Here is a 67,974-nt window from a genome sequence, read left to right as displayed (position 1 = left end):
TTTGGAACGGCTTCACTGATTTATTCAGCTCATCTCTGTTCAGAAGTATTTGGCAAAGACTTTCTTTTTTTTTTAGACAAATACTTCAGTATTTATCAAAACCCCACACTTACTTAATGTGCATTATATATTATAAAAATGTATGTATATTACACAACCAAGTTATAAATAGTTCTGCTCATTACATGCCTGCTTTTAGAATTTATCCTAGACTTTTCTCCCTCCTCACCCTGGACTTTGAATTCTCTCCCTTTTCACTAAATAAATCCAAGTGGCACCTCAAAATGAAAAGTAGTATTTTCTTCTCACCCAGGATGAGGTCAGATGTCTTCTGCTCTGAAACACAGCTAGGAAGAGTAAGTCTGCCACATTTTAACACTTACTGTGTGACAAAGGTGATAGATTTGCCAGATCTCCCAGCTCGAGCTGTCCTCCCAACACGATGAATGTAATCCTGAAAACAATTTTCTTGATAAGCAATAAGTTATGTGCACTAAACACAGAAGTTATGGGAAATCAGCCCATATAATTTTTCTTTAGGAAAGAACAAAAAGGGGAAAAAATACAGCCAAGATTGAATACTCAGGACCGTATGCAGCATTAAGATTTGAGAAGATACTGGCTTGTGGAGGCACATCTTTGGTTTTAATGTTTGAATTCTTCTCTTTCTAAAGGAGAAGACCACCTCCAATTATTGAAGACTGCAGAACAAAGGTGGTGATATATGACTTTGCTAATGAACTACCACTTCCTTGGATAGCTAACATTTGAAGTGAGGCAATGCCTGCATTTTCAGTTTTGGAATCTAGTGGTCTACATAGCCTGTCTTCCAGACAAACTCTCTGGCAAGTAGATTTAAGTTTGGCAAGCACAGTGAAAGGGAGGATGAATGAGAACAATTTGGAAGCATCTATTGAGTGTCTTCTGTTTATATGGTTCTAGGCTGTTTTCCAGGTTTTATACTGCATTATGGAAATTAAAATACTCCCTTCTCCATGCAGGATCTGTGGAGAAAGGAAGCATCATGAGAAAGCATGTCCTCTATGACATGGTTAGACAAGAGGTAGTGGCATAAAAACTTTAACGATGTCATTCAAGCTGCTGCCCCCAACATTTTTTTTTTTTTTAAACTTTTGCCCTTTTATAATGTCAAAAGCAGTGTTTTCAAAAGTACCACCATGCTTTCTTCTGTTTGCAATGTGTAGTATCTTTGATTGTTATCATAGAATGGTTTAGGTTGGAAAGGACCTTGAAGACCATCTAGTTGCAACCCCCCTGGTGGTTGCAGGGCCACCTCCCACTAAACCAGGTTGCTCAAAGCCCCATCCATCTGGATCTTGAACACTTCTGGGGATGGGGCATCCACAACTTCTGTGGGCAATCTGTTCCAGTGCCTCACAGTAAAGAATTTCTTCCTGATATCTAATCTAAGTCTACTCACTTCCAGTTTGAAGCCATTACCCCTCAACAGTAGCTATTCCTGAAGTGCATGTTAATGGTATACTTTCTGAAACTAGGCTGGGAAACAAAGTCACACCCCTAAAATAATACCATACTTTCTATAAGGTAGAGAGTTAGTAACTCACTTTTTTCAGTTTGCTGTACTTTTGTGATATGAAGGTGAAACATATTAAAGACATCCTTCTTGATCAAATCCTCATTAAAGATAATGGAAGAATTTTTACTTTTTTTTTTTTTTCCCCAAACACAGTATAAATGTGAAGTCAGACCTGGATCACAGGAACAGAGATGACTACCTGAAACTAGCAACATGTTAAAACTGTTTTCAACGTCTAGAAGCCCTTTGATGTAATATGGCAAAACACACACTCTGAGCAGAAATACAAAGACACAGAATGTCCCTCACTTCCCCTCTTCAGTTACGGGATCAGTCCTACAATTCAGATGAGGCCACCCAACCAAACTGGTATACCAACTCAATTGCAGAGGCTGAACCACTATTTTAATCTACATAAGTGTGAACTAGACTTCGAGTCAGCCGAACAGAGAAAAGGTGTCTCTGTTCCTTTGTCTAGCTTCACTACGCCTCCCGGTAACCAGAAGCTCTCAGCTGGCACACAGACTAGCTTACCTTAGAGTGCGTAGGAATATCAAAGTTTATCACCACATCTACATGTGGGATGTCCAGACCTCTGCTTGCAACATCAGTAGCCAGCAGAATAGAACGTGCCTTTGCCTTGAACTTGTTTAGAGAGCCCAGGCGTTTATTCTGGAAGAGAGGAGAACAAAAAGGGAATGAGAGAATAATGTTCATCCTGGTTAATGTGCTCTAGTTGAAATATTGGTACAGAAGAACTGGGGGAGAAACTACTCAAAAAATCTCACTTCTCCAATTTCTTTTTGAACTATTACAGAATCAGTGGCAGCATTCACATTAGTTAAATTTCTAGAGATCAGTCCAGTCCACAAGCTGTGAAATACTCTTCCTGCAAGGTAGTTGTGACTCAGTATGGCACAGCCAATTTCCCAAGCAACAGGTCTCCTGTCTACTCCATTTTGTGGGGTATGCCCATACCTGACTCATTTGCCCATGGAGAGGAATGGCAGTGAACCCTAGGTTGCGGAGCAGTAGAGCAGTCCTCTGAGTATTGTTACACGTACTACAAAATATCATGAAAGAGTTTCCAGCTAGTTCATTCAAGATATAAACCAGGTAGCTGTCCTGTAAAGAAACAGAGAAGGAAAAAAAAAAAAAGATAATTGCATGTGACACATTAATGAGTAAGTATAAGCCAGAAAAGATGACAAAATATTGGGCAGATGTGGCAACAGCCAAGACAAGACACAATCAGATGAGGGAAGAAACAGAAGTAGCATTACCTTGAATTTGGAGGGGATGAAAATGTAGTATTGCTGCAGTTTTTCAACTGTCTGATATTTGGAAGAAACAGCACATTTAACAGGATTCTTCAGAGCAGCACGCTGGAGTTTTTGAACCTGGGAAGATCTATGTAAGTTAGTACTAGAAGGACAGAGATCTTGTCAGAAACCTGTATCATACAGTCTAGTCAACAGTATAGCCTGATGGAAGGAGAACTAAAGTACTCTGCTCTCACCTTCTTTGTCATGGTAGCTGAAAACAGGAATGTCTTCCTGTCTCGAGGAATCACTTTTAAGATCTTATCCACCTGTAAAAATAGAAAGGAAATGGAAACACTGAATAAAACAGCAGTCAAGACATAAGCCTCCTCCAAATATAACGATCATCCAAACGAAGAGTAATACATGTGTGCAACTTAAGACGCCCAGTAGGAACAAACTTCCCCTCTTCTAAAGGGAAGGTGTAGGGTGACAGCTTGTTGACAATTAGGCAGTGTGTATTCCAGAAGTCCAATAGCAGTGCAAATATCAGGCAATATTCTCACAGGAATGTACATGTGATCATGTTCTACAGTAACTGCATCAACGTCAGGTGCTCCAGAGAAACTAGTAGATCTCAGTGACAAAATGCCTTCTACTGCCTTGCTCTGCATAACTCTGCTAAATTCTACTGCCATCATAGATTTTTGTGCAATTATTAGATCTTAGTTAGAATTTGCTATTAATTTCCCAGTGTTTACTGTGTGACTGTATGAAGCGATTTTAAGGAACTCATCTGGTGTTCCAAGCTCTTCTTCTACCAGATTCCTACCTCTGTCTCAAAATCCATGTTAAGGATCCGGTCAGCCTCGTCCATCACTAGGAACTTCAGAGCTCGTAAGTTGAAGCCCTTTGTGTTCTCCAGATGGTCAACTAAACGTCCAGGGGTAGCTACCAACAAAATCATGAGAACAAATTTAGAATGAAAGCAAAGGAAAAGATCCAAAGAGCCAAGTGAGTCATCCATTACAGAAATGGGATTCTTTGCCCAAGACAAGTAAAGGCTGATTGCTTTGTGGGAAGGACTCTTTCACAGGATATCTTCAGAGTGTTTTGAAGTAAGACTAATGGAGTCAGACTTTCTGAAGAATGCCCTCCTTCCCCCTCTACCCTTAAAATAAAATTTAAAAAAAGTAAAGCAAAACAGACTGTAGACAAGCTGTACTGAGAAAGATGAGACAAGCATTTTTAATACTTGAGGAGAATGAAAAAACAAGCCAAAGACAGTCTAGCAGGAATGCTTTGGAACGAGTTTGTAGCAGCAATGCTACTAGTGTATACTTTAGAAACATTAACAAGCCAGTACTCAAAACCTCAGGACAAAAAACAAATGAAGGATGTTGTCTCACTTTTCCTTCAAATGCACAAAACCTTTTGGCACTCTTTCTTTGGACAACTGCAGTTTGATAATATTCATACCCCGAGCCCCCAACACATTCACTTACCAATTATAACATGTGGTTTCTTGGCTAAGGCCAGGGATTGAGACATCGTGTCAATTCCACCCACAATAACCGCTGCAGGACAAATAGAATATAATGAATCTCTCACTGTAGCACTAGCCAGCCCCTGGCACCATAGTGTTTCCTCCTACTCCCTGCCATCCACAACAACTCTGTACAAATGAAAGGCTACTTATCTTTATGAAAATTCACTTTACTTTAGCACACCTGACCTTCACAGGCCTCGTAAGCGAAACAATTAAGTCCTTACTGGGCCCAGGTATTTTATTTTCACAGCTGAAGAGCTACAAGCAGAATCTATTCTTTTCAGCTTAACTCAGCCGCAAAAATCTAGGAATTCTAAAAATGTCCACAAAGCTTTTATGTTTATAGAGAATATCTAAAGAACCAATACAGACAGTCTGATGGAAAGATTAAACTACATCACACTATATATCACACTAGTGGAGCTCTATTCAATTTCACTGGACACAAAGTCACTATTGAGAAGATTCTCTTCTACTTCCATCTTTAACTGTTTGGACATAAAATGCAGAAGAGCTGCAGAGTACTCCATGAGGAAAGACCACAGTCTTTCTTTCTGTCTTGGCTTGAGGATACCTGATACCAGATCTCTGTCTTCCACTATCACAAGATTTCCTCATCTTTTGTTCAACCCTCCATACAAATACTCTCTACTTCTTCCTTTGCAATCTAGAGCTGACAAACTTCAGTCTTCAGGAAAACCACTCCAGTATCACAAAGCTACTTACTACAGTGGACACCAATGGAGGACCCAAGAGCTTCAAACTGCTCTGAGATTTGGAAAGCCAGCTCCCTTGTTGGTGTGAGGACAAGAGCAAATAATCGCTGAGGTGTTTCCAGCAGTGCTTGAAGAATTGGCAAAGCAAAGGCTCCTGTTTTTCCAGAGCCAGTTTCTGCCAGTCCAATGATATCTCTGCCTACAAGAAGCAGCAAGGAGGGCAAAAACAGTTACAAATCTAGACCAGTGAAAGAAGCCTTTAAAGCACTGTGCAATAAAGCTCAAGAATTCCCTAAGGACAGGAAAAAAAGGAGACACACAAAGGAAGGAGAACAAAGGATCAAAACAAAGAATTTCATAACATCTCTGCAGCATGTTTAGAGTGTGACTTCATTTGTACAATAATTACAGTCTTGATTATTTCCATTCTCTAGTTAAATTTCTGCCAATATACAGGTTTTCATACTAACTTCAGGTTAAAAAAAAAAGCTTTACTTTATTATTTCTCAAATCTGTCTGTCAATTTACAGTCTATTGTTTCTATCTGGTTAAGTATTGTAGACCAACTGTTGTCTGTTTACTGGCTTACAAGGAAATAGACTCCAGTGGTTGAGACTTAGGTCATACCAACTACAAGACAACAGCACCACCAAACTCACATTTCACAAGCCACAAGCAATTTTGTACCATTGATTAAGAAAGTAATCTAAATTGGTCTGCAGCATTAAGGATTAGGACTGCAAGTCCTTTGCCCAAAAACAGTGCAGGCAACAGGGTAGAATTCATCAGTAGAATCCATTCTGACCTCCTAATCTCCTACAGCTGAGAAGAACATGCTGCCAACAGGCCTTAAACTGCAGACAACTTCTCAGGAATGCAATCTTACTTCCCCCCCACTCCAAGAGACTCTTATATGTGGAGTGAGAGAGTCTGACAATAGTCAAGTACTAGGACAGAGTAGACAAGTAGGCACTGAAAGTTTATTCCCATTCTGTCACTACATTGTTCTGCTTCTGTTTCAAGGTGTTTTGTTTTGGTTTTTTTTTTTTTAAACAAACAAACAAATATTCTAGAGGCAGAAATATTCGCTGAATCCAGTAATTTATCCAGGATGTTTACAGAAAGTCACTGTGGTTTGGTTATGAGCCACTCCAAAAATCTAATTTCCAAGAATTACCTGCTCACAACAAAGTAGATTACACAAACTTTGTTATCAGTCAAGGCATCTCCAGTTTCAGACACACACTGTAGGTCTCTACCAGAAGAGGCACAGTCCTAAATCTACCAGAAGTTTCCTGTGTATCCTTGAGTATTTCAGAAAGAAGCAGCTCAAATGATTGACAACAATTCTATTTAACGTGGAGTGCCTATTTAACTGTGCAACAGTAGTGAACACTCAAAAACCCACATGTGTACCCATTTGAAAGTCTGCAATTGCAGGCAATGTTATAGAAGAAATTAGTATTCCAAGGTCCACCTGTGCAGGACACAAGAATGAACACGGAGACTATTTCTAGACTGAGATCTTCAGTGATGAAGTGAGAACCCTCTTATCCATGCCACTTCTCACTCAGTTACATTCATTCATTCACACAGAGTTCCTGGGGCATCCCAAGATTTGGGATCAGAGAAGCACACTGCTCACCTTGGAGAGCCACTGGAATAGCCTCAACTTGGATCTTTGTTGGCACCTTCCATCCTAACTGGTCACAAGCTTCACACAGAACATCTGTAACTCCCTGAATATTAGTGAAAAGAGAAAAGGGAAAAAGACATCACCAAGGAGACCTGAATTAAAACACAGAGTTAATTCCATGCTGCAACAGAGTCAAGCTTGTCTTTAGCAGAGACAAACCCCACCAAACCTTCAATGCAACTACATAAAAGGGCAGACTAGTCACAGTGACCCCCACTTCTATCAGTAACTTCATAGATTTATTCAAAACTGTTGGAGGTGACCGCCACCTGTAAGAAGCGAGTCATTTTTTCCCTAGTTTACACAAGGAACTTACCCCCGGGGGGGGGGAAGAGAGCTCTCTGCGTGTGGAATCCCATGCGCACGGAAAAAGGAAAACGCCAGGGCAAGTTAACACAACTGAAAATACAGGCAGCCGGCCGAGGAGCACAGACCGGAGCAGCAACGCCAACATCACCGGAGCAGAAGCCCGAACTCCCCAGACCTCCAGCCCGAGCACGCCACCACGCCCGCCGACCGACGCGCCGGCGGCACACGTGCCTGCCCCCCCTCTCCCCCCGAGCACCGGCGGCTCCGTCGGGCCTGAGGCCGCCTACAGCCCGCGGAAGACGGAGACGCAGCCCGGGGCCCAGCCACGACGGGACGGCGTGGGGCACGGCCCTTGCGAGGAGCTGCCCCCCCCCCGCCGCCTGATATGAGAGACGGGAACGGGAGGGTGCTCCTCGGGGCGGGGGAAGGAGCAGCGGGGGATGAAGTGGCTCCAGCCCGGCCTCACCAGGTCCTTGAAGCTCCGTGGCTCTTCCGGCTCCGGCTCCGGCTCCGGCTCCGCCACTGCCTCGGGCTCCGCCGCTTGCCCTTCCTCGCCTCCTGCCGCCATTTTGGACCGTCCCCTTCTGAGACAGGGCAGAGCACTCTGGGAGTTGTAGTTCCCCCCAGTTTGGAGGGGTTATGGGATTTGTAGTTCGGAGGAGCGAGCCAATCGGAGCGGGCGGGGCGGGGCTCGATGGACCACGCGCGGCGTTGTGGTCGTTGGCCGCTTGGCCGTTACCCGTCACCCGTCACCCGTTGGCCGTTACCCGTCACCCGTCAAAGGAGCGTGGCGGTGGTGGTGCTGCCGCGAGGTAGGGGCGGTCAGAAGGTGTCTTCCGCGTGTGAAGCTCCTCAGGGTGCAGCCCCCCGGGAAGCGGGTGACATGCTCGGCGTGGCAAGTGCTGCCGTTTTCTCCTCTGCGGGTGTAAAGGAGCCGACGTCAGCCGAGCTGCCGCGTCTGTGGAAACATCCCGACAACCTGGGCAAGGTTGTCAAGGAGCGCACTTGAGGGGGCCTTTCTTCTAAATGTCTTCAGGGCTTGTTGCCTTTAAACTTAATTGGGCTTACGCTTCTGCAAGAAAGGGTTGATTTATGCAGAAAGTGTGATGCTTTGCTCAATTAGAAACCGTGGGTGGATTTTCCCTGAGAGAGGCCTCCAAAGAAGTGGGAGTTACGGATCTATAGCCACCTGTATTGGGATAAAAGCACACTGAATTGGCTGTGTTAAAACCTGCCTGCTTGGCATTAACCACAAATGGATGAGCCTCCGGCCTGCAGCTCTACGTTTGCATTGCTTAGGCAGTTATGTAAGTTCTACAGTTGTGAAAGAACAAGTCAAAATGAGCTAGCCAGGCACAAAAATACAAGAGTATATTTAAACTTACATATGTAATACACAGAAAGAGCAAATTAACTTCAGAAGTGCTGGTATGAAGCGTTTTGAATTACCACTGAAGGGAAAAGAAGAAAAGTCAAGAACTGTCATTGTTCTACCTTGTTTTCCTGTTTATGGTAATTGCCAATGTGCAGCTTTGAAGTGCCAGAAATGCATAAAATAAACTGAACTGTTGGAACTCACAGCATGAAATGAGAGAATAGGGGATGGGAATAGAGGCAAATACTCCCTCAGCTCTCTTGATTGCTGCTGTTGTGACTCAGGCAGGGAGCATGCAAGTGCACAGTGAGAGGTGAAAATGGTGATGGATTTAGTGTCTTTTGAGGGAAAGCAGCATCAAAATATCATGTCATGATGGTATTTCTGAGCTCATTGATTTCCATCTGATCTGGGTATGGCCTCTCTGACCTGTAGTCCCGATGCTGATTGCAGCAGGGCAACCTTGCAGCTAGGTGAACATCCTTTGTTTTAGGGAAAAGGATGCTAATGTACCCAAGAGCTCAGGCTTCGAAAGTACAGCAGAGCTGACTGCAAAATGGAACTCGTGACTGCATTTTTGAACAGACCTTCCTCTCTTGCTCGTTGGGAAGCCCAACTGGGTGTGCTCGCAGTGGAAATGCTGACGTACCTGAGCATCTGTCACTGGATTCCAAGCGTGCCGTTTCCTCTGCTCCCCGAACAATGAGGAAAGTGAGAGGAAATCCGAACAAACTCTCTGCATGACAGAGAAAGGAGAGGAAACCTGAAACAATTCACTGGGCAGCAGTGGAAATGAAACTGCTGCATACCACTGTGCTCAGGAGCAATGATTTTGAAATAAATTAAACAAACAAGCAAACAAAAAAACCCAACAAGAAACACCCAATGTAGACACCAGTTATGGCCACATGTTTCAAAAATTACAGCAGTCTGAGCCATGAGCTTGCTATATATCATTAGTACTAAAGGTTAAGCCTGGCCAGCGCTTAGGCATGAACCCTCATAAGGGTCACTGGGACGCCTCAGGAAATGAAGCCAGGGATGTGATGGGAAGTCACTGCTTGACTTCAACTTCTTTGTTGAACTCATTGCCCATAAAATACGATAGGTGCTGTTTTGGTGGGGAGCAAGGTGGAGCAATTCTATTCTGGTAAAATTCCAGTTTGGGTAATTCCCTTTTGTTAGTAGATGCATTTGAATAAAAGTTCCCTTGTGTCCTAAACTGCTGTTGGAAGCACTCGTGTGTGATAAAATAAGTGCCACTTCTAAATGATGATTCCCTTTTTGTTTTTCAGCACAGGACACTGCAGATTATACTGAATTTAGAAATTTTCACTCCAGGGCTTTTAGACTTGACTTTTGACCAAATATGTTTCTAGCCCTACTGCATGTTGCAAGCTCAATCTTCCTTAGGGGGGACAGGGTGGGAGCAGCCACAGCAGGTGAATTTTAGTGCAGGTATAATGCCAACTGTTTCATAAGGGTTGCATAATAACACAAGATGAGCAGTGTGTATAGTAGGTCACAGTTAATCGTAAATGGTCTTGTCTTCCCACTGGGATGCCCAGAGGTAGGCTACTGGGGTATCCTGACTCTCTGACTGTACTTGGGCTCCTTTGTCATAGATACCTTTTATTATGCTTTCAAAACATACCATGGGACTTTGTGTTAAAATGATGTTTGCATTCCTGCTTCACCATTGAATCGTTCCTCCATGCAGCAGTTTCAATAAAAGGGGAGTAAAAATGGCATCAGGAGGCCAGGCTTCATAACTGCCAGCCCAGGCTAAACACCAAATCACACACGTAGTCTTCTCAACCCACTGCCTAGCTACCAAAGGAAGGGTTCCACCATCACATCTGCTACTTTTAAGGGTAAATAACATAACTACTAGCAAAAAAGCTGCTTATCAAAGACACTTCCCCCAAATGTTTCTTGTGACTCTAAGGGAGTCACGATATTGCAACTAAGCCAATATTAATACTGGAGTATGTGTACCCCTGTCCCAGCCCAGGCCACTTGCTTCTGATGCTTTCTTGTTACCAGCTCTGGTGCTCATCTGACCCGGCAGTGAGTAGGAAGAAGTAAGAAATTAATCTTGGCCCCAAAATTGTAGATTTCTGCCAGCACAGCTCCCAAAGCTGGCTCCCCAGGGTATCACATGAGATCCAGTGCTGACTGCATGGGAGGAGACAGGACGTCATGCCCGGAGCTGGGTGAGGAGGATCTGACTCCTGCCCTGTCTACTAGCTGCTAGATCAAGTGTAGTTGAGGTGTGAGGGCACAGACTTAGATTCACAGGACCAGCCAGCTTAGAAGGTGTCCAAGAGCACTGGATGGGTTTTGGAGCAAAGAAAGCCACACAGCTCCTCTGTCTTGTGTAGGATTACAGACCTTCCAGCCTGCAGGCCTCACACCCTGCCTGAGCCTCCCTTTGTGTTCCTAGCAAACAAACCTGGAGAGGGAAGTGGCTGAGACCTGGCCAGGGGAGTGTTGTACCTTGCGCTCAATCACACTCACATAGCAGCACTGTGCAACAACCCAAATCCTGACCTCGAGTGAAGGATTAATCTAGGGAAAAACAGAAGTTGGATATTTTTGACCTGTGTGGCTGAGAATGGAAGCAAAAGTTTGTGATTTGTCCCAGCTGCTGAAACAGTGGCTGTGATTGCAGTGCAGGACTGTGCTGAGCAGAGCAAATCAGCCCTTGTGAAGCTCTAAGCTATCAAATTCAGATTCTTTTACCAGTGAGCTTAGTCCATTCAGAGCTGTTGTTTTTCCTATGTGTTCCCTGTGTGTGTGGACATGTGGACAAAAGAGCATTACTAGAAAACTGAGGTGGAGGTAGGAGAGCTCTATGTTTTATAATTTTCTCTGTGATGATAAAACCAGCCATCTCGGATGTGTAGTTAGGTCCTAACTGATCTGGTAGAGTTAGCTGGTGATATGCTGGATATACTAAGGAAAATTTATCATCATGTCTGCGTTTGCGTAGTGTGCAGTTCACATGCCAAAAACACACTTACCTGCTCACACATATGCACCTCAGTGTTTGCATGTCAGAGATCAGCATCCACAGTGTACATGGTCTAATTTGCACACTGGGGTATGCACTCACACAGACTTAAACACACTTATACACAAATGCCAGCTGTGTGGCACGGAGCTGATGAACTCACTTTTCATTTACCCCTTTTGAATGCATCCAGCTGCTCCTATGGATTCCCTGGCTCCAGTGTCTGGAGCGTGAAATTGAGCAGAGTGAGCCAGGGGGCAGGAGTGTGATCACATGCAGGTGTGCAGAGAGACGCTGACACAAAAGTGCTTCATATTAATTTAATTGAACTAGCAGTGTACTTCATTTCTGGCAAACAGGCATTGGCATTACAGGCATCTGAGTCACACTCTGAGGGACCAAAGCTTTTTTTCTTTTTATGTGTAAAAACAAATGTTGATGTCATGAGCGGAAGAGACAAAAAGGACAAGGATTAAAGCTTTGTGAAATGTAGTGTTGTCCTTCCTAAGATTTTGCTCAGCATTACAGAATTACCAAGTGAGTTTTCTGATCATTTTGATTCGTGCGTCTGCAGGGAAGTTTACCTTATCCACTGGGGCCTACTTGTGGAGGTGGAATTATCCCTGCATTAACTCATCTAGTTGTCTCAAGCTAGTTTCCAGGGTCTCTTCATTGTACCTCTTCAAGGGACTGACATCATCCCCATCATCACAGTACTTGAGCACTTGGCAATATTTGTCCCAGAAACATCATTGTGAGGTAGGGAAGTGCTACTATCCCCATTTTTAGACAGAGAACTGAGGCACTGAGGGGTCAAAATCACAAAGGACATATTTATCAGAGCAGTCACTTGAAACAGGGTCCTAGTCCTTTGTAAGTGCTCTGCCACTGAATCATCCTACTCCTCTGCACCCCTCTGGAGTATTAGTACCAGTATATATATCTCTAATGTTAAGCTTACCCGAGCAAGCATTGCTAGGAGTATGGGTAGCTCTCCATAAGTGCTGCCTCCACCCTCATGGACAAACCACTATGGGTCTCACGGGCTGCTTGACTGCATGGAGAGTGGCACCTCCACCTCTCAGATGTGCTCCCATCACAGCTGGGTTCCAGCTCAGACCAGTAACGCCAACCTACGCTTCCCTTCCTGCTGCAAGAGATATAACTGCTTTCTTCCACTAGTGCCCTGAGGCAGGCTCTGGTCCCGGGGTCACTGACCTGTCCTTCTCCCTCTTTTGGTTCCTAAGATCTGTCACTGGTTGACTGCGTTTTACCAGTTTTATAACTACCAGCATTCAGGCCATGCTTTCCTTTTCCTACAGGGACTTGCCCTCCCTCATAGCCGAAGAACGGGTAACTTGCTCTCACATGCCACAGACTTGCTTTGCCTCCAAGAACAGCTGATTTCCTTTGGAGCAGAGGCCTCCTTTTTAAAAGAGAAAAAATGTACATCTTTAAATACGATATCAAAACCTTAAAATAATCCTATGTAAATAAATAGAACACAAACATCACAGTTCTCAGCCTGGAGAGGTTTCTTCAAAAGGGATAACAATTTCTGGCCCTGCTATTTCACCCTGGGATGATGAGACATCTGTACAGTCTTACATATCTGGAGCTGCTTCCTTCAACAGCCTTTCCAGAGGTACCTCAGTAATGGAACTTTACTGGAAATTGGCAGCTGCTGTTTTTTTGAGGGTACCCCAGTCCTTTTACCAGTCATAGATTCATAAGCCCTGATAGGATTCATAAGACCAGGACTGCAGGGATTCCATCAGCCTCCTGACCCACTTCTTTTTGCTGCCTTGGGGAAGCAGAGCCAGGGAGATGGCTGGGGAAATATGGGTCTGAGGAACAGGCACCTACCCCTGTCTTCAGGCTCTGGGATCTACTGCTGTGTACACAATAGTCCACGTGTCCATCATAACCTCCAACATGAATCAGGTGGCTACTGTCAGTAGGCGGTGTATGTGTCTGGAAGCTTTAGCTTCCTATCAGGAAGGAGTTTGTGTTCAGATATAGATATGGCACATAAGAGATGTGCGCACCTGTGTGGATTACCACCACCAATATTATGATAGTAACAGGTAGCAGTGCTAATGGTGACAATTAATAATGTGATGTCTCAGAGACCAGTTTTAAGTATGGGTCAAACACTGTTTCAGCTGGATGGTCTCGGGATCTCAGCAGTGGTTTTAGCACCCAAGTTGAGTCTCCTTGTGCATGGGGAAACCTCTGTCCTGGACTCAAGAAGTTCACATACTTCATCCATTGCCCTGGTGCAGGTCTCAAGGTTGGCAGCCATCTTCTGGATTTTGGCCTTCAGCACAGCCTGGCTCACTTTTGTGACCTCCTTTGTGTATTCTGGCACGAGAAAGCTGTGGGAGCCACAGAAGACCATGAAGCAGATGGAGTTGTACAGCGAGATGGAGGCCCTCTTCTCTGACTGGCGCAGTGTGGGGTCCCCCGGGCCCTGCCCCCGCCGAAGGAACTCCAGGCAGCCGAGGATTTCCCTCATCTGTTTCCGACAAGTCATTGCAATTTCCTGCACCTTCCTCACCTCCCGGGAATTGCAGAGCACTAAGGAGAGATCGGAGGTGATGCTGATGGCCCCCCCGGCAGTGGCCAGGCCCAGACCCACAGCTGATGCCAAGAGAGAGGCTCCCAGTGTTGCCGGGCTCAAGGACAGCCCCACGATGGCTGTGACTGCTCCTGCGGCGGTCAGGGTGCTTCCGCTGACATTGGCAATCAGGGACCTTTTGCGGAGCTTGTTGAGTTTATGAGCCGCCTTGTGAAGGTGAGCAATTTGGCCACGCAACCTCCGTCTCTGATCCAGCAGCACTACGTGGAAGTGGTGTGTGGGGTCTAGTGTTTGGGGAAAAGCAGCACCGTTTCTCTCCATGGCCTCTGTCCAGAAACAGAAAAGGCTGGGTTGGGATTTATGTTAAAAAAAAACATGAGACATGCTCAGCCTGGACCACCACTTCAGACATGGCATCCAGCCAATTTTTTTTTTGCTTCACCCAGCTACATGAAAGGTTTGCTCTCTGCACACACGTACACACTCACGTACACACACACGCACGTACACAGAGGAACATTTTCAGACAGAGGAACTTTTAGAAGTTTTTCTTATTCCCTGAGAAGACTGAAATATCTTAAGGGCTGGGATCAGAGGTGCTGTTGTTATTACCTCTGTGAAGACACAAAACGTCTCTTCCAACCCTGGGGACAGAAATTCCCTTGAGATTTACTCACTGCCCAGAGTAGTAATGCTGTCAGAACTAATATGTTTTCCTCACAATGGGATTCAGAGGATCTGCAATATTCAAGGGCATCTTTCACAAGAAAAGCCAGGCTCCGAGGAGGTGAAAGCCACCCATCCCAGGTTGCTATTTAGGGGCCACTTCCCATTAAAGGAGGACAGAGGGAAGCTGCTGAGGGGAGTCAAGGTCTGGCTTTTCCATCTAGGAGGTGAGAAGCTCGTTGACGCCTCAGACGGGTATTGTGAACATCCTTCCTTTCTTTAAGCCTAAGCAACTCAAGGTCCCGCAGCATATTTTTCCTATTGTAACCTGGCGTCAGAGTCTGGACAAAGATGGGAACTGTTGTTCTGTGGTGCTCAGTCCAACCTGTGTTGGTGGACCCCCAGTGACAGTGGCAGGGAGGCCTATGGGCCAGTTTAAAAGGTTCATCAAGGGTACCTTAGAAAAGTGAGCCCAGTTTCTGTGCACACTCCCTTGGGGATGGGGGAACAGGGAAAATACAGGGACCTGTGAATAGAAATGACTTAAAAACTGATGGGTATGGCAACCTCCCCTGGCAAGATAGCAGGAGAGTGTCTTTCCTTCTAGAGGGTGAATCTTCAGGGTTTCAGTGCTAGGCGATCTGTTTGCTTTCTCTGTTCTTTGTCACAAGGGTAGAAAGAAATGTTCCAATAAGCATTTGCAGGTTGCTATAGGGCTGCAAAGTGCTTTACAGAGGAAGCCAGCATCTTTAACCCTGCCTACATACAGGGCAACCAAACCAAGGGAGGCAACAGGAGTGATGTGCCATCACTAGTTATCTGGTGGAAGCAGAGGTTTTGTGCTCCAGAACACCACACTGTGCCCAAGGCTGTGGTGCCTCTGCACCTAGCAAGGTCTAGCCATAAAGCTGAGAAGCTTTTTGCAGTACATAATGTCCTCATAGCCAAAATAACCCTTTGTAGCAGAGAGATCCTGTCCTAGGGCCAACTAAGAAAAACTATTCATTGCTGCAGCTACCTTTTCCCTCCTAAGTCTTCTGTACCATTTGAACTGGAGGTGCATGATCCCTCACATGAGCAGACTGTATAGTTAAAGCCTTGGGGCTTTCATTCTGCAGAATCCCTGTGTTTCAGAAGGAGGAAACCTCCTACCATAGAGAGTCTTTCTATCTGAAGTACGTAAGTAAATAATTCTCACTGCATTTTTTTTTTTCCCTTCTACTTGTCCTAATCCATCTCATGCAGAATCCTTTAGGACCTCCCTGTATACCCTTCAAAACAACAGCTTCAGTCTCTCTTGGTATCATCATTTGACCCAGTTAGTATGTTGTGCTTTTCTTAACTGGAGGCAGTGTCCTCTTCTTTTTTACAATATAGTCAGAGATGAAGGTGAAAGCACAAGGACTAACACTAAGCTAAATGTATACCAGCATTGAAATGAACAATGAGCATGTCATCAATAACTTAACAACAGATCAATATGATGATTATTAAATATATCAACTCCTGTAGCCTCTTAACAATTTGTTCTGCAGATTTTCATGCAGAGAACAGTCTCAGGTAATAACAACGGCCATCTCACTGCAGTTAGTAGAACAGTCATTCAATATATAGCGTAAGCCATGCAGTGATGCATGTCTTTTGAATACACTGATTTATGCCAGCATAAAGGAAAGCAAAACCAACTCCTGCTCTTAGAGAAAAATCTACACAGCAATAAAGGTATACATTAGTCCAAAACCTGCAAAAGCTTTCCTAATACAGTACATGGAGAGACTTCAAAAAATACTGGTTCGAACTTACCTTTAGTTTCCAGCTGACCTCCCCAAAGACAAATTTTGATCTGTTTCTGGAGGAGACCAATTTATAGCTCCTGTGGACCAATTGCTGCGATGGGAATGCTTTGCCTCATACTGGGAGTTTGCTATTTCCTGCTCTCCCTTGTGCAGAAGGATGTGACACACTGGAAAGTGACCTGCGGGACAGCGAGCACACATCATGTTCAGGAAACGATCCCTGCGAATGAACATTGTGTGTTCGCTTTTCCTGAAGTGTTGGGGGAAAAAAAAATAATTAAAAATCTCATCCTATTCCTGGCGCTGGGCTAGTGCAGTCATTCCCCCCAGGGAACAGTTGCCTTTCCTTTCCCTGAAATAGCAACTGACTTTACTCTGTGCTGGAGCCGCCAATTGCTTGATGACTGAAGTTTCCCCCCACCACACGTCTACAGCCAGTGGAGCATCAGCCAGCCAGCTACTTCATTCAAGGCCAGTGTACTTTTAAAATCCCAGCTCCTTGGGACAATCGTGTGTGTGACCAGCTGGAGCACAGCAATGCTGTGTGAGAGCTGGAGTGGTGCTCCACTCCATAAAAGGGAAGCAGCTCCACAGCAAGATGATTGCTCTGAATTCCCATCCTTTCTCCTTCTGGGTAGACAAAACCATGCAGCAGCCTGTAAAAGGAGTGATCTCCCTGTGTTTTTGCTCTCTTTCTTAACCATGGGCACCGTGATGGCTGAGAAACAACCATGTTGCCTGCCCAGCAATCAATGATCAAGGGTTATTGGGATCCTCTCTTTTACTGCCTTCTGTTGCCTGACAGTTGTACCCACATACAGATGTGGCCAGAGGGAGGGAGTGATTAAGGTGTTGGGGAGGAACAGCTTAAGTGACACTCCTGGTGCTGCCTTTCACACTGAGCCAGGGCCAGCTTTAACCAAAGACAGGTTCTTTGGATAGGTTAAGGAAAAAGGGATTTTTTTGTGGCACTGAGTGGTGCAGTCCACCTTAGATCAAGTGGCATGTGTCCTTCTTGACTCAGGGCCTGTGATGCCAGAAGCATCTGTTTTGAGCAGTTGTGCTTGAAGATGGGGCATCGGGTGGTGGATTCTTACTCTTCAGGTCTTTTTGTTGACAGGGAACCTCTGACTGTGCCCTAGTGTCCCCCTGGCCTGGCTAATCTGAAAGCTACTTAGCTGTCACTGAGTGGCGAGGCTTTACTGTTGAATGTGTGAGATGCGTAGCCGCACAATTGCTGAAGCTGATCTTAGGAAGGGACAAAGACTGAGAGGCAGCAGGCAGGGAGAGGAGAAGGCTGGGATTATTCATTTCAGTGGCAGCTTGGTTTTAGATCATCTTAAAATGACTGTGAAACAGTATGTCAAGTGTTTTGTCAGGGGTGGACCCGCATGAGATAGGACATGAACAAATAAATAAATAGCATTGAAGAGCTACTTCAATCTGACACAGACCTGAAAAGAGAAAACATTGTTTTGAAGATGCTTAAATAAGCGATCCTAGTCTGTTACACTTTGTACATACTGCACGTTAACAGGAAGGTGAGTTTTGACACTGAAGGAAACTGTGCTTTAGCCCTTCCCTTTGTTTTAGCAAACATATACTTGAATTTGAGCCCATCTGCCTTGGTGAAAGTTTGCAGTTGATAGACACAAGAGTTCTTTCCCACATTCCCAAATAGAATAGGCACTTTTTTTATGTAACTGCATCTGTGGTAGGACTTGTGCCAGCAGAGATGTCCTTGTTAGGACAGTGAGTTTTGGTAAAAATGAAATAATGAAGAAAAAAAAAAAAAGGTCTAGAATGAGCCTGAGAAGATGACACATTTTTGGTTGCTCTTCTTCCTTTCCCAGTGCTCTTCTTTCAATATACTCAGCTGCAAAATGTTGTCAGAAACCCCTGCGATGCTCAGTGCGTGGGCGAGGACATGACTAGAGTGCAGAAGAAACAATTCACTTTTTTTTTATAGTATTCCCTCACAGAGTTTCCTGCACACTGAAAGACCTGCACTTCACACAAGGTGAGATGTTGGTCTCAGCCTGGGATGGTTTCTCACAGGAATCATCCTTGGGCTCCTTCACCATCTTAAGAGAATGTTTCTCCCTAATCCATCCCAATAATGAGGTGCATGCCCAGAAAGTAAGGAATTCCCCCGAGGAGCTACAGATGTCAGCTTGATTTTAAAAAAGAAATGTGTATTAGAGTAAGAAATATTATTTCCCAGAGAGCTGCTCTACAGCAGTATGCTGTGATCTGGTTTTGCCCCTGCTGACACTCTTACAAGCATCCCTTTGGTTAGAGTGCCAGTCTGCTCTCCCACCGATAATTAGAGAGACCCTCTCCAGGAAAGGTTAGCAGGCAGGAGTTGGAGCAGGATGGGAGAGGAATGTCTTCTCTGAGCACCTCCCAGCGACTGAAAGACTTTCACTTCTGTTAACACACCTGCCCAGATGTGAGCACATATGCCAAGTCACCAAGTAGGTCCCAGAGGCCTGCTTGGAGGTAATATTAGCTACCAGGGAACTCGAGATGTGTAGGGTAGGTCTGACCTTTACTGGGCAGTCCTGCAAGCTAGCGGAGGCCTCACCATCCTGCCTGCTGTACGTTTTCGTCCAACCTCTCTGCTTCTGCAGTCTCTTCATTCTTGGCCTGTGAAGCTCTTGGGCTTGAGGGTGGAAGGGGGACAGCAGGTGTTTCACAACTACCCTGGCCAAAAATGGTCCCTCTGCTCCACCCTTTCCCATCTAGCCGCATCCTTTTGAAATGGGCAGAAGCCAGACCCATGTAAAATCTGCCCCCGAAGGCATTTTGTGGGAGCAGGTGACCAGCAAGGGGAAGGAAGGATGTTTTATTGCCTCAGCTCTCTTCCTTCCAGTGGATTTTGGCAGAAAGGACTGGTCTTTCTGCTCTTGTTCTCTCCAGCAGAAGGGATATATAGCAGAAGTGTTTATTCTGGGGCTGTTTGGAGCTACTGCAATGTAACATTAGAATGTAAATGTCTAATGTTTGAAGCTGGAGTTTCAAAGATACACTTACTTTATTAACATTGTTTTGATCAAATAATTGAGTAAATTTGAGTAAGTTTACATTCAAATACAATCTTTTTAACAGGGGATTTCTGTCATGCTTGGTACTTTCAAACTTAACTGCTGGATCCTGGGGCTAAAAGTTGGTTGTTTCTTTTTCTTTTCTTTTTCCTGTGGTCAGTTGAATCAAGAACAAATTTTAACTCTTCACAGCAAGACATTTGTTCAGATTCAGTGGGGACTCAAATAGGCCAAAACTAAAACAAATAAAGCAAATTACATCAAAAAGGGCCACATCAGCTTTTAGTAACCTTACTAGTAGATCCAAATTAATTTTTTGAAAGCATTCCAGAATGAGACAGTCTGCTCTGGGCTCTGGTCACGAGTGTGTGTGGGACTTGAACTGGGTTTGGAGAAAGCTACAAAGAGCAGGGCAGGGTGGGGGAACAGGGCAGCCTGTGGGATGAAAACACCTCTTGTAAGTTCCAGTTAAGTAGGATATTAGCCAAGTGCATTGACTGTGCCTGTTCCTGCTTTGTGAGCAAGCATTCATGTTACAAAAATACCATCCTTAATTGCCTTGTCAAAACACTGCCAGCAGTGTCTGCGGAGATCAAGTATGTATTTGGACATGGAGAGTGGATTTCTGCAATGGACGTAAACAGACCAGCTTATATCGCCATTTACCACCTTTAATTATAGGTTTCAGTGCAGGCTGTATGGCGTAAGGCTCTCTCTCTGACACACAAAAGAACAAGTCCCCACTTAGCCCATATTTCTCCATCTTTGCCTGTGGCACAGCTGGTACGACTAAGTGCCACCATATGCAAGTTCTGCTGAGACCACTGCTGCTGGAGGACTTTTCTCTGTTCAGTCTCTCAGCAGTGGCATCAGCAGCACTGCAGCGAGCAAGTCCGGCTGCTGTACCCTCAAGCACTGTAGCGAATAGAGAATTATTACCGTATTTCCAGAACTGCAAAGAAACCTAATAGCTTGGTGAAAAGTAGCAATTAAGTAGCTTGGTTTCTTGTGGCTCTTTTCCTGTAGACTTCTTGATAGCTGAGGTAACTTTGCAACATTTCTCTCTAAGGAAATAAGAGCCTGGATTCTTCTCATCTACAAAACTACTTACTTTAATGAAACTTGCAAGAAGTTGGTGCCTTTGAAACCTTGACCGCTTTGTCAAATTATGGCTGTAATTGCCCAGGAAGGTCAAAAGCTACTGATTGATGAAACTGCCAACAGCCCCATTCCGTAACCCTCATTTCTGTAGGGAGCCAGGCTAGAACAACTCCCTGTGTCCTACAACTCAAACACAAGGCACAGAAGTCCATGGCTTTTTATTGCCTTTTGCCACTGTTAATTTTGCAGTGTTTAGCCTATCTTTGGAGTGTCTGTGTCAGGCAGCACAGGACAGAGCTTTTACCTGCCCCCCTCATTTGCCTCCTCCCGGTAGCAGATTGCTGTCTGGGTTAATGATACCTAACAGAGACACTCTCACTGTCTCTTGCTCCTCAATTCTTGCTCTCAATTGCTCTGATATGGCCATTGGTGAGGTAATGAGTCACAGCTTTGAGGGTACCTAAAAAAACTCTAAATTCAGAGGCTTGAGGGCGCCAAGCAACAATTCACCAATTGGTCACAGTGGAGGGGAAGGCTAGGGAAACATACTTTTTTTCAGGAAAATTGGATTTGGTATCATCTTGTATTTGCACAATGAAAAGGTCCTGATCCTGTCTCTGTATTTGTCACTGACCAAGGCCAGAAAGCTGTAGTAACTGGGTTCACTCCACATCCCTGTGCACTTCCCTACCAGCTACCCGGGCAGTGGCTGGGCAATGTGATTTCAGTCGTGCTAAAAAAGCATCTGCTCCGATATTGAACCAAGAATGTAAAAAAAAAAAAAAAACAAACCAAAAAATGAGACGATATGGGTTCTCAGTGCATTGACATTGTCTGACTACAATTTTTTAAAGAAAACTTTTTTTACTATTTTTATGAACTCTAGTATTTGTTTTTAAATATATGAACAAAAAAGAGTATGTTTTTAGAATTCGTGCTTTCATTTGATCTTAATTCTTCTCTTCCATCTTCAGATTAACTAACTGTTCTATTGTACATAATTTGCAGCTAGTCGAGATATTTAATATCCATAAAAATACATGAGAATTTCACTGAAAAGTAACTGAGAGAAGAGAACTTTAATCAAATTTAGGTATTGGAGACAAAGTGATTTGGATAGATTGAGGCTGCATTGCAGGTCTGCATACTAGTTTTACCAATGATGCTGATTTTGTGTTGGGAATGTTCAGCTTAAAACCCTCAAATTTTATAAAGGGGGATTTGACTTGACCTTGAATGTTCTCAGTCATGTGTCACTGTTGCATTCCTTCATCATCAAATAAGAGAATTTATCAACAATCCTGGCGCTACACTTGAAGAAGATGAATCAAAAGTTGAGAGGTTTGGACTGTGATGGAAGACCAAATCCTGGACTACTCTAAATTTTTCATGTCTCCTCTCAGTTTTTTTAAACACTTGCAATACCTTTTTTTTTGATGAAAACAAAATAATGGCATTCATTACATTGATTAACCTTCCCATCTGGCACTGCAGAAACATGGCAGACACACAACGGCCTAAAGACTTCCAAGTTAAAAACTGTTACCTTGGTCTTCAGACAGGGGTGCATCTCACCTAATTTCAGCCCTCTTCAGAGGTTCACACGCAGCCAGTTTATTCACTTTCCGAAGCTCCCTCTAGAGCCAGGAGAAGGAACCACCATTCCCAAAGGCTGGTTCAGTCCATCTCTTTCAGGCACCTGCTCTAAAATACGTGACTTATTATAGACAGCAATTCTTTATCTCTCTCCTGCCCCGTTCAACGTCCCCCAGGTTTGTTAGGTTTATGCTCCAATTTCAAATGTTCTGTCCCACAGAGACTGCTCTGGGCCAGAGATGGTCCCTGTAAACCAGCACTTGGTGTCCTGCAGTGCTAGTAGGAGATGCTATTGCGGAAGAGTGCGAGTGGCAGTGGTACATCCCTGTCTGTCCCCTTCAATAACAGGCCTCGCTTGCCTACGGATTTATCTGGTACCTTTTGACCCTGCTGACACGAGCTGCCTCCTGAGATAGTAAAATCCAGAAGTTCCCAGTTACTCATGGTATGAAGAAGTATTTTCTTTTGCCTGCTTTCAGCTAATGTACTCGTTTCATAGGGTGACCTTTATGCTAGCTGTGTGGGATCAGGGAAGAAAGGGCTTGGTGATCCGCCACTGCACAGTGCGTGGCATGTGGTTCCCATCATGCTCGTGAGTGACAAATTGTCAGTCACACTCTCAGGATTAGCAGAGGACGTGTACAAGCCGGACATGTACAGAAGAACACAGGGCTTTGCAGAGCTGCACTTGGGAATGCAAAGAAAGCATGTGATGGATAACGTCACTGCATCGCAGTCCTAATGGTTTCTTCTAGGTCCAAGGACACTAAGATCCAGTTTTAAATGGCTGAACCTGAACTGAAAAAAAAAAAAAACAAACAACCACCAATCCAAACCATTATTACTTTTATCAAGCCACGACTTTTATTTTCAGGTCAGGTCTTCCATTCTAAAAATATGGTAGCTGCAAGGTGATTCATCTTAGTAACCCTCCAGGGCTGGGAAAAATAATCAGAAACATTTTGTCCTATTTCCAGTGTGCTTAGAGGGAGGGAGAAAGGGAAATGCTTCCTCACTAAAGGCCAGATAGATCTTTTTGTATCTTTGTTAGCATTAACATTAAGACATAATCTAGTGTGAGGGCCTCAGAAATTACTTATTACACATTACCCAGGCCTGATCAGGGAGAATAACTGTCAGTAATATAAACCTCTTTGAAGGGGGATTTATGCAAAGGGGGTGGTAGTCTCATGAAGGAGCTGAGGGCATCTTTCATGCACAGCACCAAATCTGTTAATGGGATATCTGTCAAGAGCGAGTCACCACTCCCATGAGGCCTGGGATCCTGTGCTTCCAGAAGAGGGGAAGCTGTCCAGCTGCAGAGTGATGGGTGCTTGGCTTTTCTCCCAGGCTCCTAGTTCAGATGTGTGCTGTGTCTGTGTGCTCTGCTGCCCAGTGTCCCTGAAACAATCTCACGAGACTATAGGGATGGTCAGCAAATGCTCTTGACCCGGGTGGATTCAGCCCGCTTCCTGCACCCTCCTGTATAAATGGGAGGGAGGAAAGGAAACCTGGGAGAGAACGCGCTTCCCTGCATCTGTAGATACACCCTGCACCTGCATGGTTAGCAGAAGACATAAGGGCAAGGCATGTCTGAATGACCCTGTGGTTTGCAAACACATGCAGTTTTAAAAAATACTTTCTAAAAATGGCATCATTCTGGGAGGTACGAAGTCTTGGAGTGGCAATAAACCTCTCTGGTAGTGTTTGATCAAATGTAGCACTTGAAAAGATCAGGTAGTGCCTCTTTTTTACCAGTCCAGTAATACAAAAAACCCCAGCCCACCCCACAACCAACCAAAGTAAGCAAACAAGCAAAAGTGAAAAAAATATATTTCCTTAGCTATTCTTTGACTTTGTCTAATGCACCTGAGGCACAAACAGTAAAGAGAGGCCTGGCTTTTGGGTCTGAGCTGGGCCTAGGACAAGACTTTTAGAAGACAGTAAACCTTTTTGTATCACCCTAGGTTGCTGGGGTGAGTTGAGGAGATTCTCCTCTGAAATACCAAAAAAAATATTTTCAAGGAATATTGTGTAAAAAAACATCTTAACAACAGCATTTCCTTTGAGCTCCATGACATTTGGACCTCTGGGGAAATGGAAACCCTAAGATGCACCAGGGAAGAATTAGATTACCAAGGATTACTCTTCTGACTCATGCTTATGTCAGGATTACGGTCCATACTATGCAGAAGAGATGCTTGTGTGGAAGGCAATCTCCTCTTTATTTCCTCACAGGCTACATGTGGCTACGTGCTTAGTTTAGCTGTTAAGATAGCTTTTCCCATGTTATTTTGTAGTCTGTCTCCTCACCATATGAGCTTTCACATTCAGTATCCCTATCCCATTCCTCATTAGAGGACACATCCATGTGGCTTGAGAGAAGTGCTCCAGAGAACAACCCTGGAGTAAGCTGCCAGATTGAAGTACACCGTTCCCACGTGCATATAGGGTCTTGTGGCTCGTGCTTGTTCCACACCATATATACACAACCTTCTTCTACAATGCATATTCTTTGCATGTCCCCAACAGACCCAAGTCCCCGCTTTGTGTACACATGCTAGGTCCACCATCCAGCTTTCCAGTCTAACTCCATGTTTTCAGACACAGATGGGGAAGAACTGGAGCTGGAGGGGCAGAGGAGTTTCCCACTACTCTGGGGAAGGGCATGAAGATGACAAACTTCACAGGGTGCATTGGTGGCTCCTTGGATAAGCCAGAGAGGGGTGCATTGTCATGGTCTGCTTCAGTACCTGTGTCATAGGAAAAGGAAGGAGAAAAGCTCTGGATGCAATGTATAACCTCCCAGGGAAGAAGATGAAAATCATGATGTCTATGCTTACCTCCTGCTGAAAAGCTGCTTGGGACCAGGGAGGGATGTGGATGGCGGTTTCACCACCTGGCTGAGAATAAGGTTTCAGCAGGAGCTGGGAATTCTTCTGTACTACAAAGCACTTGCGCAAGGGGGATGGACCTCATCTGGATCAAAAGAGAAATAGGCTTTTGGCTATGAGCATGCAGGAGGTTGTCAGTGAGCTTTTTAACTGAGGAGTGGAGAAAGTCAACTAGTGGTGACATTTTTCAGGATGGTGTTCCCAAGGACAAGACATAGCAAATTATGTAGCCTCTAGGGAAGGATACATCAGGGGATAGCATAAAATAAGAGGGTTAGTATTCAAAGAGAAGGCCAAGAAACTACATCAGTGCTGTGATTGTCTCAACATCAGGGTTTGAAGCCTGGGGAACAAGACAGGAGCACTGGCAAATTTTGCTGACATGGTAGGCACTTTGGAAATCTTGAACTTGTTAAAAAGAAGCTCAAAGAAACAGCTGGGAGGATTAAATCCTCACAGGTGGGTGGAGATAGCTGAAGGGACCATGCTGGGGACACAGTGGTAGGCCTACCACCCACCCAGCGAGGCCTGAGAAAGGGAAAGATGCTGGTGCTGATAACGGGAGGGAGGGTTGAGAGTAAGAAAGCATCATTCAAAAAGCTGCAGGTGCGTCTGAGTAAAAAACACAGAAACAAACATAAACTCTAGGAGATTAAGCATAAAAATAATCACTGAACTGTCCAAAAAGGGATTAGAAGATCAGCTAGTTAAAAAATCAAAACTAGTACTAAATCATCCATCTGTCACAGCAGCAGCAAAAATCCTGCCTGGGAGCCTGTCAGACCATAGGATTCTTGGTCTATAAGCCTAGTAGCTGTGCCAGACACACTGGTGGAGCTATAACGAGGGTCAGAACAGCCTCCTGAATAAATACAGCCTTTTCAATAATGTCAGCATAGTTTCAGCATGCAAAGGGAGGTCCTGCCTTACAAACATCTTGGAGTTTTTTTGACAAGGTCAACTAGTATGTGGAGAAGGGTGACCTGGGCGATATGATCTGCCTGTATTTCCAAAGGCTTTTGACAAACCCTCTCTGAAAAGACCTTAAAGAAAAGTCAACAACAGCAGGATAAAATGGAAAATCTAGCATGGATAGTCATTTGATAGAAGGTTGAAGAAAACATAGGACTAAGCAGAGAAAGGTCGCCAGGGAGTTCTGCAGGGATCTGCCCTAGGATCTGGGCTCTTTAACAAGTTCCTGAATGATGTGGAAAAAGGGGTGAACAGTGAGATGATGGGTTTTGCTGACAATATGACTGGCCAAAGCACTGGTGCAGTTGTTTGTTTAGAGAAGCTTTTGTTTCAGTGAATATCAACACAAATGCAACGTGAGGTTGATGTCCACTAAGTATCATCTCAATCCATCTTACAGGTCGGGGACGGGGCAGGGGGATAATTAAAAAAAGATGATTTGGAACCTTGACCCATAAAACATAACTCTAACTGGAGCCTTTTGATTGTTATTAGTGATCGTAGGCCTCATTCAAGCTGAGAAGCTTTGCAATAGGTTAACATGAGAGGCAGCAGAGCTGCAGTGTGGAGAGCAGTCACTGGTCTGCCATTGCTGCTACTGCTGCTGAGAGCAAAGGCACTTTTGCCTGGAGCATCCCCACCTCCAGACACCCCAGACCTCCCTAGACTGGTGCTGCGCACTGTGGTGGTGCCATCAGATGGCGGTGATCTTAGGGAAGGTTTCCTTCTGTACTTCCCAAACATTGCTCATAGAAGCACCACTGCTGTCATCCGTGATGTTTGGCGGGAGGTACTTGGCTGTTGGGATGGCCTTTTTGTCCATCTTGAACCAAAATGCTGAATTTAATGAACCTGCTTTGGAGACTGGTTATGGACTCTGACTTTAGGGACAAATTGCGTTCTTGATACCTGGATCAGATTTTGATCCAAATCCACAAGACTAAAATTATGCATGCTAATATCTCTTGGAGTATCCTAGGGCTCCCCTCTAGGCTGGGTATTATTTTATATTTGCAGCACATCAGAGATTGAGTGACTGTACAGATCAGATGCCAACATTTTGTACTGAACTGGTAGAGCTCTAGAAAAATGTTTTCATACTTGAAGCAGCTCTGCAGGCTTGGAGATCTGGAACTGGGCAGAGAGGGTGGATATGGCCTCTTATTGAGAGCCCTTGCTTGAACACAGTGCAGTCAGGGAGCTGGATCAGGTCTCAGACAGCAAATGTGTCGCTCCATTTTATGCTTCTTTAGAGAGGTGTCGGAAGATGAGCATCCTTCTTCCTTCAGCTTTAGTACAGACCAAGCATTGCACCGGACACACTTTTTCATCTTTAGCTATTCTATAGGGAGGTCTTCATGTGGTGGGTGGCCACAAAGGAGCCTAGCAAAAAGCCGTCACTTTCCCTAAAATCTCCTCCTCAATAGGAGTCTTTTCCTTCTTAGCACAGTAGTAGGCATTGGTAATGAGGCTGCCTACTTTTCACCACCTTTTATATTCAGGAAGCATATGGTGGCTGACGCATTTCCTGATGTACCCTCAAAAATCACATCAGTTTGGGTCCAGGACCTCTGATTACCAACAGGAGGCAACGGACAACTCACGCTTTCTTGCTTTTCTGCAGCAATTTCAATGAAGCCTGTTATTACCTGATATGCCGGGAAGGAGAGGTGGGGAGGAAGCTGGTGGTTTGCTTGTTTCCTCGTGGGCAGAACCAAATGGTGAATGTAGGTGGCCTCAGTTTCAGATGAATGTTTGCTCCCTGAGATTACCCTGTGACCTAGCACAGCTTTTGTAATACTTATCAGGCCATGATTTTAAATTCCCTTGTTCCGGGCCTCTTCAAGACTGGAGAGTGAGACTTTCCCATTTTTAAGTGTATATCATACTTCTGGTTCTAGACAGCTTGATGCGAGGTATACTAATTCAGCCTTCAAGGCCACAGCATTCTTTTCTTTGTGTTTCTTGGAAAAGAAAAGGCACCAGTAGGCCAACAGGAATCTTTCCCTTGTAAGGCCTCCGGGACAAAATTCCATTTTTTTCTGAATATGGAAGTGATGGGACAGCTGTCATAGGAATTCTCATCCGAATACATGCCAACAATAAGGAAAGAATATTGCTTCATGAAGGTAATTTTTAAAAACCTCTTAGAAGATATTAATCTGTTCAAAACTACCAGAGGAGTCTAGTGGAAAAGCAACATGAGACATGGATGTATTCAGGATCCCAAAACTAAGCGCTTTACATAACACACCTCACATATGCTCAAAAAGAAGGTGGCAAAACAACCCACCAGAAGTGTCTCTCCTCCTCCAGCTCTTCTCCGAAGACGTCTGCTTGCCCAGCTCCACGCAGCTCCACTGTTTTTCCAGGTGCACTGGTGCCAGCAGCTATTTTTGCGCTTAGCTCAGGGCAGCGCTTCAGCTGCTGGACCTCTGTGTCACACCGATCCTTTCCTTTGCAGACTCTGCATCCCAGCGGCCTCCAGCAAAAGTGCAGGGAACGTCATCTTCAATCCCTGCCCTCCAGCAACCGAGGGAGAAGGGCCAATCTCTTCTCCTTCAAGGACGTTTGTCCACCTATGCTGAGCCACTGTGGGCTTGTTTTTGTGAGGTGGCAGCTCATCTCCTTGGCTTCCTTGGGTGTTGGATTAGATGGCCTTTTAAGGGTCCCTTCCAACCCAAACCATTCCATGATTCTCTGCAGAACATGGAGGGGTTCCGGGTTGTGTTTGGGCACTGTGGATCACTGATTGCGGAAGAAGGGAAGTGAGAAGAGTCAAAGCTATCAGTCAGTAAAGAAGGAACAAAACTAGTAATGCAGGATCTTCTCATGGAGACTGCAGAGGTGCCTGAATGCAGTGAGTGCTCTTCTGCAAGCAGATCTTTTCTCAAACTGTGGGTCACAGCACTCAAGAGGTGTAACAGGTCCAAAAGGTGGCTCTTACGTGTCTAGATTAATCAGAGAACAGCTAATATGCATAGCTGCTGATAGCAAGTAAAGGCAGTTATCCTCTCCTTGGCCAGGGTGGATATCCATGGGGAGCAGGTGAGCCCCAAGGGCTGTACTCCAGTTAGAAGTTTGACATCAGCTGCCTTAGAAGAAATGAAACTGGCTGATGCACCCCTGTGACATGAGTGTCATGGTTCAGGGTGGGACAGGAAAGGATGGATGTACCCACGCACAGTTAGTAGGGAGACTTGTACCTTGTCACCCAGACCAAAACTGTAGGTCAGCATTTTCTCCAGGTAGCAGCTAAAAGGTGGAACAAATGGCTTTCTACTGCCGCCTTTTGGGTTTTGCCACTGTGCTGGAGGGAATGGAAATGCTGTTATCTAGAAGGACAGTTTAACAACTGAAGCTGGCTGCTGCTACTCCAAAACCTCTTGAGATATTTCCCTGTGAGGGTCAATGAAATGAAGATGGAAGAGTTCAGATCCAACTGACCACTGTGGGTCCTATACAAGGTCAGCCAAGCCGTTTCCACACTTTGATGTGTTTGACAACAAAAGAGTTCGGAATCACTAAACTGAGGTGTGGGAACTGTTGTTCTCAGCCATCTTGAACCTAAAGCTGGTGACTACATCCAATGTCAATGATAAGTGCAAGTGGCAGTAGAGTTTTGTTATAACTGAAATCTACTTCTCTGTCTACTAGGACTGTAATCAATCATCTGTGTGCTATTTGGCCAAAGTTGCTTTTTATTGTCTGGATCTATAGGGTTGCGGAAGCAGTAGCTTTGAAAGCCTTTTATAGTCCCTGCTACACCAAGGAGGGGTCCTGTCAGGGCACCACCAGCCCTGCCTGTCCCTGCCCAGCATCTCCTGGGGTTCCACCCATCCTGCCCAGGTCCCAGGACCCCTTTTCAGCCCCCCAGGGCGATCAGTCCCTGCCCCAGTGATGCCACAGCAGGGCTGGTCTCCGGGTCCCCACAAGGCTGCCCTGACACAGCCCCACTGCACCAGGGGGGTACCCAATACCCGGGGCTGGGGCTGTGTCTGACCCCAGAGCCCCTCACCGGGCCTGATCCTGACCCCACCTGCAGACTGACATCCTGGCCTGGCCTGTGTGCGTACGGGAGGGACCTGAGGTTTGTGACAAATTAGAAGTTGAAATGAGCAGACAAATTCATTGCATTTTGAACAGACTTTCCCCCTGTGAAATTAGATGAATCATCTCCAAACTGTTTTTCTCCCGACAGGAAATGGTGAGAATCAGCTGGGCCTCAGCAAGAGGAGGGTGGAAAACCTGAACCAGACAAAAATTGGAGGGTCCAAGTAACTGCATCTTTAAGCAATGTGGGTAAGTGACTCTCAGTTCTCCCATCTCCAAAATGGGGATGAGCTTTACATGTTTGGGAAAGGTTTGGCAACGTGAAATGGATAAATGCAGTGCAGTTAGATACTGATGTGGAAAAGTCATAAGGAACAGGAGGAAAAGGAGCAAACAGTTCAGGAATGATTATCCTCAGTATGTGTACAAACAGCTGAACACTGAACCTCTGTAAGGTGCTCTTCCTAGGACTTGTTATGTCACCTAGTGCCACTGTGCTTTGTCACCTAGTGCCAGGTTAAGTATCACAAAAGGGACATGCAAAATAGGAAAATTACCCTATTCTTGCAAAAATTGCTTGCATATGTTACCGGTTATAATGATCTATAATTTTCATGCTGGCTAGGATGCGCTCTGAAGAGGTTTCCAGATCTAGCCCTGCAGTCTGAGCTGGCTCACATTGACAACAGTGGCAAAAGACCCTTTCTGTAGGATTTGCTGGCAGATCTTTGTTACTCTACCAGATATCTCTGTCCACGCCAACGGAGCATCTAGAGACCCACAGCATGGAATACCACTGAGGTCCTGTTGTTCTTGATGGTCACCTCTTCCAAGGCGAGGCAGCAAAGTTTGCTGTAATTGTGAGAGCAAATGCGTAAGAGGGAGGGAGAATCTCTCTCAGCAAGTGTTCTCCCTATCTGCTCCTTTTTTGTGTCTGTGTCACAGGGAATTGTGTACTACTTCCGTGTATCCTAATTAAGCTTGATCATGGCTAGCCTAATGACCTCTGGTGTGTAACTTCAGGGTTTTTGTGCTGCTAATCACACAAGGAATAGCAGTATTTGGGTGAGGAGGGCAAACCATGGTCCTTGTGTATTCACCACTGTATGAGGTGCCTTGATTTTTCTTTGCTACTTCTGCATCCTCCCCCTAATACACATGGCTTGGCTGCTTGGTTATGAGATGGTCATGAGAATATATCATCTTCTTAACAATAAAGGCAGGAAATAATGGAGTAAACACATAAGCAATAAATCAAATAAGTAAAAGCACTTAACATAATTTAAAAAAATAGCTTCAAGTTGCACAATGGCCATTTAACATTTGATGGAGATCGATAGCCTCAAAAGTGGAGTAAGACAAGGTCTACAACTATGTGCTGCAGTGTTGTTCTGGCACAAACTGAGACGCTTTTCCTCTGGAGATGGTTGGTGTTGCAGTTATCACTGCTATATGGGATTTAGACATACATCTGTATTCCATCTAACTATGTGCGTGCAAGGAAAACGGTCCTGAGAATATCAGATTACAGATTGGAGGAAAATGTGCTATCGTGCTGCATTGCTACTCCTGCAAAATAAGAGTTGTAGAGAATGGGGGAAATTGTTTTATTGTGAGGTAGAAAGGCTTCTGTCCCAACCCCAGTATTGGCATTGACAACGCAAGAAGAGCTGGTGAGTTGGTGGTAAGATTCAGCTTAGAGGCACTGTAACAAGTTCCGTTTTTAAAGGACACCAGGGCTCTTACCAGACCTAGATGGGACCCAACCCATACAGTCACCCACCTGATTTCAGGAAACTTTAGGAGCTGTTCATAATTTCACTATTCAATGCTTTATGCCCCCTGTTACTATATGAAGTAAATGTTTTACAGTCGAGTTCTCTTGCCTTTGTAAAACTCCTAATGAATATTGCCCTCCCTATAAGCCATCCCACTTCCAACACAGCTTGGGTAGCCCAGACACAGGTTTGCTGATTTTGCCATATTATTTGCCATCCCTGCCTCAGGGATAGCTTCTCAGCTGTGAGACCTCAATGATGAGGAAGAGCTAGAAAGAAAACATCAGTGGGAGAGAAAAATATGTTTATTTTGCTGAAGTCCTTTTTACAACAGGGATACGAGAAAAGGTCAAATTGCCCATACAAAATTTTAAAGAATGAGACTTTGTGAATTAATTGAAGAGTCACCCAAAATCTTCAAGACGTTCATTTATCTTCCCTGTAGAGGAATGAGAGAGGGGAGCGAGGTGATATTTTTTCACTCACAGATCCTGCATTTTGTCGCAATAGTAAAGTTGATCATCTGGTCAGCACCGTATGTAAACTGTGCAAGTGCAGTTTGTATATGACAGTGCTAAACTGGGTGATGGCTATTAAACTTCAAGTTAAATGAATTAGGAACTCCTGTCAGAGACACAAATGTAAATACAAAGTTTTAGCTGATAAGGAGGTGTTCATACTAACGGCGCAGTTACCACATTGTGGATAAAGAGCTTTGCATCATTTTGTGTTGCAGCCAAAGGATTTATGTAGAGAAGCTGCTGTGACTTGATCTGTAACCTGGAAAAAGAGCAGCAAGCAAAAATTGCGGTTTTTTTTTCTTCCTAGCTTGGCATCAAAACGTGAATAAAATGGTGCGTTCACATCTCTCGCAGACTCTATGTCTGCCAATTTTTTCCCATGTTACTGAATCATACCAACAGATTTAACAGAAATAGCACTGTGTGCTTTATTTAGAGTGTGGTCTGTTTCTGTATCCCAGAGACTTACATGAAGCTCAGTGATTCGACACAAACCTTTTCATCTCTCTTCGTGTCCCAATTTATCCCATTAACATTAGACAGCCTTTTGCTGTGTTAACAACAGCAAAGAGTCGCAGAGAAAATAGCCTGTTCTAAGGTAAATAAAGTATATGGTGTCTGTTATTTCACGAGTAGCCTCCGGAAACTTTAGCTTTGGAAGTAGGGGAAAAAAAAAATCCTTTATTGAATGTTTTGCAGTAGCCAGAGGTATAAACGTCGGTAAGGGAAGCGGAGGCACGGCTTGTGGGAGTTTGTGCTACCTGACTGTCTTTGAAACGATTTTATTTTCAAGAATGAGACTCTAACTGTTCAATTTCTTCTCTAATGGGAAAAAGACCCTCTGAAGATTAACACTGCGTTTCCTGTCTCACGTTAACTTCAAAGGCGAATTTCTAATTTACAAAGAAAAACAAAACTTTCGCCCTCTCGACCTCCATTCGGTTCCAGGACTCGGGATTTATTGTCCCCTCTCTACCCAAACTCCACTCTTTTTGCCACAAGACACGGATAGGGGGGAAAAGGCACTTCCACGGCCTCCCAGGTGCAGAAAAGGGGGGATTTTGTGGCAAATAAAGAAGAAAAAACACATTTTATTCCCCCCGAAGAAACACAAGCCGGAGCTCGGAGCGCGCGGCGGCGGGGCGGGGCGGGGCGGGCGAGCGGCACCAATCAGCGCCCGCCGCGCTGCTATAAATAGGGGCGCCGCCGCCACCGCCGCCCAGTGCTCCCCGCGCCGCCGACATGTCTGAGACTGCCCCTGCTGCAGCGCCTGCCGCCGCCGCCCCGGCCCCCGCCGCCAAGGCCGCCGCCAAAAAGCCCAAGAAGGCAGCGGGGGGCTCCAAAGCCCGCAAGCCGGCGGGCCCCAGCGTCACCGAGCTCATCACCAAGGCCGTGTCCGCCTCCAAGGAGCGCAAGGGGCTCTCCCTCGCTGCCCTCAAGAAGGCGCTGGCCGCCGGCGGCTACGATGTGGAGAAGAATAACAGCCGTATCAAGCTGGGGCTCAAGAGCCTCGTCAGCAAAGGCACTCTGGTGCAGACCAAGGGTATTGGTGCGTCTGGGTCGTTCCGCCTGAGTAAGAAGCCCGGCGAAGTGAAGGAGAAAGCCCCCAAGAAGCGGGCAGCCACGGCCAAACCCAAGAAGCCGGCGGCTAAGAAGCCCGCCAGCGCCGCCAAGAAGCCCAAGAAAGCGATGACAGCGAAGAAGAGCCCCAAGAAGGCGAAGAAGCCGGCGGCTGCTGCGGCCAAGAAAGCGGCCAAGAGCCCCAAGAAGGCGACCAAGGCTGCCAAGCCCAAGAAGGCGGCAGCAGCCAAGAGCCCGGCCAAGGTGAAGGCAGTGAAGCCCAAAGCGGCGAAGCCGAAGGCGGCCAAGCCCAAAGCGGCCAAGGCGAAGAAGGCGGCACCCAAGAAGAAGTAAACCCCTGTGGAAGAAAACTCTTGCTCCGCGCTTAAACCCAACGGCTCTTTTAAGAGCCACCCACATTTTTTTAAAGGGGCTGAAACGCTGTGGGGCTACTACACGATTGGGAAAAGAGAACGGGGAGGTTTTTCGGGGAACGGCAGTTAGCTGGCGGGAGCACTTTTATTTCAGGGGGAACAGGCAGGTGAAAAAGCGTCAAACTTCAAAGCTGCTTTTGCGCTTCCCTCTCCGCTTACGGGGGAGAGCGGAGTCGGGCGGTGGTGCTTGTGGAGAGCGCGCAGGGATTGGCTGCGGATGCGGAAGGGCCGAGCTGCTTCCCGCGAGCCCCGTAAGAACCGCCCAACCCCGCCCCAAAAAGGGGCAGAGAAACAACGCAGGGTGGGGGGGCGTGTGCAGGGGGGTGGCTCCCCGCAGGCAGAGCGGGTGCTCCGCTGTCAGTCTCGGGGGCGCGGCTTAATAGTTTATTTAATGAAGTTCAAGCTCTTTTTTTTGAATTTGTTGGTGGCTCTGAAAAGAGCCTTTGGGTTTCTCTGGGAAGGGCTCCCCGGGCGCTGTTCTTCGGCGTTCACTTGGCCTTCGCCTTGTGGCTGTCGGTCTTCTTGGGCAGCAGCACAGCCTGGATGTTGGGCAGCACCCCGCCCTGCGCGATCGTCACCTTGCCCAGCAGCTTGTTGAGCTCCTCGTCGTTGCGGATGGCCAGCTGCAGGTGGCGGGGGATGATGCGCGTCTTCTTGTTGTCGCGGGCCGCGTTGCCCGCCAGCTCCAGGATCTCGGCCGTCAGGTACTCCAGCACGGCCGCCAGGTACACCGGGGCGCCGGCGCCCACCCGCTCCGCGTAGTTGCCCTTGCGCAGCAGCCGGTGCACGCGGCCCACGGGGAACTGCAGCCCGGCCCGCGACGAGCGCGACTTGGCCTTGGCGCGCGCCTTCCCGCCCTGCTTCCCGCGGCCCGACATCGCAACAACTCAGTAAAAAGTAGTAGCGGCCGTAGGGAAATGAAGGCAGCTCCGGAACTCGGGCTTATATCCCTTCTCAGAGAAAGGAGCGAAATTGGATAGGCTGAGAAGGGAACATTGGGAAAACGGCCAATGGGAACGCGGATCGAATTGCAACCAATGGCGATGAACTATCGAGAGCTATGACTGTTAAACATCTCTCAGCCAATAAAAACTAAGGGTAGAGAACACCATAATTTGCATACCGTCCCTATAAAAGGAGGACGATTACGCTGACTTTGTGTGCGTCACTGTGGTTTTCCCGGCGACGCTGTCACTGAGGTTGCTGTTAAAATGCCCGAGCCGGCCAAGTCCGCCCCTGCACCCAAGAAGGGCTCCAAGAAAGCTGTCACTAAGACGCAGAAGAAGGGCGACAAGAAACGCCGTAAAAGCCGCAAGGAGAGCTACTCCATCTACGTGTACAAGGTGCTGAAGCAGGTGCACCCCGACACGGGCATCTCGTCCAAGGCCATGGGCATCATGAACTCCTTCGTCAACGACATCTTCGAGCGCATCGCCGGCGAGGCCTCGCGCCTGGCGCACTACAACAAGCGCTCCACCATCACCTCGCGGGAGATCCAGACGGCCGTGCGGCTGCTGCTGCCCGGCGAGCTGGCCAAGCACGCCGTCTCCGAGGGCACCAAGGCCGTCACCAAGTACACCAGCTCCAAGTAAGCTGTCTCTGCGCCCTGCACCGCATCGACTCGACCCAAAGGCTCTTTTAAGAGCCACCCACCTTTTCAGTAAAAGAGCTGATACCGTAGTGAGTTCATATTAGCTGTCCTGGTTCCTCTCGGGAAAAGCACAGTGTGAAAGCACTGTCAGTTTTAAGGAACAGGGGATATGCGTTTTTGCGGTAACCTACGTCTGCTCTGCTGCAGCGTAGAATGCTCACGATTCGCTAAAAATACCCCGGGGGCCCGCTTCGCTTCCGCGTGCAGTTAGGGGTGGTGGGTTAAACAAACAAACGACGTAGTTCTTTACTTAAATGCCCGAAACAAGCGTGTTCTGGAGAGACGATTGTCTTTTTCCCCGTCGGGCACTCCAGCAGAATGGAGCACAAATCAAAAGCACAGGCGGTCCAAGATGACCGGCGGGTTTTTAATTTCTTCAGCTAAAAGCTCCAGGCTGGACCCCCACCACACGCACCCCATTAGCGTTCTCGCGGGCGACCGGAGGAAGCAAAGCGGAGGGTTTCACGGCCCGCTCGCCCCGGAACCGCGCAGCCCCGCCGCTGCTCCCGAGCACGGTCTACTTCCCCCACAGGGCTCTTCCCCGGCTCTCGCCCGCTGCTGCCTCCACCGTCCCGGTCCCCGGCGCCCCGCAAACCCCGCAGCCGCGGGAGCGGCGGGCGGGCGGGCGGAGTGACCGGGAGGGGCGCAGCTGCCGGGCGGGGTCGGACCTGAGTGAGGACTGCACGGCGCTTCCCCAGCAGGCGGGCCCGGCGCGGCGCGGCTCCCCGGAGGGCGGTGATTGGTCGCCGTGGCGCTCGCGCCTCGGAGCCCTTCCCCGCCTCGCCGAGCCGCTCTCCCGGGCAGAGACGGACTTTAAACAGCGGCGGGAGAGAACCCGGGAAACGATCGCCTGTCGCGAAACGCCGGCTGCCGCCTGCGCCTACAGCGTTCCTGCCGCGGCTCTGAACCGAACGCCGTTACCAAGCGGGAACAAACAGCGGGCCCTCGAGCGAGAGGAAGGCTGCTGAGCAAGGAACGTTAGCCAGCAGTCCCGATGGCGGGAGATGGAGGAGCAGGTTGCAATCATAGAACCACGGAAGAGTTCGGGTTGGATGAGACCTTTCAAGCTCGTCTAGTCCACCCCCTCTCCAATGAGCAGGGGCATCTTCAATAAGACCGGGTTGCTCAGAGTCCCGACCATCCTGACCTTGGATGTTGCCGAGGATGGGGCATCTCCCACCTCCACAGGCAAACTGTTCCAACGTTTCACCACCTTCGTTGTAAAATAACTTCTTGATGACAACTAGCCTAAATCTACCGTCTCTTAGTTTTATATCATTACCCCTTGTCCTATCGCAACAAGCCCTGCTGAAAAGTTTGCCGCCGTCTTTCTGAAAAGCTCCTTAGCAGGCTTGAAGAAGCCGAGTCCGAGGCGTGGACAGCGGGGGGCTGCTACACCCGTCACCTATGGCGGTTCCTGTTGCCCCCCCCCCCGCCCAAACGGCTGCTCGTGAGGACGGCCCACGCCTTCCTCCTTCGACAGCGAGTGAGCCGGCGCTAAAGCGGTCTAGAGAGCCCGGAAAGGAGCAAGCGGCAGGGCGCGGCCGTGGCGGGAGGGGGAAGGTCGGGCGAGTTCGGCAGCTCTGGACACGGAGAACACAAAGGAAGTGGGGCGGGGGAAGGGCGGGCGGGTTTCCCGCCGGCGGCGCGCGGAGCCTTTGGAGTGCCGGCGTCGCCCAATGGCAGCCGGTCTCGCGCGGACGGCCAATCGGCGGAGAGCTTCGGCTATAAATACCGCCGCCGCGGAGCCTCTGCCGCAGCTCGGTGTCTGCGAGGCGAGAGTGAGTGTTGGTGAGTGCTGAGCGATGGCGCGCACGAAGCAGACGGCGCGTAAGTCGACGGGCGGGAAGGCGCCCCGCAAGCAGCTGGCCACCAAGGCGGCCCGCAAGAGCGCGCCGGCCACGGGCGGCGTGAAGAAGCCGCACCGGTACCGGCCCGGCACGGTGGCGCTGCGCGAGATCCGGCGCTACCAGAAGTCGACGGAGCTGCTGATCCGCAAGCTGCCCTTCCAGCGCCTGGTGCGGGAGATCGCGCAGGACTTCAAGACCGACCTGCGCTTCCAGAGCTCGGCCGTCATGGCGCTGCAGGAGGCGAGCGAGGCCTACCTGGTGGGGCTCTTCGAGGACACCAACCTCTGCGCCATCCACGCCAAGCGCGTCACCATCATGCCCAAGGACATCCAGCTGGCCCGCCGCATCCGTGGTGAACGTGCATAAACTGGTTTAGAACAGTTACTGTTAATTTGGAGGAAACATTTTAACCAACACAAAGGCTCTTTTAAGAGCCACCACATGCACAATAAAAAGAGCTGTCATGCTACCGAATTATGAAAGCATTTTATTTCGCATAGTTATATTTTTTTCATGATACTCAGTTATTCTTAAGCAAACTTATGCCTATTTTGTTCCTCACATAGTTGCATGAAACTGGAAACCAGTAATTTCATTTTGAAAAAAAAGCTATAACACACACGAGAATACAAAAAGCAGTATAACAGCTCCTTTTACTGTTTATGTAGTGGCTCTTAAAAGAGCCTTTGGGGTCGGTGGTGGCAGGCCAGCAGCCTCAGGCACGTTCACCACGGATGCGGCGGGCCAGCTGGATATCCTTGGGCATGATGGTGACGCGCTTGGCGTGGATGGCGCAGAGGTTGGTGTCCTCGAAGAGCCCCACCAGGTAGGCCTCGCTCGCCTCCTGCAGCGCCATGACGGCCGAGCTCTGGAAGCGCAGGTCGGTCTTGAAGTCCTGCGCGATCTCCCGCACCAGGCGCTGGAAGGGCAGCTTGCGGATCAGCAGCTCCGTCGACTTCTGGTAGCGCCGGATCTCGCGCAGCGCCACCGTGCCGGGCCGGTACCGGTGCGGCTTCTTCACGCCGCCCGTGGCCGGCGCGCTCTTGCGGGCCGCCTTGGTGGCCAGCTGCTTGCGGGGCGCCTTCCCGCCCGTCGACTTACGCGCCGTCTGCTTCGTGCGCGCCATCGCTCAGCACTCACCAACACTCACTCTCGCCTCGCAGACACCGAGCTGCGGCAGGGGCTCCGCGGCGGCGGTATTTATAGCCGAAGCTCTCCGCCGATTGGCCGTCCGCGCGAGACCGGCTGCCATTGGGCGACGCCGGCACTCCAAAGGCTCCGCGCGCCGCCGGCGGGAAACCCGCCCGCCCTTCCCCCGCCCCACTTCCTTTGTGTTCTCCGTGTCCAGAGCTGCCGAACTCGCCCGACCTTCCCCCTCCCGCCACGGCCGCGCCCTGCCGCTTGCTCCTTTCCGGGCTCTCTAGACCGCTTTAGCGCCGGCTCACTCGCTGTCGAAGGAGGAAGGCGTGGGCCGTCCTCACGAGCAGCCGTTTGGGCGGGGGGGGGGGCAACAGGAACCGCCATAGGTGACGGGTGTAGCAGCCCCCCGCTGTCCACGCCTCGGACTCGGCTTCTTCAAGCCTGCTAAGGAGCTTTTCAGAAAGACGGCGGCAAACTTTTCAGCAGGGCTTGTTGCGATAGGACAAGGGGTAATGATATAAAACTAAGAGACGGTAGATTTAGGCTAGTTGTCATCAAGAAGTTATTTTACAACGAAGGTGGTGAAACGTTGGAACAGTTTGCCTGTGGAGGTGGGAGATGCCCCATCCTCGGCAACATCCAAGGTCAGGATGGTCGGGACTCTGAGCAACCCGGTCTTATTGAAGATGCCCCTGCTCATTGGAGAGGGGGTGGACTAGACGAGCTTGAAAGGTCTCATCCAACCCGAACTCTTCCGTGGTTCTATGATTGCAACCTGCTCCTCCATCTCCCGCCATCGGGACTGCTGGCTAACGTTCCTTGCTCAGCAGCCTTCCTCTCGCTCGAGGGCCCGCTGTTTGTTCCCGCTTGGTAACGGCGTTCGGTTCAGAGCCGCGGCAGGAACGCTGTAGGCGCAGGCGGCAGCCGGCGTTTCGCGACAGGCGATCGTTTCCCGGGTTCTCTCCCGCCGCTGTTTAAAGTCCGTCTCTGCCCGGGAGAGCGGCTCGGCGAGGCGGGGAAGGGCTCCGAGGCGCGAGCGCCACGGCGACCAATCACCGCCCTCCGGGGAGCCGCGCCGCGCCGGGCCCGCCTGCTGGGGAAGCGCCGTGCAGTCCTCACTCAGGTCCGACCCCGCCCGGCAGCTGCGCCCCTCCCGGTCACTCCGCCCGCCCGCCCGCCGCTCCCGCGGCTGCGGGGTTTGCGGGGCGCCGGGGACCGGGACGGTGGAGGCAGCAGCGGGCGAGAGCCGGGGAAGAGCCCTGTAGGGGAAGTAGACCGTGCTCGGGAGCAGCGGCGGGGCTGCGCGGTTCCGGGGCGAGCGGGCCGTGAAACCCTCCGCTTTGCTTCCTCCGGTCGCCCGCGAGAAAGCTAATGGGGTGCGTGTGGTGGGGGTCCAGCCTGGAGCTTTTAGCTGAAGAAATTAAAAACCCGCTGGTCATCTTGGACCGCCTGTGCTTTTGATTTGTGCTCCATTCCGCTGGAGTGCCCGACGGGGAAAAAGACAATCGTCTCTCCAGAACACGCTTGTTTCGGGCATTTAAGTAAAGAACTACGTCGTTTGTTTGTTTAACCCACCACCCCTAACTGCACGCGGAAGCGAAGCGGGCCCCCGGGGTATTTTTAGCGAATCGTGAGCATTCTACGCTGCAGCAGAGCAGACGTAGGTTACCGCAAAAACGCATATCCCCTGTTCCTTAAAACTGACAGTGCTTTCACACTGTGCTTTTCCCGAGAGGAACCAGGACAGCTAATATGAACTCACTACGGTATCAGCTCTTTTACTGAAAAGGTGGGTGGCTCTTAAAAGAGCCTTTGGGTCGAGTCGATGCGGTGCAGGGCGCAGAGACAGCTTACTTGGAGCTGGTGTACTTGGTGACGGCCTTGGTGCCCTCGGAGACGGCGTGCTTGGCCAGCTCGCCGGGCAGCAGCAGCCGCACGGCCGTCTGGATCTCCCGCGAGGTGATGGTGGAGCGCTTGTTGTAGTGCGCCAGGCGCGAGGCCTCGCCGGCGATGCGCTCGAAGATGTCGTTGACGAAGGAGTTCATGATGCCCATGGCCTTGGACGAGATGCCCGTGTCGGGGTGCACCTGCTTCAGCACCTTGTACACGTAGATGGAGTAGCTCTCCTTGCGGCTTTTACGGCGTTTCTTGTCGCCCTTCTTCTGCGTCTTAGTGACAGCTTTCTTGGAGCCCTTCTTGGGTGCGGGGGCGGACTTGGCCGGCTCGGGCATCGTAAGAAACGCGCGTCTTAGTCACTAACACAGAACGTTCAAAAAGCACTGGATAGCACTACCGCCCGCAGGAACAGATTTTATAGCGGTGCTGTGCAAAGCAGCCTCTCGACAGAGTCACGTCGCCATTGGTTGGAAGTTCTACTTCGGGCCGTCACTCCCCGAGAAGCTTTGCTATTGGCCACCTCTCGATTCGCTTTCCCATTGGCTGTCGAAACAACGCCTCCCTAACAACCTATCACAGAACGCGCCTCCGCTCCGCCCAGGCAGGATATAAACCGGCGGGCGGGTGCGGGCGGGACAGTTTCTTCATCAGAAAACCTGTTGCGTGTGTATTTGCTGAGTCGCTGCGATGTCGGGCCGCGGGAAGCAGGGCGGGAAGGCGCGCGCCAAGGCCAAGTCGCGCTCGTCGCGGGCCGGGCTGCAGTTCCCTGTGGGCCGCGTGCACCGGCTGCTGCGCAAGGGCAACTACGCGGAGCGGGTGGGCGCCGGCGCCCCGGTGTACCTGGCGGCCGTGCTGGAGTACCTGACGGCCGAGATCCTGGAGCTGGCGGGCAACGCGGCCCGCGACAACAAGAAGACGCGCATCATCCCCCGCCACCTGCAGCTGGCCATCCGCAACGACGAGGAGCTCAACAAGCTGCTGGGCAAGGTGACGATCGCGCAGGGGGGGGTGCTGCCCAACATCCAGGCCGTGCTGCTGCCCAAGAAGACCGACAGCCATAAGGCGAAGGCCAAGTGAACGCCGAAGAACAGCGCCCGGGGAGCCCTTCCCAGAGAAACCCAAAGGCTCTTTTCAGAGCCACCCACTTGATCATTGAAGAGCTGTATTGCTTTAAGCGCCCTTAAAACTCGTAGAAAACACTTACAGCACTCTCACCTAGTTTCTTTTTTTTTTTTTTTTGTTAAAGCTCGTTAAAATGTCTTTAAGACTATGTATTTGTGTGCTCAGCTGAGGTTAACTTATTCGAGTGTATCATCCTGATAGTAAGTAGTTTCATGATTTGGATCCTACAGTTCAAAATAAATCTTTCCCTGTCACATCCCATCTTAAACAATCTGTTAGCAATCGAAAACCAACCCCCCCCCCCCCCTTCCCCTCTCCCTTAGTCACACCCACTGATCGGGAAAGAAAAGCGGTAAGTACTGGCTATAAAGCTGTGTTTAAAAACAAAGGAATACATTTCAAGTCTCGAATTACTTAAGCCGCCTCGAAGCACTCTCCCTCCTCAAAGAAGGGAAATCTACTCCCCCCTACTGCACCATCAAACTGTTCCCGAAGCCTTGAAGTTCCTCCCAGTCACAGCGGCCGCTTTATGATCTTCCACATGGAAGCTGCGTTTTCCGTACCTACAGTATATAGTTTCATATTTGAAGAATATACAGCCGTTTCCACCATTTAAGCACAACGTTCATTAAAGAGAAAACCCCGAACACCATTCTCCATATTTCAGCTCCTTTTAAGAAAAGGTGGGTGGCTCTTAAAAGAGCCGTTGGGTTTAAGTGCGGAGCAAGAGTTTTCTCCTACGGGGGTTTACTTCTTCTTGGGTGCTGCCTTCTTCGCCTTGGCCGCTTTGGGCTTGGCCGCCTTCGGCTTCGCCGCTTTGGGCTTCACTGCCTTCGCCTTGGCCGGGCTCTTGGCTGCTGCCGCCTTCTTGGGCTTGGCAGCCTTGGTCGCCTTCTTGGGGCTCTTGGCCGCTTTCTTGGCCGCAGCAGCCGCCGGCTTCTTCGCCTTCTTGGGGCTCTTCTTCGCTGTCACCGCTTTCTTGGGCTTCTTGGCGGCGCTGGCGGGCTTCTTAGCCGCCGGCTTCTTGGGCTTGGCCGTGGCTGCCCGCTTCTTGGGGGCTTTCTCCTTCACTTCGCCGGGCTTCTTGCTCAGGCGGAAAGAGCCAGAGGCGCCGGTACCCTTGGTCTGCACCAGGGTACCTTTGCTGACGAGGCTCTTGAGCCCCAGCTTGATGCGGCTGTTGTTCTTCTCCACATCGTAGCCGCCGGCGGCCAGCGCCTTCTTGAGGGCGGCGAGGGAGAGCCCCTTGCGCTCCTTGGAGGCGGACACGGCCTTGGTGATGAGCTCGGTGACGCTGGGGCCCGCCGGCTTGCGGGCTTTGGAGCCGCCCGCCGCCTTCTTAGGCTTCTTAGCGGCGGCCTTAGCGGCGGGGGCCGGGGCGGCGGCGGGCGCTGCCTCAGCAGCGGGAGCCGGAGCAGTCTCAGACATGACGACGCTACACGAACGCTGCGGCGGCGGCGGCGCTCCCATTTATAGCAGCGCGGCGGGCGCTGATTGGTGCGTTGCCGAGCCCGCCCCGCCCCGCCGTCGGCGCGCTCTGCCGCTCCGGCTTGTGTTTCTTCCTCCTCAAAAAAGTGTGTTTTTCGTAAAAAGAACGTGATCGCGGCACCCCGTTTCTTAGCAATGTTGTTGGGGACAGAAGAGAGTTTTGTCTTGCTGCGTTTCTTTTAGCTGAGAGTTAAAATGAGCTTCCAGCAAGCAAACAATACCCGAGTTTGGGGATTGCACGCAGAGCTGGGCGCTGAGATTTTTATTTTTCCTTTTGAATTAAAAATTTGCTCCCGGCAGCACTGTCACAGTGACAGCGGATTCATGTTCCTGAGACGGTTTTTCTTCTAGGTAGTGCAAAAAGGAGGTAATGCCGAGACATCTTCTCAGCGTAAATGAACTTTGAAGAGAAGCAAGTAACACACAGCAGCCACGCAGCTCTGTATTTGGGTTATGATTTGTTTCCCGTAATACGACTTCATCTCTTCAAAATAATGAACCCTTTGGACGTAGTGCTGCGATTAGCTCTACTCGGAGCTAATAAAAAGTAAAGGAAAGAGGGTTTTCACTAGAAACCTTAATGTGAAAATCATCTCTTAAACCAGCAGGTACCTCCAACATCTGGAAATAACATAAAGTTCCTTCCCTGTTTCCCTCAGTTTTCTGCGTCCTTATATTAATACTTTGATGAACTATAGTCCCACTTTATTCTGCAAAATACTTCTTTTGATGAAGCCCAATAGGTAAATACATTCATTTGTATGTCCTTATTTTAGGATAGGGTTTATTTTTGTGCTTACTTTTACACTGTACTTCAGGCATTTTGTCAGCCAGATTCAGCAGTTGTGCAAAAAAAAAAAAAAAATTGTGTACATGTTTTCTTTATGGAAAATAGAGGTCAGGCTGCAGGCATTTCTTTAATAAATTTGTATAAATTAACCGTATTTAATTTATATTTAATTAAATAGTGTCTTTTATAATATGATTTAAATCAAGTGGCTTAATCGAAGAATTCTATCCTCGGATCTGCCGAGATAAATTCAGGCATGGCTTTTTCCAACCCATGAGTTTTGTGATGTGGCATGAACATAAAATATTTTTTTCTCGGGATGAGATGGACAGAGGAGTGTCATGTTCAAAAATATGTAGTACAACGTGGGAAAGAATAGGAGACCCTTCTGATTATTTCACATAATTCATATTCATAGCTTCTTTCATTTTTTGTTTTGATAATATAATATCACACGCTGCCTTTTGATAATATAATATTACACACCATCTTGTCGAGTTTTGGCTGGGGGGGGGGGGGGGGGGGCAGTTTTAAAAGCTTGCCGGCTTGTCTGTACTGATGCTGTATTTTACGGTAGTTTCACCTGCTGACCCTGCTGTGGATTGTGGGTTGTGAACTATGTTCTCGCATGTACCATTGAGGAGAAATTTCTGGGGGTTAGTTCTGTAAGATACACGTTTCCTTCAAATTCTGTATCTTACTGCCTTCTAATCACTCCTATCAGCGTCACTCCGCTGGTAGCTTTACCTCTACTAAATTCTTTTGGTCCGCTGCAAATGCATTTTACTAGGTTTAGGCTGGGCCTCTCTCCTTCTTCCAAACACCTGCTGGAGCAGCACAATCCTGGAGCAGTCTATATGCTCTCCTAAAAGGTGCTTTTTCTGGTGCTCCAGTAGTTTGACCACATATCTGGACTTTTTAATTTTGGTTTGTTTTTTTGTTTTTTGTTTTTTTTTTTTTTTTTACAGTCATAGACAGTTTTAGGCTCAGCAAAGGAGGAAAATGAAAAGAGATCTTTCAAATGTTATCAGGTGGAGGAGAGGAAGAAAAAATAAGTTTGCAAGTGCCCTTTAGTTCCTTTAATTTAATAGGCAGCCTTCTTTTGAAAGAAAAAATTATTTATTTCAAATATTATCTTAACCTTTCTTTTCTGATAGGAAGCTTTATAAAATGATGTATTTATCAAAAGACAGAGTTACTTCCACCTCTTATTTTTCCCTGAAAATAATTCATTTATTAAATGAATTAAATAATTCATTTATTAAAATGAAAAAGAATTTTGGAAAGGCAGAAGGGAGTGCTCACAGTGGACTGTGATATTTGGATGTGACAGAAATTTCTCAGAACTTAAGGCAGAAATATGAGGACTCATTTTTCTCCTACTCTGGTGTTGGGTAAATGCTTTCATGAAGATCCTTTTGAGCCCAAGTGACTGTAGAATCAGGGAATGATATGGGTCAGAAGGGGCATAAGGAGATCATCTAGTCCAGCCTCCCTGCCATGGGACATCTTCCACTAGATCAGGTTGCTCAAAGCCCCATCCAACCTGATCTTGAACACTTCTGATGATGGAACATCCACAACTTATCACGGCAACCTGTTCCTGTATCCCACCACCCTCATTGTAAAAAATTCCTTCCGTAAATCCAATCTAAACCTACCCTCTTTCAGTTTAAACTGTTGCCTATCGTCCTGTTACTACAGGCCCTGGTGAAATATCTCCAGTTTTCCTATAAGCCCTTTACGTATTGAAAGGCCACAATAGGCTCTCACCACACCATTCTCTTCTCCAGGCTGAACAATCCCAACTTCTTTCTTCATAGGAGAGGTGTTCCAGACCTCTGATCATTTTCATGGTCCTCCTATGGACCTGCTGTAACAGGTCCATGTGTTCCTTGTGCTGGGGACCCCAGATCTGGCTGCAATACTCCAGATGAGGGTCTCACGAGAGCAGGGCAGAGGGAGAGAATCACCTCCCTTGATCTGCTGGCCACTCTTCTTTTGATGCAGCCCAAGATATGCTTGGCTTCCTGGGCTGCAAGTGCACATGCCAGCTCATATCCAATTTTTCATTCACCAGTATCTCTAAGTCCTTCTCTGCAGGACTGCTCTTAATTAATTCATCCACCAGTCTGTACTGATATTGGAGATGGCCCCAACCCAGGTGCAGGACCTTGCACTTGGCGTTGTTGAACTTCACTCCTCAAGCCTGTCGAGGTCCCTCTGGATGGAATCTCTTCCCTCTAGCATATCAACTGCACCATTCAGCTTGGTGCCATCTGCAAACTTGCTCAGTCCCACTACCTATATCATTAATGAAGGTACTAAACAGTATTGGTCCCAGTACAGACCCCTGATGGACACCACTTGTTACTGGTTTCTACTAGGATATTGAGGCGTTGGCTGTAACTCTTTGAATGCAACCATCCAGCCAATTCTTTATCCATCTAATAGTCCATCCATAAAATTAATACCTCCTCTCAGTCACCTTCTGTCTTCCATATACTTCAACATAGATTCCGGGAGGATCTGTTCCAGGATCTTACCAGGGACGAAGGCAAGGCCGACTGGTCAGTAATTCCCAGGATCCTCCTTTTTAGCCTTTAAAAAAAATGGGTGTGATATTCCCTTTTCTCCAGTCACTGGGGATTTCACGTCTGCCGCGTCTTTTCAAATATGATGGAGTATGGTTTAGCAACTATATCTGCCAGTTCCCTTGGGCCCCTGGGGTGCATCTTGCTGAGTCCCATGGACTTGTGTATGCTCATGTTCCTCAGACAATCTCAAATATGATCTCCTACGATGGGAAGGACTTTCTTCCCCCAGTCCCTGCCTTGAGGTTCAAGGACTTGAGAGACGTGGGTAGAGAGATTGCCCGTGAAAACTAAGACAAAAAATTTGTTGGGTACCTCAGCCTTCTCCATGCTGGTTGTCACTAGTTCTGCTGTTTTATTTATTGGGGGGTTCACTTTCTTTAATCTTCCCTTTCTGATCAATGTACCTGTAGAAGCCCTTCTTATTATTCTTCACATCCCTGGCCAAATTTAGCTCCAGAGTAACAAGAACTGTGCTTTCACGGGCTTTTGCCTGGTCTTCGTTAGGCCTTTAGTAGACCTTTGTCAAGGCGGGTGCATCTGCCACACAATCCACCCTATGACCACAGTCACAGTTTGCCTGGTTTCCTTGCAGTGGTGGTAGTCATCTCTTGCCTCCAAGGTTAAAAGACAGCGCAGTTTTGCTGAGTCTTGATGACTACTGTGGATCACAGTTTCTCAGTTGTTTTATGGTTATACGGGGATATCAATTACATGAACAGCTTCTGAGGGAGTATATTTCACAACCAACACAGATCTCACAATCACGGGCTTAATACAATTTACCATAATACAAATTACAACTATCATAGCCACAATCACTATCAAAGATTGAAGGACGCCGGCAAGCCACCCAGAAAGAGGAAATCCAAACATGTCAAAAACTTCCCCCAACCAGTTTGTTCCTAGTGCAGCAACGATGGCTTCTGAATCTCTGGCTACTTTCTTCATCTTGTTGATTTGGTCTTGAAGCAGCATTGGTACGTTTGGGATGCAGACTCAGCACTCATCTGCTGACAGATTCACATATGCCACATATGTCTTTCTCCTTTAATAACAGGTCTAATATGGCTTGGTTTTGAATTGTCATCTTACTGGTATGTTGTAATTGATTGTTTAAAAACTCCAGATTGTCAGACGTGGCATTGGCTAAAGCCGACAGTTGTAGGCCTATTTCCAAAATGGATTGTCGGTTTTGTATCAGGGCAATTCCTACTCCAAATAATTATTCCACCCACCACCCAATTCAGGTCGGGGTTTCTTGCCATCCCTTCCGTAAATCACTTGGTCTACAATCCCACCACTTGTGTGGCATGGGCTCTTCCAGATAAATGGGGCAGAGGGAGAGCACGGCCAGTGTATAGGCCAGCTCAGTCATAGTTGAATATAATTGGGAATATAGGTGGCCATTGGAGCATGCCCATACTAAGTTAGGGCATGAACGCCACGGAAGTAAGAGGAGGACAATAGCCTTTCTTGCTACTATCTAAGACAGAAGTTCATGAGTAACTGGTATTACTGCACAAACAGCCCTGTATCAGAGCTTTCTTAACAGGACGGTATAACCATAGCAATGGCGTCTTACCAATGTTTTTGCACCCGATTTCTACTTGGCAGTTCCAGGGAGGAGATTTTTTCACTGGAAGTATCTTATCCTTTTCCCTGTCCCAACTAGGTATATAGGCATATCTAGCCCACATGTGGTTGAGAGGACAATAAAATGAGTTTTAATTACATGTGCTGGGACACTCATTATTAGCCCTTTCAGGGTGTTTAATACACCATGAGGCATTTAATAGTTTTGTATATTGTAGAGAATGATCATCAGTGCTCCATCAAGTATTATCTTTGACAGTTCCCCATAGAATATCAAGAGCATGGTTCAATACCCTTTACAATCCACCCCATGGCCGCATTGGTGGGCAGGAAAGTGTATTACAGTTTGCAACCCATACAGAGACAGTATTTATCATGTCAGATAACCAGTTAACTATGTATCTTCCAGATCCCTCACTCTTTGAAGTATAGCTATTATACTGTTTCCATGTAAGCTCAAGAGACAGAGATATGTTAACATCCTACACAAAGATTTGCAAAGAGTCTTCTGCCGTCTTAGGTGTGGGTAGACAAACTGTTGCAGCGGGCAAATCCCACTGACATTTTTGCTACCATACTGTTGTCCAGGTCCTGGTCATTTCTATTGGTCACAGTCACCATCGCCAGTATGAGCACCAAGGTGGTCTGGTTTTCCATTGTCCTGTAAGAAAACACAGAACTGGCTTCAGGCTTTGAAACCAGGCTTCGGGGTTAGAAGTCAGGGATTATCTACTGAGCACTAATGCAGTATTTTTTTCCATTTCCGTCCAGGGTTTCCCAGACATATAAACCTCTTGGTTTTGCCAGGGTCATGGGTACAATGCCAATAGAAGGTAGTTTCACCACAACAGGGTAGCCTACGCATGCAGGGAACTGGCCCTTTTGAACATCAGGTATGGGAGGTGTTGCCATCAATATTCCCACAGGACAAAATGCTTGAATCTTTGGCCTTCCACAATTTTCCCACTGGTTATTAACAGTAAAGACTGCTTGTGGCAATCATATGTCCTAATTATGGTGTGAGACATCAGCATGTCTTTTAATCAAATTATTGGTTCACTCAGCTATATAGCCTGGGAATAATACGGGGTGTGAAACACCCATTTGATACCTTCTCCCCATCCACAGTCTTGTACCACCGTGGCAGTGAAATGGGACCCATCATCACTTTGTATGCACTCAGGAAGGGGTAAAATACTAAACCACTTTCTTCGCCCTTGGACTGTCTGATTTCTGGTGGCGGTGTTAACAGCTGATGGGACATTTTTTTTGTTGCACCCATCACACCTATTATGTTTAGAGCTTTCTTGATAGTTTAATCCCTAACTCAGTGGCGTGTTGCTTATTTAAAACACTAATTTGGCCCCTAGATCAACGAAAAAAATCTAAAACTTGTTCGCTTTCGGCCCACGGGGGTGTGTATATAAGGTTCCCTGTCAGCCGACCATCGGCAGGAATTCACAATGAGGAGTCGGCGGCCCGAACTCCAGCCCAGGGGTTCTCTTTTTTTTTTAACTCATTCAGTCCCCTCGAAGGGACGTGAAAGGGTTACCTTTCCCTTCCTGAGGGGGGAAGGTTGCTGGCTCTTTTGTTCCCTAGTTTTCCCCTCTAGCAATTCCACCAGTTTCTGGATATGAACTGTGGACTGTCCACGCAACATTGTTTGGGGTACCCCTAGTGCTAATGCTTTTCGCCAAAGGCTATTTCTTTCTAAATCGCGCCCATAAATCACTATATTGTGTAGCGTCTCCGCACAAGTCAAAGCGTGCGGGGGTGGGGGGTGGGATGAGGGGTGTTCTGAGAGTCTCGCCCATCGCTCTCAACGGCTTTCTGAATGCTTTATCTCAGGGATTGAACATCTATTTTCAAAGCAATCCCCTAATTTTGAGGGGCGGGGGGTTGAGGTGGCTGGGGTCCACCGGTGCAGCCATCGGTATCCCTTGCTGTCTTCTTTCATACATTGTTTGAATACAAACGGCTTTTCTTTCCCTTTCCGCTACCTCCGAAAATCCTTTAACCCAGACAGTAATAAGCTCCCCTCACTCTTTGGGGTCCGCACCCCTCAGTCTCGTCATCACTCAACAGCACCCGATCCCCGCACCCACCCCCCCCCCCCCCCCCGCCGCCGCCGTTAAAGCAGCTCTCCGTAAATTCTCCCTTTCCGTCTCTCCCGGTTTTCGCGCGAATTTTGTTTGCGATTCACGGATCCCGGGGCCCGCCCGGGGGGTGGTACGGGGAGGGTGGTGCGGGGATTCCCGCCGTGCAGACCCGTCTGTCACTGTTCTACTGTTCTAATTAGAGGAGGCACATCCTCTTCCTCCAGTTCCTCTCTTTCCTCAGAACTGTTTTCATCAGGGTCTCCCTATCTGCACCCGCAATTAATTTTTGGATTTCAGCAATGCCGGGGGGGGGGGGGGGGGTGTCTTTCCGCTTGTGTTAGTATTCTTTCTTTTCTTTTTTTTTTTTTTTTTTTTCTAATAGATGTGTCCACTCTCTTTCTCTTTTCATTTCCGCTTTTAAACTATCTATTTCTCATCGCTTCTTTAAATTATCCTTCTCTAACACTCCGGAATAATTATAATGATCTTGCGCTTGAATTCAACGGGGACCCAGGATGGCATACATAGTCCCTTTATCTCTGCCATCTCGGTTATTTCCGCGGCATTCTTCTACTCTTTTTATTACCGCTTCTGGGTAAAACCACTTCTCTTTCTCCCAGGGGACACCTGGGGGAGAACTACCACCGTGCCTCCGTAATAATTCCTCTATTGACATTATCCTGCCAATTACGTCAATTTAATCTCGCAGAGGCTCACAAAATCAAATTTAGACAGGTGATAAACTGAAAATAAACTTTATTCTAACCAAAATTGTTTAGAAGAGGACTGGAAATGAGGTGTACCGAAATCGTTTAGCACTCCAATATTAGTAAACCACAGGTTTAGAATGTATGAGGAAATTCATACTGCACAACTTAAGGATTCTTAAGCTTTAGAAATGGTGATTCAAAATGTGTACAATCACGCACCGAGAGTGTGTACACTCCTGCGTGTACAGGAGATGAACCGTGGAATGGTGTCCCCGCCCACAGGGAGAGTCCCTGACCGCAGACCCGCTGCTCTGAGGTGCATCTCTAAATGTTTTTCTCGAGAGGACCCCGTTTATACCCTGTTCGAATCTGATCTGTGGTCATATATGGTCATGTAACCTCCCCACTGGCTGAATACCCCAACTTCCTCACCTTTCGACCTAAACGTGTGTTTGCTGGCTACCACCCTGTGGGTGTAACAAAAACTGTGGTGGGAACTTTCCCACGCTTTTGTCAGGTCTTTGTTAGGCCTTTATCAGAACTTCCTCAGGGCTCTGTCGGGGCTGGTGCATCTGCCACACCCGTACACTAATTTCTTACACATCTGAAAGTCCCCTCTACTAAAATTCAATGTCTTGACTTTACTTTTTGCCCAGCCCATATCCCTCAAGTTCATGATGCGTCTGGACCCAGGCTGCAGCCCAGGCTGCCACCAACCTGGACCTCTCCAGTTCATTTATTTGTGTTGGTGAGCAACAGGTCCAATGGTACTTCTCCTCTGATTGGGTTGTCCTTCATCTGGATTGAAAAATTACCCTCATCACTCTCCAGGAATCTCCTGGACTACTTACAGCTTGCTGTGCCACTTTTCCAGCAGTTGTCAGATTGATTGAAGACCCCCCTGAAGGATCAGAGCCTGTGAGCATGATGCTTCCTCTAGTTGCACTAAGAAAGCTTCTTCAACACCCTCCCATTGATCAGGTGGCCTGTAGTATATACCAATCGTTATTGGTAATATATTTATTTACCTAATATTTATATATTTACTCTAATATTTACCTATAAACTCTCAAGTGTTAATCACTGTTTTTTTTAAAGACAACTCTGGGCAATCAATTCCTTTTTTTTTTTTTTTTTTACATAGAAAGTGCGCGAACACACCCACCTCTCCTTCCTTGTGTGTCCCTTCTGAACTGTTAATATCAACTACAGCATTCCAATGTGGCAATTCATCCCATCACGTGAACTATGACTGCTGGACTTTTACTGTTTGCACATGGAGGTACCCATCACACAGATGCAGCAGAGGAGGCAGGACTGAAGCATACATGGGAATACTCCAAACAGGGTCATCAAAGTCGTTCATTAAGCCTATAGCTGGGAAGCCCCATTAGCATGTTTTTCACGTTGAGCTCCGTAAGGCCTTATAGCATCTTCCACATTTTCTCAGGCAAGTAGCTCTTAATGATGCCTGTGCTGCCGAGCATTCATACTTTATATATGCGATCCAGTTAAGTTCATTCAGACTTATGGGTGCTTCAGGTACATAAGAAACATAAATGAATTCACAGAGTCACTCAAGGCAATTCAAATCAGCCCTTGATGTAATTGCAGACTTTGGATGATTTGGAAGATATCTTTTGTCTGTGAGTGATGGATTTTATTTAAAAACTTATTTATCATGATGTTATACATCATAACACATTGTTACATGAGTAAGAAGACTTCATGTCTCAACAGGGAAGGGGTGACAACTCCATGCTATTCAGCCTCCAGAAAAGGACTCTTCCCCATGACAAAAGGTTTTTGTATTCATATAGATTTAAAATCCCCAGATAGATCATTAATCTTTTAAAATAAGGAAACCAGGACCGGAGGTATGGTAGGCATTAAGATACAAAGGGATGCATAGATACAGCTTTCTTCAATTTCTTAAACTTATCTCTGTGAAAAAAAAATATTTAGATTTTTAAAAAGTTTTATTTTGGTTCAAAGAAAGAGAGAAATAGCTCCTTGATCATTCCAGACCGCATAGTTTTCAATAACTTCCAAGGTCAGTTAAGGGATAATTCTAAGAGTCTGTTCTGATCAAGCAATCAAGCAATTAATCTGTGAAATTATAAAGTTTCTTGTTTAGCATTTAATGTTTCAATGTAATATTAATATAATATGTATGAAAATGTTACTGTACTGGATGAATTTATATGTGTATAATAATAGTTTAATTTAAAGCCTAATTTTGCCAGTAGAGAATGTGAATTGAGGTAGAGAGAAAATAGCCAGTCACCACTCTTCCTTTCTGCTTAACCCATTCCTTTAAGAAACTGGGAGGGCCATAGAGTATGCAAAATATGATGTGTCTGGAAAATGTGTGCACAAGCTGAAGCCCAGAAGGTTGTATAGAACAGAAATTCTGGGTATCACTAATCTGAATATTTCTAATAGTCCAGGCAAATGTTCAAGACCTTTTGGGGGGAACATGAACATGTGAAATAAAGCATTACAATGCTACGTGAACGTGACATTTCCTTTGCTGCTGCACACTTTGTGCCTGTCATCCGCGACCTCCCAATGTAGCATGTCTGGACTGCTGTTGCCCGCCCTGTGCATTGGGGCACAGCAGCTCCTTCCCACTGTGGGTTACTCTTGGAAAGGAGGTGACACTCTCTTTCCTGGGCCATCCACTCCACAAACAGCCTCGGCCAAGGTGCTGTGCCAGCTGGCCAAGTTTTCATTTGTATTTTGAGATGGTGAGAACAAAAGTTTAGTTTTGACTACTGCCTGGCCCCTGCAGCAATGTGGGTCTGTTTTTCACCAGGATGAAATAAGAAGCGACAAACATGTAATGGTACAGCTTGCTGCAGAGCTGAACTGTCCTGTACAGTCTCCTATAATCTGCAGGCAGCGCAGGCAGGGATGGAGTGGCTGACCCGCTCCCTAGCTGCCTGGTGCCTTGGCTCAGAAGACCCATTATCGATGGTGGGAGATGATACTACAAAGATGGGAAAAGTGCAATCAGCTGCAGTACTTCAGGATGTGGAAGACATCTAAGCTACTCTTCCTCCTTGTAGGCTGCGATAAATGAGCAGCAGAGCATTACAGGTGAGCACTGAGAAGAAAGCTGAGACCCTGGAAAGCTGATATCCATGGGTCTTTCCCAGACATTTTGAGGTTGGGAAGACCTATGCATTTCAGAAAGAGCTTGTGCTCCTCTCCTTCCAGGTGATACCCAGGAAGCCATAGTGGGCTTTTTGCTCCCAGGAGTCACTTAAGTTGTTTGCTACAGTCCATAACTGCTGTTTCCTCCTTTCCCCTCCTCAAAAAAAAAAGTTACAGGCCTTGAAGGTTATTCTGAAATCTTGTCTGACAAGGTTGCTCTGGATGCAGCCCAGTATTCACAAAATAAATGAATCTCATTCACCGAAAGAGATCAGCAGAATCGGCAGAACATACCTACGACACCCTTAATTTTTAATGATTTCTTCTCTTAACCTGGCTCATGAGTATCCTGACTGCCCCATCTGTCAGTAGGACCACAGAGGAAAGCGTGGGGACACCACCAGCATCCACTTCCCTACAGGATGCTGCCAACTATCACTTGGGCATACAGGCACTGGAGGCAGGTAGTCAGTACGGCTCAGCTTTGATTCACAGGTTCCCAAGGATGTCTTCCTCTCCTCAGGATATCATGCACTTGCGTCACTGTCACCTCTGACACTAACTCTCTCCTTTTTTTTTTTTTGCCTGACTGCAGACAGACAACTGAAGCAAGTTAGTGAGCATGGTAACTATTTTCTGTTCAGTTGGACAAAGAAATAGTCCATCTTCTCTGGTGCTTAAGAATACCCACCACAAAATTCTGTCTAGACCCACCATAGCGATGTTCAGCACACTCCTTGGCTGCAGCTCAAAACCACAATTCAATGCCACAGATCAGGAATCAGGACATTTGATGAGGCAGGGAAGAGGTGGATGCTATGTGTTCAGTAATGACAGGTACTGCTTGCATGCTTTAAGGAAAAAACAATCCTTCCCTAGGAGGAGGAGTAGGGATGGGAGAGGGCTGGTACATAGCAACATCCTGAGAACAAGGGGAATAACAAACAGGAGTCACCTTCAGATGGGTGAGGGGGATAGGAAGAAGGACAGAAGGAAAGAGGAAGGAAAGACAGAACAGGCTGATGGCTACTATTATTGACACCTATGATACTCGGCAGCCAATATTCATAGAAGCAGATGCAATACTGAACTGTGCCACTTCAAGTCAGCAATCTGCCATCTTTATGCAAATCAAGGGGACCATGCCCTGATATTGTCCCAACATCAGGTATTTGAGAAGGTCGGGGCATATTGAGCTAGAAAAAAAGTGAACTGTGCAGGATCAACAGTGAAGGCTGATATCTCAGGAACTGCTTGGAAGCGGCTGAATTTTTATCAGTCCTCATATCTGTGCTACCATCACTAACACATTAGGTGGGGACAGATATGTAAATGATGGCTATTTGAAGGAGATTCTGTATTAAGTCTAACTTAACTTCAGTAAATACCTTCCTCGGTGGACAAACAAGTTCAACAAAGTTTGTGAGTGAGCAGCAGAAGGGGGCTGCCCCACAAGGGCAGGTGAGCTGGGAGATGAGGGGGAGAGCATGGCAGGTAGGGCCCACACATGGCGAGTGGGGCAGGGACGGTGGCAGTCATTGGGAACAGCCACAGCCCTGGATCACTGAGCAGGTCCACAGGGACAAGGCTGGGACAAGGTCGAGCCAGGAAAGTGCAGCCGGTGGATGCAGACATGCACAGGCACAGCATGTAAGCTAAAGCCTGAGCCTAAATGCAACCCCAAAGCCAAGAGGCAGAGAACAAGATCTCAAGAAATCCTCAAACAAGTAATCTTCAAGTCTGGCAAAGGGAAAGGGAGAAAGAAGGTTCCAGCAACAAGAAGCATGTTTCCCTTATGGGAACGGAGTACAATTGGATGCAGAAGTATGAGCAGAGCTGCAATGAAATCTGCCTGTTTCTAGTTGATGTGATGAATAAAGCATTCTTGCTCTACATTGCCGGCGCAGGGTCGGATCTTCCATGGTATGGAACCGGTGCCCAAAACTCCCCTTCCAAATGTCAGTCTATGTTTAGGGAATTAATTCTTCCGTAAGATCTGAAAACACACGAAAAGTTAGGAGAGGGACAGGTTGGCCGAATCTTTGTGGGCTGTTCCGGCGGGAAAGACAATGCTTTTCAAGAACAAAAGGGTGCTAAAGCCCCTGTCTTCGGATGTGCAAATTTTTTTCTTTATCTTAGATAGGTTCCCATTTCCTTTGACATAGGGTTGGTAGACCCGCCCTGAGCAATGAGCTCAGCTTACTCGTTTTCAGGTCTCCATACAATTTAGTTCATGGCTAGAAAGGCATCACATTAACCTTCGTGACTCGAATGTTTTTGTTTCCTTATGCTTGTGGCTGCCGGGCGAAGTTTGGTAAGCAGCTCCCAAAGGAAAACTGATTTATACTGCCTGGGATTTTTTTTTTTTTTTTTTACTTCTTTTTTAACCACGCCTTCTGGTGCTGATTCCTTCTCTTGCCATGGCACTTAACTTTCTCTCCCAGACAATATGCAATACGCAACAGTCTTTTAGGGAGAAAACTTTGGCAGGCGACAAATGGCAGAAAGGTGACACATGTCTGCAAAAATCCAACTAGAAGAGGGTTTTAATTTAGATTCTCTTCATCTCAAGAAAAAAAAAATAATCCTGGAACCATGCGACTTTATAAGGGCACAGATCGTATGCAAGCGAAAGTGTTAAGTTTTTTTGTAAAATATTTGTTTATGTCGGTGATGGTTGCCATAGTTTTGTGGAGATAAGGCACTTTATCCCACCACTGAGAAGAGGAACTTTATCGCCACCTAACGCTAAGATATTCTCACCATTGTTGTGAACTATTTCACTCTAAAGGGACCGTATGAAGCTGTTCTTGGACAGCTAAGGATAACACAGAGCAATTAGTGATAACTAATGTGAGGCGAAGTGTGGCTTCCCTGCCAAATCTGTGCACATGAAAGGAGCGGGTGGGGGTGCTGCTCCCTGGTAATCTGCCTCTTGTCTCGGCTGCGAGGAGAGTTTGGACTGCTGAAGGGCACAGTGCCGGACTGCCCCGTGCCACAAGGAGCCAGGGGACACTAAGGACTCCGCGCCGCCCCTTCGCTGTGGGCTCTGCCGGATCCTCCCTCCCGCCCCGGCCGGGGATCCCTCCCACGGCCGTGTGTGTGCCCGGGGCTCGGATCCACGGAGAGGAGGAGGAGTTTGCCGGCCTAAAGTTCGAGGAAATCGTTGGAGGAACCAGCGTGGGGAAGTGGAGAGGAGGGGGGCCGGGGGGGGGGGGGAGAGGGGGGGGTCGTGTAAGGAGGCTACCAGTCAGTGCCCTGCCGTGACTCAGCCCCGAGCCTGACCGCCGCGGGCTCTCCTCTCCCATCTCCCCATTCGCGGCTATTTCCCGTATGAGTGAGCTCCGCCGCAAGTCCGAGCAACAGCAAACGGAGGGACGGGGGCTCTGGGGAGGAGTCCGATACTTCCATTCGGGGTAAACCACAGATTTTACTTCGGCAGTTCCCACACTTCCACCTACGATCGCTTTTCCCTCAACACCCACCCAAGACAGAGCCTCGGCGGCAAGAGGAGAAACAAGGCAGGATTGCTGCCGGCGGGACAGGGCGGGCGAGGTGGGATGCAGCGTCTTGCGGGGGAGAGGAGCTGCTCTGTGACACGGTATGCGGGACCCTTTTGTTTCCGCGCTTACCGCCGAAGCCCCATAAGGGTTAATTTGGGGCTCATGAGTAAGATAGCTCCGTGCAAAGGGCATCCGGCAGCGGTGCAAGAAACAGAGGTAATTGAATCTCTAACGCGTATGTTGCCAGAAAGGAATAGCCAGATAAGACAAATACAAATTCATTACAGAAATGTGTTTGTAATTATCATCTCGGTCAGATGTATGGGTCGGGAGAGGAGCCGGGAGCGCGGCCGGGAGCAGAGCGCGGCGGGACGCGTCGTCGGTGCCAGAGAGGAAAGAGCCGCGGCTTTACGCTGGGAGCAGCGGGCACCTTCGCGACCATCTCGTCTTACCTGGGGCGAGCGGGGCTGGATCCCGCCGCCGAGGGAGCCTCGGGCACGGCGAGCAGCGGGGCAGCGCCGCGCTCGGCAATCAGGAACGCGGAAATCCACGAGTACGTAAGTAATCCCGGCGCGGTGCTGTCGCGACTTGCGCAAGCTCGACCGAAGAAACCCGAGATGAAAGATGATCTGCGTGAAGCGCACAACACTCTCACGCCCCACGTCGTTAAGCAGTAGGAGGACGAAGATCTTAAGTCTCCTTCCAAGTGTTCGTGGGTCCCAAAAAGGAGCACTTATTACAGCGACCTTAAGAGACCGCTTCTCTCAACAGCCCACTGTTGAGTTCCAGTACACTGCTTTGTTCTGGGAAAAGATCCTTCACTTCCTTAATGTTCCATAACACGTTTACCATAAAATGATGTGCAAACACACACACACACACACAGTGTCCCCCACACACATCGCACTGTGCTCCTGAAGACGACACTGCACCCCGAAACACACATTAGGTTTGCACTCCCCGACACAGACAGCACCGTGCACCGTCCGACACACACTTCGCTCCGCGCCGAAGCCGCACACATCACTCTTCCGCCGATGACAAACACAGCGGTCCGCTCCTCCCCTATAAAGGCATCGTTCCGCTCCGCAAAGACACTCCCATCACTCCACATCGGCTCACAAACACACCGCCCAGCCTACGACAGTCCCATCGCTCTGCGCCTCCCCAAACACATCGCCCTGCCGCGTCGTCGCCTCCCTTCCCCCCCCACTTTTCTGAAACATATCGCGCTGCGCCGACGGGGACACACATCTGTCAGTGCTCCGACACGCACACATCGTCCCGAGTCCGACACAATCATCGCTCTGCGCCCCCCAAACTACATTACCCTTACGTCCCGACACAACCAGCGCTCTGCTCCCCCCAACATACGCTGCGCTCTGAGTCCAAAAGCACACACATCGCTCTGCACCGACAGACACACGCAGCGCTCTGCTGCGATGGACAAACACAGCGCTCCGCTCCGCTCCTCCCCTACACAGACATCGCTCTACGCCCACGGACACGCACAGCGCTCCGTTCTCCGAAGACACTCCCATCTCTCTGCACCGACACACAAACACACCGCGCAGCGTACGATAGTCACATCGGCTCTGCGACTCCCGAAACACAGATCGCCCTGTCGTGGCGTCGCTCCCCCTCCCCCCGCTTTTCCGAAACATACCGCGCTGCGCTGAAGGACACACACAGCGCTCAGCACCCCCGCACGCACACATTCCCCTGCGTTCGACACAGACATCGCTCTGCCTCTGCCCCGCAAACCACCATCGTCCTGTGACCTCCCCGAAACACATCACTCTGCGCCCCTCAAACCACACTACCCTTACCCCGCGACATACACAGCACTCTGCACCCCCCAAACATACGCTACGCCCTGAGCCCAACAACGTACACAGCGCTCTGCACCGATGGACACTCGCATCACGCTGCTACGATGCACAAACACAGCGCTGCGCTCCTCCCCTACACCGGCATCGCTCCGCTCCCCGAAGACACTCATCGCTCTACTCCCCACAACGCACACATCGCCCTTCGTACGACAGAGCCATCGCTCTGCGCTCCCCAAACCACATTAACCTCACGCCCAATAACACACACAGCGCTCTGCTACGATGCACAGATACAGCGTTCAGCGCTCGATGCCAGACACATCGCTCCGCTCCTCCCCTACGTCGCTCTACACCCACGGACACACACAGCTCTCCGTTCCCCGAAGACACTCCCATTGCTCTGCACCGACTCTGAAACACACCGCGCAGCGTACGATAGTCCCATCGTTCTGCACTTCCCGAAACACACATCGCCTTGTCGCGGCGTCGCTCCCCCTTCCCCCCCTCTTTTCCGAAACACATCACGATGCGCCGACGGACACACACGGCGCTCAGCGCCCCGACACGCACAGAATCCCCTGCGTCCGACGCAGCCGTCGCTCGCTCTGTCCTGAAACCACCGTCGTTCTGCGTCCTCCCAGAAACACATTGCTATGCGCCCCCAAACCACATTACCCTTATACCCCGACACAACCAGCGCTCTGCGCCTCCCGAAACACGTAGTGTTCTGCTTCCCCCAAACATACGCTGCACCCTGAGCCCAACAAAACACACAGCGCTCTGCACCGACGGACACTCGCATCGCGCTGCTGCGATGCACAAACACAGCGCTGCGCTCCTGCCCTACACCGGCATCGCTCTACTCCCACGGACTCACACATCACCTCCGAAGACACTCCCATCGCTCTGCACCGACTCACAAACACACCGCGCAGCGTACAATAGTCCCATCGCTCTGCACTTCCCGAAACACTCATCACCCTGTCGCGGCGTCGCCCTCCGCTTTTTCGAAACACATCGTGCTGCACCGACGGACATCCACAGAACTTAGCACAGACAGGCACACATCGTCCTGCGTCCTCCCCGAAACACATCGCTCTGCGCCCCCCAAACTACATTGCCCTTACCCCGCGACACACACAGCACTCTGCGCCCGCAACATACGCTGCACCCTGAGCCCAACAGCACACACAGTGCTCTGCACCGATGGACGCTCGCATCGCGCTGCTACGATGCACAAACACAGCGCTGCGCTCCTGCCCTACACCGGCATCGCTCCGCTCCCCGAAGACACTCTTATCGCTCTGCTCCCCTCAATGCTCTGCTCCCCATCGTCCTTCGTACGACAGAGCCATCGCTCTGCGCTCCCCAAACCACATTAGCCTTACGCCCGATAACACACATCGCTCTGCGCCGACGGCCACACACAGCGCTCTGCTACGATGCACAGACACAGCGTTCAGCGCTCGATGCCAGACACATCGCTCCGCTCCTCCCCTACGTCGCTCTACACCCACGGACACACACAGCTCTCCGCTCCCCGAAGACACTCCCATCGCTCTGCACCGACTCTGAAACACACCGCGCAGCGTACGATAGTCCCATCGTTCTGCACTTCCCGAAACACACATCGCCCTGTCGCGGCGTCGCCCCCAACCCCCCTCTCTTCCGAAATACACCGCTCTGAGCTGACGAACACACACACACGTTCCCCTGCCTCCGACAACAGCCATCGCTCTGTCTCTCCCCCGAAAGCACCGTCGTTCTGCGTCCTCCCAGAAACACATCGCTCTGCTCCCCCCCAAACCACATTACCCTTACACCCCGACACAAGCAGCGCTCTGCGCCTCCCGAAACACGCAGTGCTCTGCTCCCCCACAAACATACGCTGCACCCTGAGCCCAACAACACACACAGCGCTCTGCACTGACGGACTCTCGCATCGCGCTGCTACGATGCACAAACACAGCGCTGCGCTCCTGCCCTACACCAGCATCGCGCCGCTCCCCACAACGCACACATCGCCCTTCGTACGACAGAGCCACCGCTCTGCGCTCCCCAACCACGTTAGCCTTATGCCCAATAACACACACATCGCTCTGCACCGACGATCACGCACAGCGCTCTGCTACGATGCACAGACACAGCGCTCTTCCGCCGATGACAGACTCATCGCTCCGCTCCTCCCCAACAAACACATCGCTCTACGCCCACGGACACACACAGCTCTCCGCTCCCCGAAGACACTCCCATCGCTCTGTACCAGCTCACAAACACACCGACCAGCGTACGATAGTCCCATCGTACGATAGTCCCATCGTTCTGCACCTCCCCAAACACACATCGCCGAGTCGCGGCGTCGGCCCCCCGCCGCGCTTTTCCGAAACACATCGCGCTGCGCCGATGGACACACATTCCCCTGCGTCCGACACGGTCATCGCTCTGCGTGTCCAGAAACACACGTCCCCCCGGAAATACATAGTTTTGTGCGCCCCAAAACTCATTCCCTTTACCCCCCGACACATATATCGATCTATGCCTCTCCGAAACGTATCGCCCTGCGCCGCGACGGAGCAGTGCATCGCTCCGCCGGTCCCCTACACACACACGCCGAGGGACGGACACATCGTGTCGCTCCTATCGCTCTGCAACGATGGGCCGCACATCGCTGCGCGCCCCGCGCTGTTGCTGCCTCTCCGCGCCACACGCCACCGTTTACTCCCCAGGACACACAGAGGGTCGCGCGCGTGGGGCCGCCGCTGTGACAAACACATCGTTTTCTCCCTAAGACAACACACGAGGTGCATCGCTTGATCGAAGGGCACGTTCGCCGGTGCGGGCAACCCCGGCAACCCCATCTCTGATTTCACTGAGTCATAGGGCCGGCGGGAGGTGTGGCTTCCTCGCTCGTAATCGAGTCTATAAAAGCTGCTACGCACAGCGCCGCTATAAAAGGAGCTCCCGCGGCCTCGGCGTTATCCCGTGTTTTGTGAGCGCTCAGACAGACAGAGCGAGAGGCACTTTTGCTGCGATGCCCGAGCCGGCCAAGTCCGCCCCCGCGCCCAAGAAGGGCTCCAAGAAGGCGGTGACCAAGACGCAGAAGAAGGGCGACAAGAAGCGCAAGAAGAGCCGCAAGGAGAGCTACTCCATCTACGTGTACAAGGTGCTGAAGCAGGTGCACCCCGACACGGGCATCTCGTCCAAGGCCATGGGCATCATGAACTCCTTCGTCAACGACATCTTCGAGCGCATCGCCGGCGAGGCCTCGCGCCTGGCGCACTACAACAAGCGCTCCACCATCACCTCGCGGGAGATCCAGACGGCCGTGCGGCTGCTGCTGCCCGGCGAGCTGGCCAAGCACGCCGTCTCCGAGGGCACCAAGGCCGTCACCAAGTACACCAGCTCCAAGTAAGCTGTCTCTGCACCCTGCGCCAGACCTGCTCGACCCAAAAGCTCTCTTTAGAATCACCAATTTTTTCACTTGAAGAGCTTGGTCACTGGTGTTTTCCGACCGTTATTTAGCTTCTCTAAGTCTTGCTTGCATAGAGACCAGTTTTTCATGGGTTATTGCAGTTTTCCTATATCTCTGAGGATGAAGTTTTAACCCGATATTGCAAAACGATAGATTTCAGAAACGCCCATCAGGGGGCAGCAGGGAGTGAGGAATCACGGTCGTTGACGCGCGATTAGACTTTAACTATCTGTAAATTAGTCTATTCTGGGATCATTAACAATTTTGTATTAGGAACCTTAAAATAAAGAAAAAATATGAAATAGCTTAATTAATCCTCTACGGTACACATTTTAAACAGGATTTTTTTTTTTCCAGATAGGGAAAAAAAGTGAAACAAAGCACTAAAAAAATAAATTCCTTACTAATTGCTAAAATCTTCTACACCTATATTGGTGTATGCACATGATTGATAACACAGAAGTTCATAGCATTAGAATTAGGGAGAAAGGACGAAAACAGGACTGAAACTGCCCTGACTCGGGAAGAGCGATCACCTTAACCACTTCCCCTTCCTCTCATTTCAGACGCTTGGGACTTTCGCAGACCAACGGCACGCAGGAAGTGGGCAGTGAAAGGAAGGTGCCCTGCAAACATCTGGTGATAGAAGCAGCCTACAAGAGCACACACAACAGGCAGTATGAAGACTCACTGGTAACAGCTACGCTCAGCAGAGCAGAAAGAGCTGTAAAGAGGCAAGTACGGGGCAAAGATAGGTGTACAACAGCTCTTTTACTGGAAAAGTGGGTGGCTCTTAAAAGAGCCTTTGGGTTAGTCTTTTAAACAGAGATTTACTTGGAGCTGGTGTACTTGGTGACGGCCTTGGTGCCCTCGGAGACGGCGTGCTTGGCCAGCTCGCCGGGCAGCAGCAGCCGCACGGCCGTCTGGATCTCCCGCGAGGTGATGGTGGAGCGCTTGTTGTAGTGCGCCAGGCGCGAGGCCTCGCCGGCGATGCGCTCGAAGATGTCGTTGACGAAGGAGTTCATGATGCCCATGGCCTTGGACGAGATGCCCGTGTCGGGGTGCACCTGCTTCAGCACCTTGTACACGTAGATGGAGTAGCTCTCCTTGCGGCTCTTCTTGCGCTTCTTGTCGCCCTTCTTCTGCGTCTTGGTCACCGCCTTCTTGGAGCCCTTCTTGGGCGCGGGGGCGGATTTAGCCGGCTCGGGCATCACAGCAAAAGTGCCTCTCACTCTGTCTGTCTGAGCGCTCACAAAACACGGGATAACACCGAGGCCGCGGGAGCTCCTTTTTATAGCGGTGCTGTGCAAAGCAGCCTGTCCACAGCGCTGCATCGCCATTGGTTGGAAGTTCTACTTCGGGCCGTCACTCCCCGATAAGCTTTGCTATTGGCTACCTCTCGATTCGCTTTCCCATTGGCTGTCGAAACAACGCCTCCCTAACAGCCTATCACAGAACGCGCCTCCGCTCCGCCCAGGCAGGATATAAACCGGCGGGCGGGTGCGGGCGGGACAGTTTCTTCATCAGAAGACCTGTTGCGTGTGTGTTCGCTGAGTCGCTGCGATGTCGGGCCGCGGGAAGCAGGGCGGGAAGGCGCGCGCCAAGGCCAAGTCGCGCTCGTCGCGGGCCGGGCTGCAGTTCCCCGTGGGCCGCGTGCACCGGCTGCTGCGCAAGGGCAACTACGCGGAGCGGGTGGGCGCCGGCGCCCCGGTGTACCTGGCGGCCGTGCTGGAGTACCTGACGGCCGAGATCCTGGAGCTGGCGGGCAACGCGGCCCGCGACAACAAGAAGACGCGCATCATCCCCCGCCACCTGCAGCTGGCCATCCGCAACGACGAGGAGCTCAACAAGCTGCTGGGCAAGGTGACGATCGCGCAGGGCGGGGTGCTGCCCAACATCCAGGCCGTGCTGCTGCCCAAGAAGACCGACAGCCACAAGGCCAAGGCCAAGTGAACGCATCTAAGACGAATCAGGACACTATACAAACCAAAAAAAGGCTCTTTTCAGAGCCACCCACAATGGTCATAAAGGGTTGAGTCGCTCTCTGCAGTTTCGGTTCTGAATGCAGGCAGAAACATGTAAGCTATTTTTTTTTTTTCTCTGCTGTTCACCTTTCCTGCTTAAGCTTTTTGTACTGTGGTTTTAGTAGCGTTAATTGCTACTTTAAAAACAACAAATTGTTTCGCTGTGGGGTGCAAGTTAGTTGCTTGTTGCTTTTTTAGAATTGCTTCGTATTTTATTTTTAATAAAATATATTCATGCTTTAAGAAAGTCTATATATCTTTAACGTGTCAGCAGTGGCAACTTTTTTTTTGTATATTAGAGTAAACGTTATGTCTCTTGGTAAGCAAAATCTGGCTTTGCTGTAAGTGGTCTATGCAGTATTTGTTAGAGGGTGATGTAAACCGAAGTGTTTTTATCAGTTTAAATTATTTTTCTTCTGTTGGAGGATATCAAAGAGTCGATAGCTGTTGCAGCTTCTGAGTTTTAAAACTCGGGGGGAGGGATCAAAGTGCACGCACACAAAATAAAACCCTGAAGGAATCCCGCGCTCCGACAGCGACTCTAAATCAATTCTTTCGCAAGAGGAGCGATGTTCCCTTCCTCGGGACCCTTGTTGATTTCCAGTTTTCTCTGCATTTTAACGCTGTCTTGTGAGAGAGTCCCGCTGGCTTTCCTTGGTAGAACTGACTCTGCAGAGCAGCGTGGAAGGATGCCAGGCCGGGCAGGGTTACCAGCGTTCTCAATGTGCTCCCTGATGGTGATGTGCCACCACGGTGACGGCCGCTGCGTTTCACTGGGAAGAGCACTATCGCTTTTAATTTCGTTTTTCTGGCATTACTGACCGGATCCGCCCCTCTCCTCTCTGAGACACGGGGTGTTTCCAGTTCCCTCCCCTCGTTTAGGGAGAAGGCAAGTGGTTCTTAGAAGAGATGCTGCCGCTCCAGCAGAGCATCCAGCACAGTGTTGCCCTAAAGTCATTTTTCTGTTTTGGTGCTGCCCTGCTTCCTTCTGGTTTCCTTCTGGTTTTAGCGGGGCTCCTCCCTGTTGTTTTAACCTTAGTTTTGTGCAGGCCCTCGGCCACAGATGCCAACAGTTTCCTGGCTTTCCTAGGGCTCTTATTTTTTGCATTCCGTGGAGGCAGACACGGCCCTGGTGATCAGCTCCACGGTGGCACTGGAGCAATAGGAGCGGTTTTAAACATGACTACAGTCTTTCCCCATCTCTGTTCTCTAGCATGTGGAAAAGAAATGTTTGGGCTAAAGTATCTGTGGACCTGGTATTCGCTGAGTTTAGCTTTCCTAAAATTGAGTGGTTAAGAAGTTCACCTACCTACAGGGGAGCGAAGTCTCTATCCCCGTCTGTGTTTATTCCATGTAATTAAACCGTTGTCTCTATATCGGAACCGCTGGGGATTGTAGCAAAATTGGGGAATGGTCCGGTGAAACCCCCTGGGTACACGTGTGTCATCTTAATGTCGTGTGAGAGGATTTAAATTCTAGTTTCTTCTAGACTGTAGAAACTTTCCAGAGGACATTTTTTGTTTTATTTTTTTCCCTTATAAACGAATGCTCTGGTATCAACAGTACAAATGCGATAGTACAGAAGATATAGTATTCCTTATTATTTCATTAGATATTCCTCTTATTTCCTTGTTGCAGAATGCGTTTAGGCGTTATGTAGCTCTAGTTCCAAATCGTGTATCTGGAAAATAAAACCTTAGAAAACGACAGGGCTCCATGAGGTCTGAAATGTGAAGGGCCGGAAGGCCTCAAATGTATATTGTGCAGCCAGACACTTTCATCAAGGTGCTTCATAGATCTGGTTTACCAAAACTGCGCTAAGTGGGCAGATTGGTTTTGAAAGCATATTTCTAAAGGCGAGCGTGAACACTTGCAGTCTCCTATAAGCGGTACAGACGGATTCCAGGTTATTTCTTTCACATTAACTCGGTTTTGCAACAGCAGAATGGGAGAGGAAGGTGAAAACTCCTGTGATAGAGAGACAAAGACGCATTTGCCCCCTCCAGTCAGTGTGAATGGAGACCACTTAGCAACTCTGTGGAACCGGCGCTCGGAGCGGCAAAGGGCAGCGCATCCCCCGCCCGCCGCCTTCCCCCCCCCCCCCCCTCCCGGCGGGTCCCCGCTCCCGGAGCCCTTCCGAGCAGGTGGGCGGCTGATGGCAGCAGCCGCCACTACCCATCCTCACCTCCTCACTCAACAAGCTTGAGGAAAGGAGGGGGGAGTGTGTTTCGGCACCCAGACGGAAGATCTGGCTACACATTGATATGAATCAATTATGTATGAATTTGCTTCTTTTTTTATTTTTTTTTTCTTCGTTGTGCGTTTTATTCCTTGGGGGAGGGAAGCCGAAAAAGAACCAAAACACTCGAAGGGGGTTTATAGCTAATAAGCGTTATTAGCTTTACTGTGTGATTTAATCCCACGAGCGTAATTTGGGTAAGTTAAGGGAGGAGAGCTCAGGCTGCAGCCGAGTTGCCGCCTCGCTACGTGAACGCGGCGGATAACGGAGCGGGCGGCGAGTCCCCACCAGGATCCCTCATTTCTTCAGCGACGACGAACCCCCTCCGG

The 67,974-nt window shown here is 48.6% G+C and overlaps 13 protein-coding genes across 13 annotated transcripts in view; 6 read left to right on the top strand and 7 right to left on the bottom strand.

The window, feature by feature from the left end:
- Positions 1-7,664, bottom strand: part of DDX47 (DEAD-box helicase 47) — an 8,653-nt gene extending 989 nt beyond the window's left edge. Inside the window, exons 1-10 of the mRNA XM_082482490.1 lie at positions 7,557-7,664; positions 6,731-6,824; positions 5,096-5,284; positions 4,326-4,397; positions 3,653-3,771; positions 3,078-3,149; positions 2,842-2,958; positions 2,537-2,683; positions 2,093-2,230; positions 384-454 (exon numbers count right to left, since the gene is read on the bottom strand). Of these exons, the coding sequence (XP_082338616.1) occupies positions 384-454; positions 2,093-2,230; positions 2,537-2,683; positions 2,842-2,958; positions 3,078-3,149; positions 3,653-3,771; positions 4,326-4,397; positions 5,096-5,284; positions 6,731-6,824; positions 7,557-7,658 (1,121 nt within the window). The 5' untranslated portion in view covers positions 7,659-7,664. The remainder of the gene's footprint in view (positions 1-383; positions 455-2,092; positions 2,231-2,536; positions 2,684-2,841; positions 2,959-3,077; positions 3,150-3,652; positions 3,772-4,325; positions 4,398-5,095; positions 5,285-6,730; positions 6,825-7,556) is intronic.
- Positions 7,665-11,970: 4,306 nt separating this feature from the next.
- On the bottom strand, positions 11,971-16,549 carry APOLD1 (apolipoprotein L domain containing 1). Its single transcript, XM_082498243.1, has 2 exons — positions 16,532-16,549; positions 11,971-14,388 (listed from the first exon to the last, which is right to left on the bottom strand). The coding sequence occupies exon 2, from the start codon at positions 14,381-14,383 to the stop codon at positions 13,643-13,645; it is 741 nt and encodes a 246-aa protein (XP_082354369.1). The 5' UTR covers positions 14,384-14,388; positions 16,532-16,549; the 3' UTR covers positions 11,971-13,642.
- Positions 16,550-33,721: 17,172 nt separating this feature from the next.
- On the top strand, positions 33,722-34,461 carry LOC309673230 (histone H1.03). Its single transcript, XM_082484966.1, has one exon. It carries the CDS (start codon positions 33,729-33,731, stop codon positions 34,398-34,400), a length of 672 nt encoding a protein of 223 aa, XP_082341092.1. The 5' UTR covers positions 33,722-33,728; the 3' UTR covers positions 34,401-34,461.
- A 34-nt stretch (positions 34,462-34,495) lies between these two features.
- LOC309673240 (histone H2A-IV) lies at positions 34,496-35,406 on the bottom strand. The gene has a single exon (XM_082484977.1). The coding sequence runs from the start codon at positions 35,356-35,358 to the stop codon at positions 34,969-34,971; it is 390 nt and encodes a 129-aa protein (XP_082341103.1). The 5' UTR covers positions 35,359-35,406; the 3' UTR covers positions 34,496-34,968.
- A 263-nt stretch (positions 35,407-35,669) lies between these two features.
- On the top strand, positions 35,670-36,212 carry LOC309673250 (histone H2B 5). Its single transcript, XM_082484988.1, has one exon. The coding sequence runs from the start codon at positions 35,692-35,694 to the stop codon at positions 36,070-36,072; it is 381 nt and encodes a 126-aa protein (XP_082341114.1). The 5' UTR covers positions 35,670-35,691; the 3' UTR covers positions 36,073-36,212.
- A 1,695-nt stretch (positions 36,213-37,907) lies between these two features.
- On the top strand, positions 37,908-38,420 carry LOC309670095 (histone H3.2). The gene has a single exon (XM_082480918.1). It carries the CDS (start codon positions 37,937-37,939, stop codon positions 38,345-38,347), a length of 411 nt encoding a protein of 136 aa, XP_082337044.1. The 5' UTR covers positions 37,908-37,936; the 3' UTR covers positions 38,348-38,420.
- A 124-nt stretch (positions 38,421-38,544) lies between these two features.
- Positions 38,545-39,254, bottom strand: LOC309676779 (histone H3.2). The gene has a single exon (XM_082489411.1). It carries the CDS (start codon positions 39,105-39,107, stop codon positions 38,697-38,699), a length of 411 nt encoding a protein of 136 aa, XP_082345537.1. The 5' UTR covers positions 39,108-39,254; the 3' UTR covers positions 38,545-38,696.
- Positions 39,255-40,831: 1,577 nt separating this feature from the next.
- Positions 40,832-41,386, bottom strand: LOC309685904 (histone H2B 5). The gene has a single exon (XM_082498383.1). The coding sequence runs from the start codon at positions 41,350-41,352 to the stop codon at positions 40,972-40,974; it is 381 nt and encodes a 126-aa protein (XP_082354509.1). The 5' UTR covers positions 41,353-41,386; the 3' UTR covers positions 40,832-40,971.
- Positions 41,387-41,704: 318 nt separating this feature from the next.
- On the top strand, positions 41,705-42,230 carry LOC309685978 (histone H2A-IV; the record flags this gene model as incomplete). Its single annotated transcript, XM_082498486.1, has 1 exon — positions 41,705-42,230. The coding sequence occupies one exon, from the start codon at positions 41,705-41,707 to the stop codon at positions 42,092-42,094; it is 390 nt and encodes a 129-aa protein (XP_082354612.1). The 3' UTR covers positions 42,095-42,230.
- A 251-nt stretch (positions 42,231-42,481) lies between these two features.
- On the bottom strand, positions 42,482-43,609 carry LOC309674741 (histone H1.11L-like; the record flags this gene model as incomplete). Its single annotated transcript, XM_082486863.1, has 1 exon — positions 42,482-43,609. The coding sequence occupies one exon, from the start codon at positions 43,607-43,609 to the stop codon at positions 42,887-42,889; it is 723 nt and encodes a 240-aa protein (XP_082342989.1). The 3' UTR covers positions 42,482-42,886.
- Positions 43,610-62,941: 19,332 nt separating this feature from the next.
- On the top strand, positions 62,942-63,322 carry LOC309680344 (histone H2B 1/2/3/4/6; the record flags this gene model as incomplete). The annotated part of the gene is made up of 1 exon (XM_082493908.1): positions 62,942-63,322. One exon carries the CDS (start codon positions 62,942-62,944, stop codon positions 63,320-63,322), a length of 381 nt encoding a protein of 126 aa, XP_082350034.1.
- An 890-nt stretch (positions 63,323-64,212) lies between these two features.
- On the bottom strand, positions 64,213-64,593 carry LOC309672583 (histone H2B 1/2/3/4/6; the record flags this gene model as incomplete). The annotated part of the gene is made up of 1 exon (XM_082484119.1): positions 64,213-64,593. The coding sequence occupies one exon, from the start codon at positions 64,591-64,593 to the stop codon at positions 64,213-64,215; it is 381 nt and encodes a 126-aa protein (XP_082340245.1).
- A 319-nt stretch (positions 64,594-64,912) lies between these two features.
- LOC309681737 (histone H2A-IV) lies at positions 64,913-65,643 on the top strand. The gene has a single exon (XM_082495674.1). The coding sequence runs from the start codon at positions 64,946-64,948 to the stop codon at positions 65,333-65,335; it is 390 nt and encodes a 129-aa protein (XP_082351800.1). The 5' UTR covers positions 64,913-64,945; the 3' UTR covers positions 65,336-65,643.
- The last annotated feature ends 2,331 nt before the right edge of the window (positions 65,644-67,974 follow it).

The sequence above is a fragment of the Vanellus vanellus genome (assembly GCF_965231255.1).
Source record: "Vanellus vanellus genome assembly, chromosome: 1".
NCBI classification, from domain to species: Eukaryota; Metazoa; Chordata; class Aves; order Charadriiformes; family Charadriidae; genus Vanellus; species Vanellus vanellus.
This window is presented reverse-complemented; position numbering and strand designations above follow the sequence as displayed.

Excerpts from the sequence above, each read along its gene's own strand:
- LOC309681737 (XM_082495674.1), top strand. The coding sequence starts at position 64,946 with ATGTCGGGCCGCGGGAAGCAGGGCGGGAAGGCGCGCGCCAAGGCCAAG.
- LOC309673250 (XM_082484988.1), top strand. The coding sequence starts at position 35,692 with ATGCCCGAGCCGGCCAAGTCCGCCCCTGCACCCAAGAAGGGCTCCAAG.
- LOC309670095 (XM_082480918.1), top strand. The coding sequence starts at position 37,937 with ATGGCGCGCACGAAGCAGACGGCGCGTAAGTCGACGGGCGGGAAGGCG.
- LOC309685904 (XM_082498383.1), bottom strand. The coding sequence starts at position 41,352 with ATGCCCGAGCCGGCCAAGTCCGCCCCCGCACCCAAGAAGGGCTCCAAG.
- LOC309676779 (XM_082489411.1), bottom strand. The coding sequence starts at position 39,107 with ATGGCGCGCACGAAGCAGACGGCGCGTAAGTCGACGGGCGGGAAGGCG.
- LOC309673240 (XM_082484977.1), bottom strand. The coding sequence starts at position 35,358 with ATGTCGGGCCGCGGGAAGCAGGGCGGGAAGGCGCGCGCCAAGGCCAAG.
- APOLD1 (XM_082498243.1), bottom strand. The coding sequence starts at position 14,383 with ATGGAGAGAAACGGTGCTGCTTTTCCCCAAACACTAGACCCCACACAC.
- LOC309673230 (XM_082484966.1), top strand. The coding sequence starts at position 33,729 with ATGTCTGAGACTGCCCCTGCTGCAGCGCCTGCCGCCGCCGCCCCGGCC.